Source organism: Pseudochaenichthys georgianus, chromosome 8 (genome assembly GCF_902827115.2).
Source record: "Pseudochaenichthys georgianus chromosome 8, fPseGeo1.2, whole genome shotgun sequence".
Lineage (NCBI taxonomy): Eukaryota > Metazoa > Chordata > Actinopteri > Perciformes > Channichthyidae > Pseudochaenichthys > Pseudochaenichthys georgianus.
In genome coordinates, this window is record NC_047510.2 from 34274945 (window position 1) to 34347033 (window position 72089).

Below are 72089 nucleotides of genomic sequence, written 5' to 3' on the forward strand. Positions count from 1 at the left end.
TGATGATGATGATGATGATGATGATGATGATGATGATGATGATGATGATGACGATGATGATGACGACGATGACCTTTCTCATGCTGTCAGCAGCTCTGACTCATGCCTCTGTTCCCAGGCGGCGGACAAAAACGGTATTCTGTTAATAACGAGCGTACCATCACTTCCTGTCAGGATGGTGGCAGACTGAATGTTCGCAGGTGTGTGTGTGTGTGTGTGTGTGTGTGTGTGTGTGTGTGTGTGTGTGTGTGTGTTCACACTCTGCCGGGTACATCACAATGCAGTGGTGGAATGTTTAGGCACTCAAGTATTTAAGGCCACATTTGAGGTGTTTCTTCATTAACTGGTTATTTCTAAAGGGGAATATTTTACTCCAACATATTATTGTATCTTTTCCTCAACATAGAAAATCTGAGCAATTAAACTACTAACAAAGTGTAGAGTGGTCAACCTCGACTCCTGACAATGTTCAAATAACAGGGAAGAGACGATATAGGTTTTTATAGCGGAGTGCGTAACAAAAAAAACACAATTTAAAATATGTTAATCGTGGAAATCTTATAGATTGTTGTAGAGAAGTGCAGATGTAAGAAAGAACAGACTCACGGTGTGGCTATTTTAAATAACCTATAACTTTATTTAGGGTTGTTTGAGGGTGGACTCAAGTGTTCGGGATCTAACAAGTGAACGCTACGTTTTCTACTACGTTTCTAAAAATATTAGTCACATGATTTAATAAAAATACTTGTATCTTAACAAACTATAAGACAACGGGATTCCAGTGCTATTACGCTTATTTAGATGATTATCGGGATAATGTCGCACTGATTTTGACTCGGATAACCTTGACATGCCGACTCCGAATGCGGCTAGCATTCTATAAATACAAAAGAATAACCGAATGCTAAACAATTACATAACCCCGACGAGTGCATATTGTTAAAATGATGTATTTATTTTTACATTAGTGACATTTTGAATGCAAGCCATGTCGTATAATACTTAAGTAAAGGGAAATCTAAGTGCTTCTTCACTTCTGATCCTGTGCCGCTCACTCACGCAGTTAGTAAGTTATTAAGCTAACATAATGTCCCTTTAATTTGACAAAGTAAGCTTTAATATAATCTCTTAAAATCTGTAATATGCATCTGGACTCTTAACATCAACCAGATCCTTGTCAGAAACGTCCAAAACGCTCACATTTCTTCATGTGTCTGGTTTCTGACTACCAAGTAAAAATATAACAGTTTTGCAATACCTGTCAAACTTCACCCGCCCCCCCCCCCCACTCCACTCTCAGCACTCAAATTATTTGGCCACTAAAACCTACTTTCCCCTCCAAAACAATCACTTCCCTCACCGTGTGATCTATCACCATTAGTGTGTGTAAAAAGCTGTTTCCAAAGCAAGCACGAAACCTGGACTCTCACTGGAATGAGACGCCTAAACACATCCCAGCCGGTTTAATAACTCCAACGGGCAATTAAAAATATCTAAATGAAGGAAACAACAAGCTTATATTTATCCAGCAATATCCCATAATGTCTCCTTATATGGACCTAAATATGTTATTAACCACCATTCGACCAATAAGCAAACTGAATAGGTTTATTTTTAACTAACACTATCTTTAGGTGCCTCTTATTTAGGAATACATAATAAAATAGTGCCATCGAGGAACAACGTGACCACAACTAGCTTATTCAGGAATATCCCATAATGTCTACATGGACCTAAATATATCATATGAACCACTATTTGACTAAAAACGTATTTTTAAACTATTTATCTAATGCAAACGTGAGTTTAACAAAGGAATTAATATTGAAATAGTGCCATAGAAGGACAACATGACCACAACTAGCTTGTATTTATCCAAAACATACCATCATTTTTCCATATATGGACCTATATATATCATATTAACCACCATTTGACTAAAAACGTATTTTTTTTAACAATTTATCTAATGTAAAGGTGAGTTTTATTCAGGATTAAATAATAAAATAGTGCCATATGAACAACATGACCACAACTTGCTTATATTTATTCAGGAATATCCCCCAATCTCTCCATATATGGACCTAAATATATCATATAAACCACCATTTGACCAAAGTGTTATATTTTAACTATTTATCTAATGTAAAAGTTAGTTTTATTCAGGGTTACTATTGAAAGAGTGACATTGAGGAACAATAACCACAACTAGCTTGATCCAAAATGATCCTATACATGTCCATATATGGACCTAAATATGTCTTATTAACCACCATTTGACTAAAAACGTATTTTTAACTATTTATCTAATCTAAAATTAGCTTTATTCAGGATTACATATTTAAATAGTGCAGTAGTGGGACTGTTTACAATGTACGTCATCACACTGACCCTTGACCGGTTCACTTGATGTATCAATGCGCCACCAAAACCAAGATTCAGGTAAATATAGTCCGTTTATAATACAAATACACTTAATTCAAGTAAAATAAAGTAAACCTACCTTACTCTTGACCTCTGCAGAAAGACCGAAAGCAGGTCCGCTCCTGAAATGTGATGTCATCCTGTCGTTTTCTTTTTTTGGGTCTATTTACAGTATAAATAAGGGCTTTAAAAAGAGGAGAAGCAGGAGGGACACACCGGGAAAGTCCCGAACAAATCCGAGGGTATTATTACTTCACTTCTAATTATTGTTTAAATCGTCGGAGCGGATCTTGGAGCTGCTTCTTTGGAGGACTTCCGACAACTTTCCGACACTTTTCTGAATCTTTTTTAAACTCTTCCCATGTGTGTGCACGCTGATTGGTCGAGCCCGCCGTCCAATCAGCGCGCAGCATCCTCAGAGTGATGTCATCGCTTGGGTATTAGATGTAATCAGTGTCACTTTTTCCACTTTTCGCTGGATGTTCACATCAGAGTTCAGATCTGCTGCTGCTCTGATGTCCCTGTCATGTTTAATGAATGCATCTGAGTTATCAGTCATAGCGCTAACATGTATTTCATGATAACTATGATAACCTTAATATATATATATACATGTTATCTATTGTATACAATCTTTATATATGCAGTCTAATGTGCACATGCTGAACTGACACAAAATCCATTTTCTCCAAGGATAAATAATAACAATAAATAAATATAACATTATATCAGATTATATTAGATGTACTGTTTTGATCCTGAATTGGGATATACAGTAGTTTTGTTACAGCTGCATCTTTACAAGGCACACTTTAATCAAATAAAAGGAAGAATCAACCGTAGAAAGACAGACGAAATATATATAACACACCATATAAATACAATATACAATGTACTTCTTCCATCCCTTTGCTTTACGTATACATCCAAACATATCTGTGGGGTTACGCAGCATCTGACATTTGTTCCTCTGCTGACGGTGTTCCTCTTTTACTCCAGAGCTGATCCTGCAGGAGAGGAATGTGTGTGTGTGTGTGTGTGTGTGTGTGTGTGTGTGTGTGTGTGTGTGTGTGTGTGTGTGTGTGTGTGTGTGTGTGTGTGTGTGTGTGTGTGTGTGTGTGTGTGTGTGTGCGCGTGCGTGTGTGTGTGTGTCACTACCAGACACATGTCGTTGGAGGAAAGGAACGCCAGAGGAACATTATGGAAAAGCCAGGGATGAAAGTGCGAATAATTGAGAATAAAAATACCATTGCTGAATATTGAATAAGAACGGGTATGACATGGCTGGTGTGTCAGTTACTGATGTTAGCCTTTGAACATTCATTTGTAATTTTCTTCTTTGGCAATCCTTATTATTTTACTAATTTTACATTTTCATATTTTGTTGTTTGACTGTAAACTAGGCGACTGAGTATTGTCACGTGATGCCTCTGCATTTATCAGTTTTCAATAGTTATCATAGTTCTTGCTTTGTTTCTACTTGTATATTACATTGAATTACCTTCCATCACCAACAGCGCAAAAGAATGATTTACATTGAACAGTTTATTCCCATGATGACAACATTGTTAAAGTGAGAATTGGAGAGAATGGAAAAAGGACAGTAAGGATGGCAACGGAATAAATACTTCATCGTATGTATACTTTCTGACGCAAAGGGCCTTCAATGAAAACAAGTAGCGGGGGATAACGGGAGTTGTTGTTTCCCGCAACATGTCCGTCAACGTTTCCCAGTTTGATTCCTTTCCTTTTTTGTCTTTTCAGGATTATCCCCTCCCTCTCTCCAAAACAAACAGACCCAGTGATTAGACCAGCGATACAAAACACGGAATGAAGAAGATTCCCATACACAATGTGTGTTTTCCTGGTAGAGAGGATGTTTCTAGAAAGGCCGCGGATTAATGAAAGCGTGACACATCGAGCTGAGTCATGGTGCGGATTTATGAAAGTGTGCAAATGCGAGATTACTGGACACACGCTGTTACCCAGCAACTATGCAAAGGGATTCAATGGAGGATTTACTCACTCACTCACTCACACACACACACACACACACACACACGCAGTTTAAAGTAATTACCGCAGAGCAATGGTCTGCATGAGAGACTCCGCTATGTTCACTATGTGATGTTTCTCCGTACTAATTAAAATGCCAGCGCACTGAACAATACAACATATACATTATACTTTGTGCAAGACATATGGAAACGTTTTCACGAGTCCAGCACCTGATTTATAATGATCCTACAGCATCACATGCATTCTGTAGCATGATGGATTCATCTGGTAAATCATGTCAATTGGTTTGTAAAAAGATATATATGTGATCCCATCTTTAGGGGATACTCGGCGGGTAACTGAGCAGCAAGTTACGTACCCCTAAAACCAAACAGGATTGTCAATGAGATGTTTTATCCGGGGATGTTTTCTACGGATCACAAATATGTTTCAATCAAATTCTGCGTGCATCCACACATGGATAGGTCCGAGTGGACGGATGGGCGAACAACAGGAGAAGGTTGTTACGGCCCGTCTACACTACAGCGTCGACAGCTCCAATCTGCCCATTCACTTTCAATGGGGTGACGTAGCCGCGCTTTTTCGCCGAACTGAATTGTGGGTAGCAGAGCGGTCCGTCTCAGGCGTCTCCGGCGACAGAAGTTGAACAATGTTCAACTTCTGATGCCGGAGTAGCCAGCGCCAGCCAATCAAATCCCGTTTCCCAAAATCTGACAGCTGAAGCCGTAGCCAATCAAACCGCGTCTAAGCTGGGAGAGATATCCCGCCGTTCATTTCTATATTTCAAAAAAAGTTGGAGGAGAAACTAACTATCGCCGTAGCAACTCACCCGGTTTTGTATGACCAGACCCTCTTCACCTCCCGGGACACAAACCGGAGGAGCAGGCATGGAGGGAGGTGGCAGAGACAGTGGGGGGAAACTGGTAGGGTTTCGCCTGTTTGGGGAGTTTATATATATATTGCTCGCATAAAATCCCCGGGGGTTTTTGCTTTGTATGTCGGGGGCGGGAGATTCATGTGATTGGTTGTTGGTCGTGTTGCTTGAATAAAATCCCCAAGCTCCAGACACGCCCAGCTCCAAGCTATTTTTGAAGCTGTAGTGTGGACGCTCCGTTAGTATCATTTAAACCTGCGTACGTACCTTATGGAACAAAGATACTTATTTTAGGACAAACCATGATAAACCTTACGTCATTATTTTTGGTACTTGGTTCCTTTTTGTTTTGTTCGACGATTCTCAATATTAAAATTCGGTCCAGAATCCGGGAAAATTAGGTTTTGGGAACATAACTTATAGGAGACATGAGGGCTACTGATCTTAAACCTGCATTATCAGAGCCAGTATTTTGTTTTGTTTCATAAGAAAGGCCACCTAGCTGTGACGTCTGTAGTCAACACACTATAAAAGACTACAACTCCCAAGGCGCCTGCTCTGAAGTGACAGCGATGGGCAGCATGCTAGAAAGACGCCGTCGAGGAACAGTCTTTAACCGTCCAACCCTTTAAGTTATCGAGCATTATCAAGAAAGAAAGAATACCTAAGATGTTTGTTATTTTGTTTTGAGCCAACACATCGCATAACATCATCCAAACCATCGGAGGTCAAGCAACTCTTCAGGAATATAAAGGAAAGAAAACGAGTTAAAAATGTCTGTTTGAAGGCGTCTAGTGGCTTGAGAGAAAAAGAAGGAAGGAAGGAAGCCACGACATGTATAGTTCATAAAAGGTCCCATGAGACCGAAAGTCCGTTCTGTTTATCGTTGGTTCCCTGCCTGCCTTAAATCCACTCGGGAACTTGCTTTCCTGAATGCAGATGTTCCGTAGATGATGGCATAACGCCGTCTGCTTGAGTAGTGAGTAGTTTGGCTGAGAGATGTTATACATTTTTTCTGTGAGTAAAATTAGATTTCAGGCAAAACAGTCAATCGTTATCCTGGTGGTTATTTTGCAGATGAACCTATTAGCCCCGCCCCCTTAAAACAAAACACTCTTTTGAACGGCTCTCGGAAAGGAACGGAGCTCTAAGATCCGGCTCCCTTCAAAGAGCCGTAATTCCCATCACTATTCAATTATGCTGTGAAGACTGAGGGTGCGTGTCATTTCGGTTATTTCTCATTTCCTTGCTCCTCGGGCTCGGTCTCACCGGAAGTTGATTTGTCAGCGCCATCTTGAGTACCGTCCCAGTGGCCTTATTTTTGCCAGAGGACCGAGGACCGAGGAGTGATAATCGAGGAACTACCAGACCATCCTCCGGTGAAATCCTCAGACACTCGCCCCGCCCCCTTATTGTGTATCGCTCACTGATTGGACGATGCAGCGCATGCACTGATCTGGCTGCTGTCAGACGATCAGCTGTGCGGCGTCATCACAAACGGACATCGCTTCACGTGACGCTCCGGAGGAAACAACTGGCCGTTTCTCAATCGCGAGGATGCTCGCTTGGTAGTCGCGTACTTCCAAGTCACTTCCTTCAGAAACGAAGCAAGTATGCTTCCAAGCCACGGCTTCGGAAAACGAAGAAGAATGGAACAGGCTAACAAGTGTGCCACTCTCTCTAACGGTTTCAACATAAACTGTACCGAAAATAAATACCTCACGATGTCTATCTAATTATGAACTTGCTTTACTTTCACGAAACACATTTTTGGTGATAACAAATGTAACAAAGTAACATATTTACCAACACATGTTCTACGCCACTACATACATACATTTAAATGTGTGCTGCGTCGGTTCAGCCATTCTCCACAAGGGTTTTTGAAATCGGTCCGTGCGCAAAGCATTGTGGGGATTTTAAGGACCCGAAGTCTACCCATGTGCAGCCTAGACATTTCCCGCAAACCAAGGACGCGGCCTCGGTGGAATTCCAAGTATGCTGGACATTGGAACAGTACTTCGGCGGCACTCGATGACGTAGCATCCTTGAAATATTGGCTTGGAAGCCAGTATCCTCGAGATTGAGAAACGGCCACTGTCACTACCCGACCTGCAGCTCTGCCCGATCTGCAGTGCGCATGTGCGAGATGGTCCGCCATATTGGACAACTCCGGACGGCAACCCAAGTAGGACACTTGATACAGTGGCTTTTGGCAAAGCTGAAAAATAAAACTCGAGAGAGATGAGTTATTGTTAATACAACGTGACTTCACTATTATTTAACAACTCTTTTTATTGGGTTCTTTTATTTGGGGTTAAGTTCATTGTCAGAGTAAGTGAGAAATTAATTTAACTTCTGTTAGACAGCTATCATACTGATTACATATCTACTGTGAATGTATGCAAAAATGTATGGCATATTTGCCAAAAGCCACTGTGTCAAGTGTCCTACTTGGGTTGCGGTACGGAGTTGTCCAATATGGCGGACAACAGATCGGTTAGTGACAACGACGTCCCATTGCTCTTAAAACTCATTTCCCTGCTTCTCGTGGTTTCCTTGCGTCTCTCCATGCTTCCCTGGTGGGAGGGACTAGTCGCAGGGAAACGACGCAAGTGAAGGACGCAAGGAATCCATTTAACCGAAGTGAGATGCAGCTCCAGTTGAAGCATTAGTTGGTAGGCTATGTAAGCACTTGAATGGTGCTCATGCTGTTTGAAGGTAGATGTAGGCCTACCAAGCTTTACTCAGAGAAAAGCAAACGTGGAAGTTTAACCAACTCTGAATCGACACTAGCCCCAAAACAAAACTTGAACAGAACTTGATTCGGTGTAAAAGAGAGACAGATGCTGTTTCTCTCTCTCAACGCTCCACCCTTTCGTGAAGTTTCTTGGAAATCGCACTTTTAGTTTTCCCTTAGTCCTGCTCACAGACGAACAAACCAAAGACAAGACCCGATAAAGAGATTTAGCGTTAATCCACCAGATCTGCTGGCATTAAGGAGAAGCCTTTTCCGGAGATAATTGAAAAGTTAAACGTTTGAAGAAAAGTCAAGAAAGCCTGTCCTGATCTTTGGACACATGATGTCAGTGTTTTATCGTCCCAATGATCTCAGTGCAGCGGTAACCAGGTTAAACAAATACGCGAACAACGTGATTGACCTCATAAACCGCTGCTTAATCTTCCTCCTCGTAAAAAAAACTTTTATTTTATTTGTATGATTTGTAATGTTTGAGACGAATCAAGAGGTTATTAAAGTACAGCAGATTACCGTAAACAGCCTCTTAAGTTATACAATTAATTATTAATATTAAATAATCCTGCATTCAGAAATGTGCAGAAAGTAAACTCTAACACACACACACACACACACACACACACACACACACACACACACACACACACACACACACACACACACACACACACACACACACACACACACACACACACACACACACACACACACACACACACACACACACACACACACACACACACACACACAGCGAGGGTCTTATAAACATTTCACGAGAGCAGAAGAAGAAGAAGCACACTTGGAATTCGGACACTTTATTTGGGCATGATGGGAGAAGGGAGGGAGAGATGTAGCGTCTGGAGGAATCCCTCACACGGAGAATCAGAGCTCCAGGCTTCACAGATTCACCGCGTGGAACTCACTTCGTTTTAAACGCTGGCTAACAGGATCCTTCTGGGTTCATTTATTGAGTTGCAAAATGTCTGCTGCTGAATAAAGAAACCTCGCTCGAGGAAAAGACAGTAGTTGTGACACAGCTTCATCAACTGTGTGATAAAGTGTGTTGTCTTTAGATATTCTAACTTTAAATATATGATTTATGAGATACGGTTGGACGGCAAGACCGTAAGCAGTCCAACCACAGGATCGCTATGAATGAGTTCTTAATAACTCAAAGGATTTAAATACTTTAGTCGGCAGATGTGGAATAGCTAGAGCGCAGATTTGGCATAAAACATCTTGAATCCTAGGCTCTGAAAATAGTGCAATTAAATACAAAAGGAAGCCATGAAGTGGTGGAAATAAGAAAGTATGTAATATAGAAAGTAAATAATGAAATACTGCACTAAAATTAGGACTGTATGTCATAAATATGAAATGTGAAATGTATGATGATTTGAAATGTCTTATTTTAATGGGACTAAAACATAGGCATTTAAGATAACTGATATACAGAGTGAAGCGACACAGAAGTCGTTCTGAATCATTATTTAAATGTGTATCCATTAATCCGTCTTATTGCTCTGTACATACAACACGTATTGTTAACTTAAAATATTTACAACTTCTTATAAAAGAAAATCTCAATCTTGATTTATTTATATATTTAAAACAACTTTCAGTTGACCAAAGTGCTGTACAGGCAGTAACTACAATATTAAATAACACAATGGGAGTACAGTAATAAAACAATAATTAAAAACATGACAAAAAGCACAATAACTAGAAATATATACAAAAAAAAAACACATACAAAACTAAAAATGTAATGTTCAACTAGTATTACTATATATATATATATATGTGTATATATATATATATATATACCACGACTAAATTCATCTTCAATTTTCCGAGTCCAGTCTTAATCATCATTCAGATTTTATTCCATCATTACTTGTTTTTTCATAGCACACATATGTAGATGTATGTATGTAGATGTATGTATGTATGTGTATGTATGTATGTATGTATGTATGTATGTATATGTATGTATGTATATGTATGTATATGTATATATGTATATGTATGTATGTATGTATATATATGTAGATGTAGTTTGGGGCGCTCTGCTGGAACTGCTACCCCCGCGACCCGACCACGGATACGCGGGAGAAGATGGATGGATGGATGGACATACGTGTTTAAATTTTCTTTTTACTTTAATATCTATTTGTTCTTCATGAGACGGCGTTTTTCCAGAGCATTTTAGGGATGGCAAGATCGTTGGAAATCTAAGCAAAGGAACGGTATTCGTTTGATGATTTGCTATTTGCTATTTGAATGACACTGAAACGTACACGATGACACAGAGAAAGTAGTTGAGAAAGATAAGCTACATCATCATCAGACTAACTCGATGTCAAACACGTCTAGGAAGCATGAGTAGGATAAAAAGACAAATTGCAGACGGAGAATTTCAAGGTCTTCCTTCGGAAGAAAGATTTTAAAACACAGAGGGAAGTACAGCGGGGATGGAGGGGGAGATAAGTGCCGTTTCAGAAGGGCATTTCTACAGTGAGCCGTCTCCCTCTCCTCACTTCACTCCGTCTGAGGACTTCTTCCATAAATAGCCAGAGGAGTTTCTGCAGACTGAGTTCATGGCCTCGTAACTCCAACCTGTCGCTGCAGTGGGACAGGAAGCTCCAAACAAACCTGCATTTGGTCAATAAACCACCGGCGCCAGCTCAAAGCTACTCAGTCACAGCAAAAATGGTACTTGAGTAAATGTACTTAGTTACTTCCCACCTCTGCTCAGGTCTCAGGTAAAAATATAACTCTCGTCAACTTCATTCAGGGCTTAATCTTCGCTACTGCTACTTTGATAGCATCACAAATTGTACCAAAGTAAAGTTGAATTACTTATGCACCTGGTTTACAAAGCTAACTAGTAGCGCTATAATGTTCGTTTTCTTTCTCATAGAAAATGGTCATTTCTGCCTCCATAACACAAGAAGCTAAAATGTCTAACTTGATTCCAGATGCTACTGGTTTACCAAGCTGGCTAAGTAGCGCTAGCATTTGGGGATAACTTAGCCTTTCTTCCCAGTTCCTATTTCTAATTGAAATATGGTTGTTTGTGGCTCCAAAACAAAAGCTCCAAAAGGCCCAACTCAATGCTTCAAATGTGCAGTCCACTAAACTACTTCTGTTATATAGTTTAAGACTTTAACTGCTACTTTCATTTCTTTGGGTAATAGTATTTCCATCGGCCACCTCTAACTTTTTCTACCACAGTTAAGGTAAATTACAGATGCCAGTGGCTTAGCCTAACAAGCTAGCTATGTAGCGTTAGCATTTGTTAGTAACAACCACTTAAATGCCAAACTTGAGGCTTCAAAATGGTAACCCACAAACCAATGAATGACCCATGCCTGGAACTGCTTTCAATTGTTTTGGGAAATAGTATTTTATCCACTGTTTTCTATTTTAAAAGCGCACACATGTACATTTTCAACTGACAAGCCAGAATGTTCTACTTAAAATTACCTTGAAATGTGATAAATCATCTCTACCTCGGGCCACCAGAGGAGTGGAAATGCAGGAACTGTCCAAAGCATCCAGACATTTTCACACCTCTGGATCTTGGCTGTTTCTCAGGCGCATGACATCTCTGGCTGAGAAAGGTGGCAACAGTTTGGTGCGACTTGTAAACAAACTGGGTAAGAAGTCATTTCAGGCAGCTTCAGCCAAGGCTTTAAGTACCTTGTAAAATCCGCTCCGTTTATAGCTTCTCCAAAGTCTGGATAGGAATGTTGATTTTATTCGGTGTGTTTTTGTTTCCCCATGTCTGGGAAGGGTCTACGGCATAAATTCCTCCTGAAATAGGCATATCACTAAAATCTATTTATTTTTACATAACTCTTCTCAATATGGGGACTCACGAGAACAAATACAGAGAAAATGGAGGGAAAGAGGATAGCTTCATAAATGTGAATTCATTAAGTCGAAATGTCTTAAAAACACACCTTTTTTTTAAGGAAGGTAGCTAAATAGGTAGGTAGGTAGAAAGGAAGGAATAGGTAGAAAGGAAGGACGGAATAGGTAGGTAGGTAGAAAGGAAGGACGGAATAGGTAGGTAGGTATAGGTAGGTAGAAAGGAAGGAAGAGGTAGGTAGGTAGGTAGGTAGGTAGAAAGGAAGGACGGAATAGGTAGGTAGGTAGGTAGAAAGGAAGGAAGAGGTAGGTAGGTAGGTAGGTAGGAAGGAAGGACGGAATAGGTAGGTAGGTAGGTAGGAAGGTAGGTAGAAAGGAAGGAAGAGGTAGGTAGGTAGGTAGGTAGGAAGGAAGGACGGAATAGGTAGGTAGGTAGAAAGGGAGGAATAGGTAGGTAGGTAGGTAGGTAGGTAGAAAGGAAGGAATAGGTAGGTAGGTATGTAGGTAGTAGGTAGGAAGGAAGAAATAAAGGAAGGAATAGGTAGGTAGTAGAAAGGAAGGAATAGGTAGGAAGGAAGGAAAGAAGGAAGGAAGGAAGGAAGGAAGAAAGAAAAGAAGGATGGATGGATGAATCGATGGTGTTCGAGTCAGTATTTTTGATTGTATAAGAAAGGCCACCTAATTGTGACATTGTTTTATTTTGAGAAAACACATCGCAACATCTTCTAAACCATCGGAGGCCAAGCAACACTTCAAACTGCGAGTACTTTAAAGGAAAGAAACTAGTTAGAACGGTCTGTTTAAGGCGTCTCGTGGCTTGACTGAAAGACAAGGGAGGAAGCCAGATGGATACTTCATTTATCCCAAGTTGGGAAATTGTTTTTTCACGGGAGCATTTTCACAGTCAGTGTACAAGTATTACAAAGTGTCTTAAAAATAGAATAAAAATAAACCGATACCTTTTTTCAGTGTATATATGTGCATCAGTAACTCGAGGGGGAAACGGCTGAAATGCGATGTAAACTGCACCTCTCCATGTTCGTAATGCGCGAGTGATTGTGTTGAATAAGGTGACGACAGACGGTGTGTTTTAGTAACATGCAGGTGTGTTTTAGTGTCTACAGCCGACATGCAGGTGATAATTTTTCCTCCTGTGTGTGAGTAAGGTCCACAGTGTGTGTGTGTGTGTGTGCTGTAGTAGCGAGAGGAGATTTCATTGAGTCTGTTATGTGACCATGTTTGGTAAAGCTCTTCAGGCAGTCTGACCAAACCCCTTGACCCACCCACACACACACACACACACACACACACACACACACACACACACACACACACACACACAGGAGATGGTTTCACTCACAAACCCGCTGTAGCTCAGAGTCAGACCTCCCCCTCCTTCTTATATAAATGTCTCACTTTTCCACGCTTCCTTCCCATCCCTCGCTTCGTCTAATCCTCTCGTTGCACCCTTTCATCTCCTTCTGAAAGTCTCCGTCTGTGCTTCACCTTTGCTCTTTGAATATCTCACATCATTCAAAAGAAAAGACACATCCAGCCACCACTCAGTTTAATACGCTTCTGTCTGAATAATGCAGGTTATTCCCATTGCTGACTTCATTGATATGAATACACGGTGAAGCCCAGACATGAGTCAGCGTTTTAGCTTTTCTGTTAGCTTGTCTCAAAGTCAATGGGGGTTTGTTAGAAGTCTGAAGTAAGGTATGTGGTTAACACACATTTAAGAGACTTCTATGTTTTGTTATACAACATAAAATACATCAGTAAATACCCCACTGTTGAATGTCTGAAGGTATTACGTGTCTTAATAACAGCAGATGCTAACAAGTGTCTAAACATCACGTAGAAAAATCCCATTGGCTTTTTGTGGAGGGAGGCCTTGTGATTCCCAGGATGACCAACAAAAACACGTCATCCCTGCTCCAAGATATACTGTAGGAGCAAAAGTAAAAACTGGCATTGTAAGAATGAACATTTAAAACGCACAATAGGTCATTTTTTTTTAACGTAGCATAGTATCATGGGGATTGTTGACTTCGCCACCATTGCTGTCCATTTCTCCCGGTTAACGTTGGTTAAGTAATTGTTGTTCAGAGATTTTTTACTGAAGCCAATTTATCCTCAGGTCTCTTCCTCTTTAAACAAATGGACCAGGTGATTAAAACACAGAATAAAGCAGTTTTACTGGTGGAGATAGGACACTGGGCCTACTAGCTAACGGCAAAAGTTAGCTTAGCTTGTTTCTGTAAGAACTTCTGTCCAAGACGTACAATGACATATCTTTTGTCTGGTTAACATATATAGTTAAATAACAACCACGATCTAAAAGTATAGCTTACAATTGTAGCTTGAAATTGGATAAAAAGTAAATCTGTGATAGCTTCTAGAAGATACCAATGCTAATACATACAGAAAGATTTCACTAGGTTTACAATTTGGTCAAAACATTTGGGATGATTGAAGTAGGCAACTCAACAAAATATCTAACATAGGTGCAGGGCCGTCCCTGGCCAACATGAGGGGGGGGGGTGGAGCCTCGCAGCAGCGAAACCACACTAATTGCACTGCATTTTGGTGTGGTGGCGAAGTCGATGGGGACTCGGCTTGGCAACTGGAAGGTCACCAGTTCAAGTCCCGGCAAGACCAAGTGCTACCGAGGTGTCCCTGAGCAAGGCAATTCAAAGTGCTTTACAAAAAAATGAAAGACATTAAGCATTAAAAAAGAAAAGCTAATAAAATAAACATTAAAAGGAAAAATACATGGATAAAAGTTACAGTGCAGTTTAATATATGAATAGTTCAATTAAAAGCAGCGACAAAAAGAAAAGTCTTCAGCCTGGATTTAAAAGTAGTAAGAGTTGCAGCGGACCTGCAAGGCACCGTTCCCCACACTGCTCCCCGGGCGCCGTTCAAAATGGCAGCACACTGCTCCTAACACTAGGATGGGTCAAATGCAGAGAAACAATTTCCCCACGGGGGATTAATAAAAGTCCATCCATTTTTTTTTGTCTTCAATTTTCGGCTCAGTTGAGGCACCCTCCGCAAGATGAGGCCCCCTCCGCAAGATGAGGCCCCCTCCGCAAGGTGAGGCCCCACGCAGTCTGCATGACGGCCCTGCATAGGTGTAGTAGTATTTTAGATATTAAAAAAAATGCAGAATGTTATATATTTAACCTGTAAGTGTAGAGTAAGAACGAAAGAGCCAGGCAACCGTTTTCTCTTGGTCTTCAACTTTATTGAAGAGCAACACTTTCAAGTAAGTCTCAACTTCCAGCACTACAGTTACATGATCATTAGTAGTGGTCATTGTAGACGACGCTCAGACGAGGCCTGCGTGTAGTGTAGGCTGTTTCACATTAAAATCTCCAGAAAACAAAGAAATTAAAGAGATTGCATTGCATTAAAAGACACAAATAAAAACAAGTCAAAGAGGGGGAAACAACACAAGCCACACTGGCAAGTCAATCAAAAGAAAAATCATATTTGCTGTCAATTTATCCGCAATTTTTCCAGTCATTTTCAATCATTATACAATTCTTAATCCATGTTATTTAATAGAATCAAACTTGACATCAAAACTGCCCAAGTACCAGGTGTAAGATGTACTGTTTAAGTACCAGATTCTGATGCAGCTCTGTTTTAATGTACCTAAGAAAGAAGAGAAATTAAACACACTTAAAATTTGTTTAATTGGTGCATCAGTGTTCAATACTTTGATATACACAGGTTTGTATATACCTTAATAATATATATATCTTTAAATATATTCATTATTTGACATAATGAACGTTGGCCTCCCCAAAAAAAAGAAAGAAAAGGCAAATGTGGTTGTTCTAACCTGATACGATTCAGATCCCGGCCTTTACAATAGCAGCCTTTTTTAATTTTTTTAATCCATCAATTCGTTCCGTCCGAACATCCCCAGGGTGCGAGACACATATATCAGGTGTTGAAATATATACTGTAGAAAACCCTGAAACATACAAAAACTCTCTCCGGTACATTGCGATTCTCGTGAGTGTCGTTTTACTTTGTGCACGAGCAGTTTAAAACTCAAAGACGGCAAAACAAAACGAAGAAGTGCACCCGCTTCTCGGCTCATTCCCCACAGTGTACTCTGATTTTTTTTGATATTACAGTTTCTTTCTACAACTATTCACAGCTTCGAGATTAGGAGGCTGGAGAAATGAGATGTTAGCCTCCCTGTTTACTAACCTGTCGTAAAGTGAAAAAATATAATTTCCATTCTGACTGCCTCGGGACACTGTGAGCGCATCTCTAATGCCACTAAATAACTAAAATCACAACATTCATAGAGACATACCTCCCTGTATTTCAGGAGAAAAACACAAAACTCCCCGAGAAAAGGGATCCGCTTTGGATTATAATACTTGGCCGGATTAATCATTGTGCAGGCAAGAGGTTATAAAAATATATACAAAGAGTATACATGTGGAGTACAGAGGAGATAATCACTGGTATTACATTAGAAAGTCATGCTAATCCAAGAACTGGCTGCATCACATCCACCGTTTGTGTTAAAAAAGGCACAAGATACTGTAGCCCCTCCTCTGTGGTGATGACAGACAGACAGGAGGTCGTCTCCATAGCAACACAGTGAGATATTCTCCATTATCTGTTCCAATTAAAGGCTTAAAGGGGAACTCCACCGTTTGGACACACACAAGCTGTTTTCACGTCTTGGGAAGTGCCACTACATAGGTTAAAAATAAATAAAAAATGGGTTTGTTTAGTACAACTATATGTGTAATATACAAATAAATATAATTGGGCAGAATGAGCTGGTACTTCCTGTTTTTATGTGCTTTTTAAATTGGCAAAAACAAATAAAACCTGACTGAATGAGCCACCATTGGAACACCTGAAACGCTAGAATGAAGTGTTGCATTATGGGTAGTACGAAGTTGTGGAATAAAGGGTTACATTTTTTTTTTAAAGACTTTGTTTTAATTAGCATTTTTGTGAAATAAAAAAAACCTGACTGGAAAAATTAGAAATAAACAAAAACGGCATAATTAGCGGCTACACACTTGAATTGAAGCGTTGCATTGTGGGCAATGTAGGCAAAAGGTTTAAGTAAAAAAAAAAAAAAAGTTAAAGAAAAATACTAAGTGTGTATCTGTTTTAATACACATCTTAAAATTGCAAAACACGGATACATTTGTATTTAAAAGTGTGTCACAGTGACGTACCTTAAATGCATTTACATTGAAAAGTTAATAAATAGTGACAGAGAAAATAAAAATAAAAGTCACCTTCATAGAAATATCGTTTTTCCATTGTTGTTTTAATGACGTCACTTTGACACACCCTCTTTTTTCTTGCAGATTTTTTTAAGCTGTAGTTTTGGTTAAAATTCACAGATGGAAACTCGACGAAACTCTGCATCGTTTTTTAAGCTATTCATCGTGATTTCCCCCATTTTTAAATCGGTGGAGTTCTCCTATAAGCAACAATGACATTTATACATTTCTTGTTGTGTGACAAAAGCCTGTATCTCTGCCCGTCATAATATCAGCGATGTAGTCGTGGAGTTCACGAAGTTGTAAAAAAAAAACTGCCACACAGAGAACGTGGTTGATGATGAGTGAGTCGGCCATACAGAGCTACTGTATGAGAATTAACTGTACAGACATGCAGCGCGGAGGAAAGTAAAGAACAAATACATGCATTCAGTCCGCTCCGAGAGGCGAGACATTTTGGAAGACAAACCCCTTTTTAAGCATCGGATTAATGCAGTTTCATATCTAGATGTTATTCACCTATAATGACTAGTCGCTAAGGCATCACAGAAATATGTTACCATGCTCTGAAGTGATTTACAATTTATACAGAAAAGAAAAACAACAACATGCAGATTGCCATAAATGGATACATCCAAATTATGTAGAAACGTTTGGAAAGAAATGGTCGTATTGCTAGCATTCCTACTGCTGACATTCTGCAAGAAAAAGAGCACCATGTCAGTGTTTCTGAAGGGCTTCAATTATATCGTTCGCACGCTATGATTGTGCCAACTGGTGGAAAGGAAGTGGGAGGAAAAAGTCCAAATGTTTGTGGACTTTTCCCTTTCCCTTGTCTGATTAGATTCTCAGAGTCGCGGAGAACAAAAAAACGTGATCAGAGGAAGTATAAAGACTTCCATTGTGGGGGGGGGGGGGGGTGTTTCTTTAGAAAGACACACGTTACTGCATTGGCTGGGTCGAAGGTGTCCCTCTGAATCAGTGATATCACAACAGATAACATATCGAAGGCTAAAATCACGGTACAGTAGAAAGAATAACAAAAAAAAAGTTTTCTCACGACGGCGGGAGGTCTTTGTAAGGCAGGGGGAGAGGTAGAACAAAACCGAAAGCTGGCCAGTGGAGTATCCAGTGAGGCAGAGGGTTGCGATGGATGTAAAATGAATTGGATGTAACTTCAGGGCGGGTAAAATAAAAATACAGCGGGGCGATGCCGACAATGAATACTGAAAAGGCAAAAAATTGTCCTGTGAGAAGCCGTGTCCACAGAGAGGCGTTTTCTCTCTGTTCTCTTATTTCTAAAAGCTCACCCTCTGTTTTTTGTGTGGCCGCTTCAAACGCTCCGAGTTGATATTAACTTGACTGACTTCTCAGATTGACGTCACTCTTGAAATTGGAGGAGGAGCTTGATTGCGCTATTCGGAGAGAAACAATTATAACAAAGACGAAAAAGAGAATTTGTTGTACATGAATGTTGCTGCCAGTGAGAGTTTCACTTCTATATGCGGACCGCCCTCCGTAGGCTGAGGACAATCTCGTGTTCGAAACAATCATTACAAAACCCACAAAGCGAAGTCGTTGCACACGGATGTTTTCTACGGTGAGCAGAACTTTTGTTTCCATACACGGATCTCTCTGTACGAGGATCACCCTCCGTCCGTGGAGGAGAAGCTTGAGTCTTTCGGCCATTGAAAACATTGCATGAATGTTTTTTTACGGTGAGCTGGAGAACCTGTGGAACTTTTATCTCCATATCGCAGATTGCCCCCCCCCCCGTACGTCGAGGAGAAGCTTGTGTTCGACTGCTTTCAGATGGAAGCAACAAAAACCGAAACGCTCATTTGTTGTACATGGATGTTTTCTCCGTTAAATGTTAAACTGTTATCGTAGTACACAGACCACCCGACGTATGTGGAGGAGAAGCTCACTTGAGACCGTGTTTCTCCATTATACAAAAGACAGAAAAGCGTATTTGTTGTCTTTCTCTATCGTTAGTGTTGAACTCTTATCTCCGTACGCGAATGCCCTCCGTACAAAGACGAGAAGTTAGTTTTGTTACCATGGAAACAGCTATAACCAAAAAAGCTCATTTGATGTACATTGATGTTTCTCCGGTGAGCGTTGATCTGTACGCGGATCGCCCTACTTTCACGGATCTACCAGCTGATGTCAAACGGAAAAAATATCAAAAGTTGTCGAGATATCTTCCCAGAAACATTGAAAAAAGCCTCTGCTCAGAGACGCTGTGTGGACACAGGACTTACAGGGTGTTAGAGAGTGTGTCTTTCCTGCATGCATATTCTAAATATTTTAATATATATATAATCCGAATTGTTCACGGGGCGTTGGAGGGGCATGGCTGGTAATAGGCAGGTGCCACTTTCTTACAAGGAGGCCACAGCAGGTGATACTGTAGAAGAGGCATTATGGTGTTTTTCTGTCTCTTATCGTGAGGTCTGATGAGTTTTAAGACGAGAGCCCTGTAGATTCACGAACACTGCACACGGGAGCGTCTCCTCGAGCGTGGACGGAGTAGATGAAGGATGTTCGGGGGGGAAATCAGCGAGAGATGGTCGTCTTCCGAAGGCTCGGTCAGACTTTGCGATCCTGCAAAAAAATCCTGTCTTTCGCAGGCGCTTCAGAGGCTGAAGGAGGGGGGGGTATGATGGGTAAAAGGACGAACGAAAAGGTGACAGACGGAGTTAAAAGTGTGCTTTCTGCCTCCGTCCCGACACTGAGCTGCAAAGGCTGGAGCTCGAGAGTCTCTTTGTCTCGTGTCGGGACCATCACGTGGGTCTGTGAGGATTTCCCCTTCCTCCGTACTTCCCGTTCCTACATTTCCTTTCGCCCCCTTCAGTCCGTGTGGTTGTTGACGTGCTTCCCGTCTTTTTTCTCCACCTCCTTCTCTGTTAACTCCTTCTTCTCCGATACCTCCTCCTTTCCTTTCCTCGCCCCCCATCTTCCTTTCATCACCTTGTAGCAGCCGCGGGCGATCTTGTACATCCAGATGACGTTCAGGATGTCCAGCGCGATGCAGGAGGAGATCCACGCCACTTGAGCGGCGAGGCCCAGCCTAGTGAAGGCCTCCGTGCCGAAAGTGGCAAAGACGCTGGACCAATAGGACGGCATGACGGCGCAGCGGACCAGGAAGAAGACGACCGCCATGGCAACGCCGTTTATAACGACGAGGCGGTGAGAGCGAGGGTACTTTAACGACTCGAAGAACCACCTGCAGGGAGGAAGGGGATTTTGTTATTGATCATTTGTCAATTAAATGTATCTGTTCATTGTATCTTTAGATTAATTTAAAAATAGATTAAAAAAAGTTCATATGATTATATTTGTTACTTTTGATTAAAGTAATTTGTTATTCTAAAATGGAGCAATATTTACTCGGCACAATTGAAGTAAATCAAGTATTTTGATTATGATCCTAATTACTTTCCCCTCAATTTTCGCTGCAGGACTTTTCGTATTGACAGACAGAAATAGAACACTTGTTGCAATGCATTCTGGGATATGTTGAAAGGTAGAGGGTAAAGTGATGCTGACTCACCTTTGGTTCACAAACGGTGTGGACAGCTCTGAAATGAGGCGGAAGTTTGCAAAGTAGGGAAGCACGCCTCGAGACTGCAATCAAATCAAACTTTATTTATAGAGCACTTCTCAAACAAACAAGGTAACTCAAAGTGCTTCACAAACCAACACGGAGGCAATTTACAAAACATAAACAACAACAATACTATCTCCCCCTTCCCAGGGATTATGACCTTACACAAAGAGAAAGGAACAATTAAACATTGGAATAGTGTCATGTCTCCAATTGCATTCTAAGTCAATACAATGGTCGGAGGTGTAAAGTAACTAAGTCCATTTACTTAAGTACAATTTAGAGATACTTGTACTTTACTCGAGTAGTTCAATGTGTTGTTACTTTGTACTTCTACTCCACTACAGTTCAGAGGTACATGATGTACTTCTACTCCACTACAGTTCAGAGGTACATGATGTACTTCTACTCCACTACAGTTCAGAGGTACATGATGTACTTCTACTCCACTACAGTTCAGAGGTACATGGTGTACTTCTACTCCACTACAGTTCAGAGGTACATGATGTACTTCTACTGCACCACATGTATTTAATCCCTTTAGTTACTTCTCAGATCTGGATGAATGATGTGAAATATAATCAAGTGTTGAATCAGACTTTAGTTCCACCTGGAGTAAATCCACCAGCTACCCTGCAGTCTACAAAGTACTTCAGACTAGCTGCACCTTCACCAGCTACCCTGCAGTCTACAAAGTACTCCAGACTAGCTGCACCTTCACCAGCTACCCTGCAGTCTACAAAGTACTTCAGACTAGCTGCACCTTCACCAGCTACCCTGCAGTCTACAAAGTACTTCAGACTAGCTGCACCTTCACCAGCTTTGAGAACACTTTCATGATCAATCATTATAAAACATATCATATATATTATTCTGAAATAACTGACTACTTTCACTGTCTTTCACTATATTTTGATGAGAATACTTTTCTACTTTCACTTGAGGAACATTTTGAATGAGGACTTTTACTGTAACAGAGTATTCCTACACTCTGGTACTTCTACTTTTACTCAAGTACAAGATATGAGTACTTTTACTCAAGTACAAGATCTGAGTACTTCTACTTTTACTCAAGTACACAATCTCTGAGTACTTCTACTTTACTCAAGTACAAGACCTGAGTACTTTTACTTTTACTCAAGCACAAGATCCGAGTACTTCTACTTTTACTCAAGTACAAGATCTGAGTACTTCCACTTTTACTCAAGTACAAGGTCTGAGTGCTTCTACTTTTACTCAAGTACAAGGTCTGAGTGCTGCTACTTTTACTCAAGTATAAGATCTGAGTACTTTTACTTTTACTCAAGCACAAGATCAGAGTACTTCTACTTTTAGTAGAGTACAATATCTGAGTACTTTTACTTTTACTCAAGCACAAGATCCGAGTACTTCTACTTTTACTCAAGAACAAGATCTGAGTACTTCCACTTTTACTCAAGTACAAGGTCTGAGTACTTCTACTTTTCCTCAAGTACAAGGTCTGAGTACTTCTACTTTTACTCAAGTACAAGGTCTGAGTACTTCTACTTTTACTCAAGTACAAGGTCTGAGTACTTCTACTTTTACTCAACTACAAGGTCTGAGTGCTTCTACTTTTACTCAAGTACAAGGTCTGAGTACTTCTACTTTTCCTCAAGTACAAGGTCTGAGTACTTCTACTTTTACTCAACTACAAGGTCTGAGTGCTTCTACTTTTACTCAAGTACAAGGTCTGAGTACTTCTACTTTTCCTCAAGTACAAGGTCTGAGTACTTCTACTTTTACTCAACTACAAGGTCTGAGTACTTCTACTTTTACTCAACTACAAGGTCTGAGTGCTTCTACTTTTACTCAAGTACAAGGTCTGAGTACTTCTACTTTTCCTCAAGTACAAGGTCTGAGTACTTCTACTTTTACTCAACTACAAGGTCTGAGTACTTCTACTTTTACTCAACTACAAGGTCTGAGTGCTTCTACTTTTACTCAAGTACAAGGTCTGAGTGCTTCTACTTTTCCTCAAGTACAAGGTCTGAGTGCTTCTACTTTTACTCAAGTACAAGGTCTGAGTACTCTCCCACCTCTGACAATGGTAATACATTTACTGAGATAAAGCCGTGTGCAGCTGGAGATTTAAAAAGTAACTATTATACAGTTCATTGAACTGAACGCTTCCTCTAACCCTGACTTTTCACACTCTAAATCTGAAGAGTGATCTACTCACCAGAACATATCCGTATGCATACAGCGCCGCCAAGTGGTGGCAGACGAAGAAGCCGTCGCCCATCGTGCTCCAGTTAGTGGCCAGCAGCACGAGGTCTGAGGACGGAGGGACAGAGAGCCGGTCAACACCATGAAACCACTGCTTTATGAACATTACTGCCTTTAAACGGGTGGAGAAAGTGGAAACAGGTAAAGCTGGCATGTTATAGGACGGGGGTCCCAAACATTGCCACGCCAAGGACCCCATATAGCATTATCGTCTGGCGGGGACCCCCCTGTTGCAATTTTTTTTTACAATGATTAGTACATTATGATGGGAAATATGACAAATTAATCATACAGCTCAATACGTTTTCTTAATATATATTTGTATTAATAATTAATAATCAGTTATTCTTCAATTTATTTTTTGTATTTATCTTTTGTTTGTCATTCATTAAACATTCTTAACACAATATTCAACAGTAAACATATGTGATGTGATTTCTGTCTTTATAATATTATATAATTTTGAACAGTAATATGAACAATTAACATATATTTTTAGCATTTTTGAAAGCTATTTATATATAATATTCAACAGTAATATTAACAATAAAGGTATTTATATTCATATATATAAACACGGTCGTGTGATTTCAAAAAAAAAAAAAATAATAAATACAAAATATTAAAAGATTGGCATCAAAGGACACAGATAGATATGCAGTTTTTAAATAACATCTAAAAAAATAAATGTAACTTTAAAAAAAGAAAAACATTCCCTTTTCCCTCAAACTTTGCGCGACCCCTCTGGCGCCCCCTGGCGGCCCCCGGGGGGTCGGGGCCCCCGCTTTGAAAAACACTGTTATAGGACATCTGAAGTGTGGTCGTGACCTTTCGAGCAGAGCTTCTCAAACTTTATTCAGTAATGTACCCCCTTGAAAACATTTTCTCAGCCAAGTACCCCCTGACCGACCCCAAAATGTTCTGATAGAAAAAGCCTATTTGAATAATTACAATATAGTGATGTTCCCTCAGTGTGTGATCGATTAACTCCGTCATGCATGCATTACATCAAACTAAGGATATGTTCATCTTTATGCATGAAAAAAAGCGAGTTTTTCAATTGAATTAATATATATTTAACAAACCAATGAACAAAATGATATATTATTAAAACTATAAAATACAACACACATCTGACATGTTTATATAATAATTATATTTCTTAAGCGCTTTTCTTGAACCCAAAGGCTTTGTACGTGGGGACCAGGAGTTTGGAATGGAGCGTGTGAAACGGGGAGCAGGTGGAGTTCTTTGAGAACCCCCTTGGTGGTTCTAGGAATATTTTATATAAAATTGTGTTTTCTATTTAACTTATTGTACTAAGATTATTTTTGTAGTCATGCAGGGTATTTTTTTAATTAACCTATCTCACGTACCCCCTGCAGTACCCCAACGTACCCCTAGGGGTCCGCGTACCCCCATTTGAGAATCACTGCTTCAGAGTAAACGGAGTAGAGAAAATACTCCATAAACACAACTTTATAGTTTCTGTTTCTGTCATTTTGGTTTATTTCTCTCTTTTTATTTTATTATCATTATTGTTTTGTCATATTGTAATATAGCACCTGCATTTGTACTCTGTATTTTCTCCTGTTATGTGTGGGAAAAACCAATACATAAAAAAACATATTGTCCCCCTTTAACTTATTGAAAACAAAAAATCAATTTAACTAAAAAAAAACAAGCGCTTTGAGCACCAGGAAAAGTGGTGAGTTCAGGGTCATCTCGTGCGTAAAGTGAGCGGATGTACACAGAGTGTGTGTGTGTGTTCTTTTACCCATAATGACCAAGTCGCTGCACATTATCCCGCTTATTACACACGGCCACATTCTCAAAGTAACGATATGTTGTCCGTTGTTACCGTTTGAAATATGTAGCAACGGTAGGAACTGCTTCGATAGCGTTTTTGCGGACCTTTTTGATTTGAAAACATCGCTGCTTGCTTTAAAAGTAGCACAATTCATGAAGTCAAACCTTGGGAAGTATCCAGATATCCAGCCCTGATGCCAAAGGAACTGCACACTGAATATGTGTCGCCTGTCTACGTCTGTTTTCTTGTCCCAGTTCACAGTTAAATCGACCGAACTCCTTTCTGCAGATGTGAGCGTCCTTAACAACGGTCAATAAATCCTTGGCAGCGGTCTGTCTGTTCTGGATTAACAAAGGTGTCACATGTTCTGAATTGACCAATCAGAATCGAGTATTCAACTAAGCCATGTAATAAATAAGTGTAATGTATTATTATTAGGGCCGGGACTTTAACGCGTTAATTAAGATTAATTAATTACACAAAAATTAACGCATTAAAAAAAAAAATGTACGCATTTTAATCGCACTTATTTTTGCACAGCGGAACGTTTCTCACTGGATGAGTTTCAGGCGTACCGATTATACTGGAGCACCAACTAACGTTCATGACTTCAGCACGGGACTTCAAACAACAACAAACCACGGTGAACAATAGTCAAACATGAACGAACAAGCTGATGAGACCGCTTTGGTCGCCCTGTGGATGGGACATTTTGTTTTAAAAAACGGACGGGTGGAAGCGTCGATGAGAGCACGGCTGTGTGCAAATCATGCAAAAAGGAATTTGCATATCACCGCAGCACATCAAGCCTAAAGTATCACCTAAATGCAAAGCATGTAGCAGCTAGCGTGGACGTTAGCCCGACTCCGAGTGCAAGGAACCACACCCTGACCCAACCCACACTCAACCAGACGACTGGTTTCAGGGCCAGGATAAGTCAGTCCACGTCTGAGAGAATAACCAGCTCCCTGGCTCACTGGACTGCACTCGACTGTCGACCACCTGGAGTCACATCCATGTGAAAATTGCTTCTCACTGTTCTCAGGTCAAATATGTATATTTGATTAAAAATGCAATTAATTTCGATTAATTAATTACAAAGCCTCTAATTAATTAGATTAATTTTTTTTAATCGAGTCCCAGCTCTAATTATTATTAATAAAATCAGAGTTTGAAAAGGTGTTGTGGTTCGTAATTGATATACAATTGAGCACTTAGTATATCAATGACTTTGTATGTACACAGGGGAGATAAAAACTACTACACAGGATGTTATGACATTGTTAACTTATACAGTACGTACTAATGTGTGTGTTTTTGGTTGAATGCATGCGTTTATTCACATATTAAAGTGCGGATCGGTGTTATTTTAAACCTGACATATAATCAGTGAAATTCAGATTACATACCGCTTTTCTTTGTGTGCTTACACTGTAGGCTACACATTGAATGACATGGACTTTGCACCGGTGGAAACAGTACAAACAGAAATCATCTCACCGTAAAGGAGGTAGCCACAGGTTATGGCTACATTTAGCTTGACGAGACTGGGGTCGCCCCTGCGGAAAACAAAGAACACGTTGTTAAAGAAACATTCAACACAGAGCTTTAACTACAATAGGGGTATTCCACTAAAATTCAACGAGGTCCAGTTAGAGGAAATGTCCCCATGCAAAGGTCCGGAACTTCAACATGTCTAACTTGCTTTATGAATTAGTGTGATAGATACAGCTACTAGGCTACTTCAATATCTAAGTCAAAGTAGTCCAAGTCAACTTTACTGTCAATCTCAAAATATGTTTGTACACACAGAAAGATCGAAATACTGTTTCCCACAGCCCGAGGTATATAACACATTAAAATACACTCAATAATTGCAAAAAAACACAAAATAACTGTTTACTCAAACGTCTGCATGTAATCAACAACTGACTGCCAATCAAATAAAGAAAGTACAATTCAAAAACAACAATATGTATTGTCAATGAACATTGCACTCTACAGATATACAGTAAAATACTGTGGATATGTTCCTCACGGGCTTTTGAAAATGTGTGCGTCTTAAAAAGTGCTTAATTTTAGCTCTCAGATATATCCAGAGCCTGTCTCTGATTGGCTGAAACACCAAACAGATCATTACAGCATTACCCATAATCCTCTCTGTTTCAGCCCTGTTTCCAAAGTGCTGATTCTCTGTCTGTTACTTTAGATGAAAATAAGGAGCCCCTCCCCACGCCCCTCTGAGAGACATTTGGTTACAAAGAACTCAATGGATCTCTAGAGGAGATTCAGGTGATAAGGGGGGGGGTTACCTTGGTTGCTGATTGGCTAATGGTTACCAAGACAACACATCGTTATGACATCATAAAGTGGACAAAATCTGATCAGCTCATTTTCAGACAGGTTTTTATAGAAATGGATCAAAAAGAGAGAGAATCTTTGTTCCTGAAACTTTGAGAGTCTCTTTCCACAGAGGGGACACATGTTGATGTAGAAGAGGGGACACATGTTGATGTAGAGGAGACATGAAGAAGAGGGGACACATGTTGATGTAGAAGAGACATGAAGAAGAGGGGACACATGTTGATGTAGAAGAGACATGAAGAAGAGGGGACACATGTTGATGTAGAAGAGACATGAAGAAGAGGGGACACATGTTGATGTAGAAGAGACATGGAGAAGAGGGGACACATGTTGATGTAGAAGAGACATGAAGAAGAGGGGACACATGTTGATGTAGAAGAGACATGAAGAAGAGGGGACACATGTTGATGTAGAAGAGACATGAAGAAGAGGGGACACGTGTTGATGTAAGAGACATGAAGAAGAGGGGACACATGTTGATGTAGAAGAGACATGAAGAAGAGGGGACACATGTTGATGTAGAAGAGACATGAAGAAGAGGGGACACATGTTGATGTAGAAGAGACATGAAGAAGAGGGGACACGTGTTGATGTAAGAGACATGAAGAAGAGGGGACACGTGTTGATGTAAGAGACATGAAGAAGAGGGGACACATGTTGATGTAGAAGAGACATGAAGAAGAGGGGACACATGTTGATGTAGAAGAGACATGAAGAAGAGGGGACACGTGTTGATGTAAGAGACATGAAGAAGAGGGGACACATGTTGATGTAGAAGAGACATGAAGAAGAGGGGACACATGTTGATGTAGAAGAGACATGAAGAAGAGGGGACACATGTTGATGTAGAAGAGACATGAAGAAGAGGGGACACATGTTGATGTAAAGAGACATGAAGAAGAGGGGACACATGTTGATGTAGAAGAGACATGAAGAAGAGGGGACACATGTTGATGTAGAAGAGACATGAAGAAGAGGGGACACATGTTGATGTAGAAGAGACATGAAGAAGAGGGGACACATGGTGATGTAGAAGAGACATGAAGAAGAGGGGACACATGTTGATGTAGAAGAGACATGAAGAAGAGGGGACACATGTTGATGTAGAAGAGACATGAAGAAGAGGGGACACATGTTGATGTAGAGGAGACATGAAGAAGAGGGGACACATGTTGATGTAGAAGAGACATGAAGAAGAGGGGACACATGTTGATGTAGAAGAGACATGAAGAAGAGGGGACACATGTTGATGTAGAAGAGACATGGAGAGAGGGGACACATGTTGATGTAGAAGAGACATGAAGAAGAGGGGACACATGTTGATGTAGAAGAGACATGAAGAAGAGGGGACACATGTTGATGTAGAAGAGACATGAAGAAGAGGGGACACATGTTGATGTAGAAGAGACATGAAGAAGAGGGGACACATGTTGATGTAGAAGAGACATGAAGAAGAGGGGACACATGTTGATGTAGAAGAGACATGAAGAAGAGGGGACACATGTTGATGTAGAAGAGACATGAAGAAGAGGGGACACATGTTGATGTAGAAGAGACATGAAGAAGAGGGGACACATGTTGATGTAGAAGAGACATGAAGAAGAGGGGACACATGTTGATGTAGAAGAGACATGAAGAAGAGGGGACACATGTTGATGTAGAAGAGACATGAGAAGAGGGGACACATGTTGATGTAGAAGAGACATGAAGAAGAGGGGACACATGTTGATGTAGAAGAGACATGAAGAAGAGGGGACACATGTTGATGTAGAAGAGACATGAAGAAGAGGGGACACATGTTGATGTAGAAGAGACATGAAGAAGAGGGGACACATGTTGATGTAGAAGAGACATGAAGAAGAGGGGACACATGTTGATGTAGAAGAGACATGAAGAAGAGGGGACACATGTTGATGTAGAAGAGACATGAAGAAGAGGGGACAAATGATGATGTAGAAGAGACATGAAGAAGAGGGGACACATGTTGATGTAGAAGAGACATGAAGAAGAGGGGACACATGTTGATGTAGAAGAGACATGAAGAAGAGGGGACACATGTTGATGAAGAAGAGACATGAAGAAGAGGGGACACATGTTGATGTAGAAGAGACATGAAGAAGAGGGGACACATGTTGATGAAGAAGAGACATGGAGAAGAGGGGACACATGTTGATGTAGAAGAGACATGAAGAAGAGGGGACACATGTTGATGTAGAAGAGACATGAAGAAGAGGGGACACATGTTGATGTAGAAGAGACATGAAGAAGAGGGGACACATGTTGATGTAGAAGAGACATGGAGAAGAGGGGACACATGTTGATGTAGAAGAGACATGAAGAAGAGGGGACACATGTTGATGTAGAAGAGACATGAAGAAGAGGGGACACATGTTGATGAAGAAGAGACATTTGCACGTTGCCACATTTTACTGAGATAATCCCTGAAACTAAAACAAGGTCCTAATTTCTGAGTTTACAAGTTGTTGTAATTGATCATTGTGATAATTGCTCAAAGTGTAAAGGAAACGTTGATCTTTAATACAGAGTTAATGTTCGACTTTAAGATGTGAGTTTACCCAGTTGGAAACTAATTTGTCTTGCAAGCACAAATGCCATCAAAAAAAATGTAGCTGCTACACCCTTCCAACCAGTCACATGAACATTGGGCTCCACACGTTTTCGTTATCTGAAAGACGCCGAGCCTGAAACCACCAAGAAAATGAACCATTCTGAAAAAAAAACTAAATAAAATGTCACTCTGAAAGTAAAATGGAAACCAACTGAACATTTAAACCGAGAATAACCTTGACGAGAACATCGGTGTTACCGTGACATCCATTTTTGTTTCGGAACAAACAGTAATTTAGCTTTAGCTCCGGTAACCGGCAAGGAGGAGATTCAGGTGATAAGGGGGGGGGGGGTTACCTTGGTTGCTGATTGGCTAATGGTTACACAAGACAACACATCGTTATGACATCATAAAGTGGACAAAATCTGATCAGCTCATTTTCAGACAGGTTTTTATAGAAATGGATCAAAAAGAGAGAGAATCTTTGTTCCTGAAACTTTCAGAGTCTCTTTCCACAGAGGGGACACATGTTGATGTAGAAGAGGGGACACATGTTGATGTAGAAGAGACATGAAGAAGAGGGGACACATGTTGATGTGGAAGAGACATGAAGAAGAGGGGACACATGTTGATGTAGAAGAGACATGAAGAAGAGGGGACACATGTTGATGTAGAATAGACATGGAGAAGAGGGGACACATGTTGATGTAGAAGAGACATGGAGAAGAGGGGACAACATGTTGATGTAGAAGAGACATGAGGAAGAGGGGACACATGTTGATGTAGAAGAGACATGGAGAAGAGGGGACACATGTTGATGTAGAAGAGACATGAAGAAGAGGGGACACATGTTGATGTAAGAGACAAGAAAAAGAGGGAACACATGTTGATGTAGAAGAGACATGAAGAAGAGGGGACACATGTTGATGTAGAAGAGACATGAAGAAGAGGGGACACATGATGTAGGAGAGACATGAAGAAAAGGGGACACATGTTGATGTAGAAGAGACATGAAGAAGAGGGGACACATGTTGATGTAGAAGAGACATGAAGAAGAGGGGACACATGTTGATGTAGAAGAGACATGAAGAAGAGGGGACACATGTTGATGTAGAAGAGACATGAAGAAGAGGGGACACATGTTGATGTAAGAGACATGAAGAAGAGGGGACACGTGTTGATGTAGAAGAGACATGAAGAAGAGGGGACACATGTTGATGTAGAAGAGACATGAAGAAGAGGGGACACATGTTGATGTAGAAGAGACATGAAGAAGAGGGGACACGTGTTGATGTAAAGAGACATGAAGAAGAGGGGACACATGTTGATGTAGAAGAGACATGAAGAAGAGGGGACACATGTTGATGTAGAAGAGACATGAAGAAGAGGGGACACATGTTGATGAAGAAGAGACATGAGAAGAGGGGACACATGTTGATGTAGAAGAGACATGAAGAAGAGGGGACACATGTTGATGTAGAGGAGACATGAAGAAGAGGGGACACATGTTGATGAAGAAGAGACATGAAGAAGAGGGGACACATGTTGATGTAGAAGAGACATGAAGAAGAGGGGACACATGTTGATGTAGAAGAGACGTGAAGAAGAGGGGACACATGTTGATGTAGAAGAGACATGAAGAAGAGGGGACACATGTTGATGTAGAAGAGACATGGAGAAGAGGGGACACATGTTGATGTAGAAGAGACATGAAGAAGAGGGGACACATGTTGATGTAGAAGAGACATGAAGAAGAGGGGACACATGTTGATGTAGAAGAGACATGAAGAAGAGGGGACACATGTTGATGTAGAAGAGACATGAATAAGAGGGGACACATGTTGATGTAGAAGAGACATGAAGAAGAGGGGACACATGTTGATGTAGAAGAGACATGAAGAAGAGGGGACACATGTTGATGTAGAAGAGACATGAAGAAGAGGGGACACATGTTGATGTAGAGGAGACATGAAGAAGAGGGGACACATGTTGATGTAGAAGAGACATGAAGAAGAGGGGACACATGTTGATGTAGAAGAGACGTGAAGAAGAGGGGACACGTGTTGATGTAGAAGAGACATGGAGAAGAGGGGACACATGTTGATGTAGAAGAGACATGAAGAAGAGGGGACACATGTTGATGTAGAAGAGACATGAAGAAGAGGGGACACATGTTGATGTAGAAGAGACGTGAAGAAGAGGGGACACATGTTGATGTAGAAGAGACATGAAGAAGAGGGGACACATGTTGATGTAGAAGAGACATGAAGAAGAGGGGACACATGTTGATGTAGAAGAGACATGAAGAAGAGGGACACATGTTGATGTAGAAGAGACATGAAGAAGAGGGGACACATGTTGATGTAGAGGAGACATGAAGAAGAGGGGACACATGTTGATGTAGAAGAGACATGAAGAAGAGGGGACACATGTTGATGTAGAGGAGACATGAAGAAGAGGGGACACATGTTGATGAAGAAGAGACATGAAGAAGAGGGGACACATGTTGATGTAGAAGAGACATGAAGAAGAGGGGACACGTGTTGATGAAGAAGAGACATGGAGAAGAGGGGACACATGTTGATGTAGAAGAGACATGAAGAAGAGGGGACACATGTTGATGTAGAAGAGACATGAAGAAGAGGGGACACATGTTGATGAAGAAGAGACATGGAGAAGAGGGGACACATGTTGATGTAGAAGAGACATGGAGAAGAGGGGACACATGTTGATGTAGAAGAGACATGAAGAAGAGGGGACACGTGTTGATGTAGAAGAGACATGAAGAAGAGGGGACACATGTTGATGAAGAAGAGACATTTGCACGTTGCCACATTTTACTGAGATATCCCTGAAACTAAAACAAGGTCCTAATTTCTGAGTTTACAAGTTGTTGTAATTGATCATTGTGATAATTGCTCAAAGTGTAAAGGAAACGTTGATCTTTAATACAGAGTTAATGTTCGACTTTAAGATGTGAGTTTACCCAGTTGGAAACTAATTTGTCTTGCAAGCACAAATGCCATCAAAAAAAATGTAGCTGCTACACCCTTCCAACCAGTCACATGAACATTGGGCTCCACACGTTTTCGTTATCTGAAAGACGCCGAGCCTGAAACCACCAAGAAAATGAACCATTCTGAAAAAAAAACTAAATAAAATGTCACTCTGAAAGTAAAATGGAAACCAACTGAACATTTAAACCGAGAATAACCTTGACGAGAACATCGGTGTTACCGTGACATCCATTTTTGTTTCGGAACAAACAGTAATTTAGCTTTAGCTCCGGTAACCGGCAGGTGTCCTTGTACACACACACACACACACACACACACACACACACACACACACACACACACCACACACACACACACACACACACACACACACACACACACACACACACACACACACACACACACACACACACACACACACACACACACACACACACACACACACACACACACACACACACACACACACACACACACACACACACACACACACACACACACACACCACACACACACACACACACACACACACACACACACACACACACACACACACACACACACACACACACACACACACACACACACACACACACACACACACACACACACACACACACACACACACACACACACACACACACACACACACACACACACCTGTCTTTGCTGTAAGTGAGTACATTTGAATGTTTAACAATAAAGTGGTGCAGGAATGAGTCCTAAAACCAGTAAACATGACTGCTATTTATTTCATTTTTTTTACTTCATCATTTGCCCCTTTTGTTTGTTTGTTTGTTTACCATGTAAGGCAGCCTGTTTTGGCAACATGCCAGAAATTAGGACTATGGGTAACACAAGCTAACAAGATTTGTATTTGATGCGTCATAAAAGTGTCTAAATGAGACAACTAAATGTTCAACATTAGCCTCCTTTAGCTTAGCGGAGGCGACGTGAAGTCATGTGACCGTGCTGTAGTTCCTTTATAGCCCAACATTAGCCACCTTTAGCTTAGCGGTGGTGACGTGAAGTCATGTGACCGTGCTGTAGTTCCTTTATAGCCCAACATTAGCCTCCTTTAGCTTAGCGGTGGTGACGTGAAGTCATGTGACCGTGCTGTAGTTTCTTTAAAACCATAACGTTAGCTTTTTACTTCTGGAGATTGCATTTAAGCTTCAACATATATAAAAGTGATGTTAATATGTGGAGATTATCCTGCTTAATTAAACATGTGAGTATCATACAAGTGTGTTTGCCACACTGCTTATTTTCTGCAATATTTATAAAAATACGTCATCACTGCTTGGTCACGTTCTTACCAAAGCTTTCTCTGATTATGTAACTAATCTGATGCCTGATTTACAACCATGTTCTCCTCCTGTTAACTGATCAGCTGTATCTCGTTACCTATGCACTCAGAACCTCAGCCATCAGATATAAGATTGGATAACGCCCCTCCTATCTGAGGGAGTGATAGTCACAGAGTCCAAAGGCTTCCTGATAATCACATCAGGGTGAAGCAGCTTCAGTGAAATTAAATGTACAGCGAGTGAACCCACGCTCCACTAACAATGTCAGGAGTGGGATAGAGGGAGATATGGAGGTCTTTACCCAGGAAGTGTGAAACATGAGTGGCTAGTCATGCAAAATGCTTTCATTAAGTTAAATACATTTTGTAGTCCAGGACTTCGCTGCAGCGCCACTTCATTCAGACATTTACACAGGTTTTGCCTTACCAAATATATTTTAATCACTGATTTAAATATTGCAATTTGAATAACATCTGGTTAACTTTGCATCCCTACGCTTGAGATATCAACATTAATTAAGTGTACTTTTGTAGCTTCACATGCATTCAATCTAAAATGACCAGCATTTAACTGGATTAAACTATAATCAAAGTTACTTAAAGGAGCGAAAGGTATTGAAGAAAAAGTGTAAAAGACGAGAGCATTTCCACGCTAAACATACTTTTTCTACAATGCTGTTTGCTCAGCTTACTTTACTGAAAAATAAATACATTTAAACACATTCCCAGATGTTAGTTCCCACCGTCTGTTCTGCTACAAGTCAAAGATATAAAGTTTAAACGAGAGCAATAGAGAAGTAAACGACTACAGATCTTCGGTCTCAAAACCCACCCGTTTTAACTCCGCCAATTTATAATTAAATAAATCTGCATGTAGCGCTTAAAATGGTTCGGACATTTAAAAGCCAATATACTTGCAGGTTTCTTGCATCTACTCGTTTTATTGCACTTATTGTACGTTGGTTTGGCGAATAGCATCAGCTAGTAACGTAATGACAAGAATATAAAAAGTGTTCTTGCGGGAGTGTCCAAACTACAACAAAAACTATAATAGAGTATTGCCCACAAATGAAACATGTGCTCGTCTTGTAGTTCTTAAATATATATGTACACATATATTACTCAGTAGTATTCATGTGTTAATAAGCCCACTTTTCAAATAAATTCCATCAATCAAAGTTGAAAACATTTTCTATCAAATCGAAGGTGATAAGAAAAAAACCCAATTACTTGAAATATACTCTTCATACTTCCTCTTATTACAATCAACCTGAGGCTTCTGTTTTAAGGAATGAGCTGCCGACTACATAAATGAAACCCATATTCAAGTATTAAGCATCATTTACCTACATTTAATTGATTTTGCTAACTTATAACTTCACTTATGAGGCAATAAACCTCTCTAGTGAGTGGCCCAGCCCTTCGGATATTTTTCGGTGTCTTCCCATTTCGCTCCTTTTGTACATTAGGCCACATAAGATATTATACTTGTTTTGCTTGGTCGTGGGTCTTAGGGTTATGGTTAGAGTTTATAGATCTAATGATGCATGACGTCTGTTGACAAATCAGAGGCTGCTGTTGGGGCGAAATGGGAATAAACCATATTTTTCTGTATGTGGCACTCGGTGAAAAAAGTTTGAACACCCTTGCCTTAACTCATCCCATTGCTGTACGTGTCGAGTCCAGAGAAGCTAATCAAGAAAAATGCAGCACTTGTTAACAGAAGGGATTATAATAACAGCCGGGCTGAGTGACACTGAAAGCAGTTTATTCAGAACGAGAACAATGCGGCTGTGTGAAACCTCTTAGTGATGCTGCAATACAACCAGATTGACTGGAGAATTATCGCTTGTAACAAGGTGAGCTTTTAGAGGCATTAGGACACAAGGTGCAAGTGGGGGATAAGTTGGGAAATGTAGCAATGGAAGGGACTGAGGAAACGCACAGTCATAGCAAACTGTTGAGACTTAAGTAGGAACACAGATATTACGCTAACAAAGAAAACGTTTCCTAATATAAATCGCCTTTTCTTCTTGGGAGCTGAAGGAATTCAAATAGGCGCTTTCACACCGCAGTACTTTTCCCAGGAACAGTTCCGATAGTTAGTGGGGTTTTGCGTTCACACCAAAACGATCTGGAACTAGAACTGTTTTTTGCGAACCATTTCACCCCGAGTGCAAGAGAGCAGGGACTAAAAAGGGATGTAACGGAGCGTCCACACTACAGCTTCAAAAAAAAGCTTGGAGCTGGGCGTGTCTGAAGCTTGGGGATTTTATTCGAGCAACGCGACCAACAACCAATCACATGAATCTCCAGCCCCCGACATACGAAGCAAAAAACCCCGCGGATTTTATGGGAGCAATATATATATATATATATATATATATATATATATATATATAAATAAACTCCCCAAACAGGCGAAAACCTACCAGTTTCACCCACTGTCTCTGCCACCTCCCTCCATGCCTGGTTCCTCCGGTCTGTATCCCGGGAGGTGAAGAGGGTCTGGTCAAACAAAACCGGGTGATTTGCTACGGCGTTAATTAGTTTCTCCCCCATCTTTTTTTGAAATATAGAAATGAACGGCGGGATATCTCTCCCAGCTTAGACGCGGTTTGATTGGCTACGGCTTGAGCTGTCAGATTTTCAGACGTCACCCCATTCAAAGTGAATGGGCAGACGCGTTGGAAACCGTTTTTGAAGCTGTCGAAGCTGTAGTGTGGACGGGCCGTAATGGTTCATATGTCTGATTGGCTAGGCGGATTGCAAACCACGGCCCGTAAAACTCTGAAACGTTTTGTGAAGCCGCCATTGTATTTTCTGGCATTAGCATTATTAGCCCAGCGCACCAACGGAGAGAGAATAACTTATGGCAACACAAAAAGAAAACATGGGAGCGGTGGAGATGAGGAGGTGTCGGCGTTCTGGCGATTTACTCGGAAGGTCCCCAACTTCGTACGCTTTTAACACACCATCGTAGCGATGGCGATGTTTCGGGCGACTAATCAGGTTGGAAGTATTATAGCGCGTTGCCTTCTTCCCTCCTCGTGGAACTTCTGCATTGCATCTGTTAATACAAATAGCAAGCGAACTATCCAACTCTGAAACTTTGAAATAGTCCCATACTACCGACTGTAAGGGAAACTTCTGTGTAGCAATGCGGTGGGAGTCACCGACTCATGAAGGAGACACGGGCGAGCAGGAGTTCTGATGTCAAACACTGAGATTTAATACAAGCATCGGCCGGAGAATTTCACATCACAAGTCACAGTCAAGGGTTCTGACTGCACGGGTGGGTTGCCATGTCAAATCGGATCAGCCTGTCATCTTGGTAGACCTTTTAACTAGCTTCACTAAGAGTCAACCCACACATTGGGGGAAGGTGTACGTGAGCACCTGGAGGCACTGAATCACTACCTGACTCTATGGCTCTGTGACCGAGAGTTGACCGGTCATAAAACTGATAATGTCAGCAATAGCTGAAACTTCCCATTCCTTAAGACAGATAACAGACTTAGGCTTCGTCGTAAATGTCAACAGGCCGAAAGGTCAAATATCTTAAGTAAAGACAAAATGAATCCCTCACACCGACGACATGTTTGTTTCCTGTCCTGGCTTCACGGCCGCACACCATCTACGTCACAGCCAGGCATGAGTTAGGGGGCGCTGGATTTGTGAAGAACTCCCCTCTTCCTAAACCACTAACACCACAGTACTGGCAAAACGGGAGGAGCCGAGTGAAAAACAAGCGCCCCTCATCCCAATCCACCCACACCGCAGGACTTTTTTACCCAAAAAATATATTGTATATTATCGGAGCTATTAATACTTTTATCGGGTTTTATCGGGATGACGTCATAATTCCTAATATCGGGCCGATAACTATCGTGCACCACTAAAAATAACTTGGGGATGATTTTGACTCATATTGCTATTTCATTCATGATAATGGAGGGAATGAATATTTTGCATCATTGTTATTGAAAAATATGATATGTAAATATATTCATTTCTTTAAAAGGATCTGTATCAAATTAATATTTAAAAAAGGGCCAGGATATCTCAGCAAGTCCAAAATAATTTAATAAAACTAGAATTTTAACAACATTTGATTAAATATATTTTGTATAGGTGTTTCAGGTTAGTTAGAAGCAAAATACATTAATTTTAACTCAATTCTACTTAATATTTTTGATTTAAACTAACCTAATAACCCTAATACAATAATGTTAAACAAGTGCACGAAATACATTTGATTACATTTGCTTTTTGAGTGCTAAATATTGTACATTTAAATATAGCACTATTGTAATTTCTATAAACTGTATTAATTGTGCAGCCAGTATTTCCACGAGATTTAATGATAGAAATAAGTGCATTTTCCTACACAATAGGTTAAAACAAAGAGCCTTGCATACAAGACATTAAGCACCTGAACAGATGATGATTTCTAGCAGGAGGAGGGAGAAAAAAGCCCCCCCGTTTTGTTTCTCCCCCCCGTAGCTGTTTACCCACCCCCCACATTTCTCTTTTCTCGCTCCATCGGCGACACGGAGACAATAAGAGCGAGGAGGTGTACGGCATTGATTCGACAGAAGGAGATGTCGGGTACAACGGACAGATAGAGGAGGAGGGGGGGTTTCGTGACGAGAGAGAAAGTGGGAAGGAGGGGGTTTAAGAGCACTAGGCTGCTGTTGTTTGCTATGAAAAGGAGCCTTGTTGGAGGATCTCTAGTCTGCTAGAGAGGAAACGGAAGGAGAGCGAAGCAGAGGAGGAAGTGTGGCAAGAATAAGGAAATATGAAGAGTTTTAAAGAGTCCTCTCCTGCTGATGTTCAGGTGTATATCAGTATGTAGTGTCTCTACTTTAAAGAGTCCTCTCCTGCTGATGTTCAGGTGTATATCAGTATGTAGTGTCTCTACTTTAAAGAGTCCTCTCCTGCTGATGTTCAGGTGTATATCAGTATGTAGTGTCTCTACTTTAAAGAGTCCTCTCCTGCTGATGTTCAGGTGTATATCAGTATGTAGTGTCTCTACTTTAAAGAGTCCTCTCCTGCTGATGTTCAGGTGTATATCAGTATGTAGTGTCTCTACTTTAAAGAGTCCCCTCCTGCTGATGTTCAGATGTATATCAGTATGTAGTGTCTCTACTTTAAAGAGTCCCCTCCTGCTGATGTTCAGGTGTATATCAGTATGTAGTGTCTCTACTTTAAAGAGTCCTCTCCTGCTGATGTTCAGGAGTATATCAGTATGTAGAGTCTCTACTTTAAAGAGTCCCCTCCTGCTGATGTTCAGGTGTATATCAGTATGTAGTGTCTCTACTTTAAAGAGTCCTCTCCTGCTGATGTTCAGGTGTATATCAGTATGTAGTGTCTCCATGCTTTAATGTTCAAAAAGCTCTTTATTTTTCTCATACTGCCTGTGCTGCAGCACCTCCAATCTGCTCTGATTGGTTAGCTGGCCGGCGCTGTTGTGATTGGTCAACATATATAACACACTGCAGGAAATGTAAAAACCGCAAAAGCAGAATAGGGCCTCTTTAAAAAGGATGATCAAGTTATTGGAAAGGAGGGATATAGGGTGGTGCAGGAATGGGTCATAAAAACCCAGAAATCAATGCATTTCACCACTTCCAGTTTCATGTTCTTGAAGTCAGCGTTTTTTTTTTTTTTTAAATAATAAGGTCTGTGGTTAACACAAGCCTACGAGAAGTTCTCGGTATCTTCTACGACATAAAATACGTCAGTAAATACCCCACTGCTGAATGTCTGAATCTTTTATATGTCTGAAAAACAGCAGTTGCTAACAAGTGGCTAATTGAGACTACAAGGAATATTAGCCGCCTTTAGCTTAGCGGTGGTGACGTGAAGTCATGTGACCGCGCTGTAATTCCTTTATAGCCCAACATTAGCCTCCTTTAGCTTAGCGGTGCCTAACGTTAGATTTTTACTTCTGCCTATTTTCCATTTAGGCTTAAAAAAAAAAAAATCATAAAGTGTTGTTAATATGTGGAAATGATTCTGCAGAACAAAACATGCAAGTATCATAAAAGTGTGTTCGCCATTTATTTAGTGGGAATGCTGATACAGCTTTCCAACTATCTGTTATTCGACGCACGAAAATCTTTATTATTCTGCCGGGTTATCTTGCGCCTCTTCTTCTCCCACATTCCACATCGCAGAAACTCTGTTCGAACATCAAAACGTTCAGCTCGGTCGGGAATCGATGGCTATTACTTTTCTCATTCATAACTTTCATAATTCCAGAGATACATCCCATAATACATCACATTTTTAACATGGAAGTCAATGGAGAACTCTTCAGACTTCAACAATCTTCATGCAACTTCAACTGCTAACTGCTCCTTCATACTTTCACTCAGAAACCTCATTCCAACTTTAAAATGTTACACATCTGTCTGACATTATTGGTGTAACACAACTTTTAAAATCTGATTCATACTTTTAGAAATATTAAACATTGTTCAGACCTTGGTAAAGAGGCCTTCTTCAGATTTTAGAGTGCGTGATGTCAGTGAGGACAGATTTAATTTTGCCACCACAGCAGCCGCACACCTTTAGTTAATCTGCCAAAAAGGCCACATTATTAACCCGAAAGTACACAAAAAGTACAATTCAGATGCTCAATTTCCTTGACATGCTTCACGCTTTGAAATTTCACTGATATCTGTTACGGTTCTTCAACAAAACGTTCACATGCAAGAGGTTTATCTCTCATTCAGAACAATGCAAATGCTCTCCTCTCACTGATCACCATGGAAACCTTTGATCTCTGGACACGTCGTTAGCTCCGTGTCATGGAACACGATGATGTCATAACTCCAACTGACATGCTCAGAGCAGCAGACTTCAGATAACGGTTAACACAGCTCTACATCAAATCTGATGTTATGTAATGTGGTGTTACTATGGCAACGCATCCCTCGCCATAAAACAGCAGCAGACTTCAGATAATGGTTAATGGTCCTGCCTTCGACAGCTCTACGTCAATTATGGGGTGTCATCATATGCCGTTTCCATGGAAACGCATCCCTCGCCATAAAACACAATGTCGCTGCAACTCCAATGGACATGGTCCGATCGTCCCCCAAACTTCGCTTGTATATCACCGATCCATGCCTCAACAGCTCTACGCCAAATCTGAGATCTCACCATAAGCTGTTTCCATGGAAACGCATCCCTCACCAAAAAACACAATGTTGTCGTGATACCTATGCAAATGGTCTAAAACAGCACCAGACATCAGATAATGGTTAATGGTCCGGCCCTCAACAGCTCTATGTTAATTATGGGGTGTCATCATATGCCGTTTCCATGGAAAAAAACACAATGTTATCGTAACCGATATGAAAATGGTCAACACACCACCAGACTTCAGATGACAGTTAAAGATAGGGTATGTAAGTTTGAGAAACCGGCTCGAGATCGCTAGAATTTGAAAATACACGACCGGAGAAAATCTGCCACTTCCTTATAGAGCCCCTCCTCCAACACACACGAACGCGCACATGACCAATGAGGGCACGAGATAAGTTTGTGCACAGATGGAAGGCTGACAGGCAGGTAGGCCATCCAGTTATTTTAGCTGGGCCGGCTAAAATGATTGGTCGTGCTTTTTACAGCACTACGGCTTCCACAGATGACGTTTTTTTATGGATTTGTTGTCAAAGCACTTAAGATATTCATTGCTATCGGGATGTTAAGAGCATTCCATGGAATATAACAAAAAGTGTATCTCGAGCCGGTTTCTCAAACTTACATACCCTACCTTTAATGGTCCAGCCCTCAACATGTCGATGTGCCATTAGTGAGTTTTCCTCAAAAGCTGTTGCCATGGCATTGCAATCCCTTGCAATAAAGCACGATATTGCTATAACTTCTATGAAAATGGTCAAAACGTGCTAAAACTTCACGTGTGCTAACAGTCCAGCCGGGAAGACATCTATGGGAAAGTTTTGAGATTTCTTCAAATGCCGTTGCCATAGCAACACAATGCTCTCCATGAAACACGGTTCTCATAACTTCAGTGAAAATTCTCCGAACAGCCCAAAACTTCACAGGTTTGGCAACGATGCAGCCATCAACATATCTAAGCGTGGTGTCATCAAATACCGTTGCCATGGCGACAGATAATTTGCCATCAAGTTAGTTTAATAGTTTGGAGTTCAAATATTCTACTGCTTTTTCAAGCTTCTTTACTTTCTTTTCTTCTCTTATCACACATTCAAGCTCCCAGTGTTCATGTATCATTTCAATCTAAATTCTTCACTTTCTTCTTACACATTACTTTTCAGCATTAGCAATTCAGCGTCAGCTTTTCAGCATAAAGCATTCCCACTAGCAATTTCTTCAGGAATTGCATTCTCTAGTTTCCTACAATATCCCCAAATCCAAAGTAAAAATCCCATAGTTTCTTTGGCTAGGGAGCCCTAGCAATGCTAACTTTCAAGTCTCCTAAATCCTAAATCCCTCTTCTTGCAGGATTCATCGATGCAGATAGCAGCGAGAGTGGAAGACAGAGAGGAGACAGTAATCAGAGGCTAAATCCACTCAGAGTACAACTCTCCGGAGACTTTGTTGACACATCAGATCCACCCGCATCTCTCCAAAGGTATTAAAGTGACGATGCTTCACTACCTCCCACCTCCCATCGTCATCCGTTTCCACCCTCATTCCCTCGTGAGCTAGTCATGGTTGCCAGTTGGAAAAGGCAGATGTGAGGAGACGGGTTCCTCCTAAAAAGCGCCTGAGGCTTTCACACATTTTTTATTTACCCTGCTAGAATGACAAAGCATAATGTGTTGGTGTTCACAGTCTCAGAGTGTTTAGAGGGTTGTATTTGCTTGCATGTCTCACATTATCCTGCTTTATTACAATGTATGACATCGCTTGTAAGAGACAAGGTGATTTTTCTCAAAGTTTCCCTATATTTTTCCTCAAAGATGTACATTTAGAGTCCAAACTTTTGAATTTAAGCACAGTTCAGTAATCATAATGGAAAAGTATGTTTTACTGAGTTTTGAATTTAAGCTTAATATTAAACATTTACAACAATAATAATAGATTCAACTTGTAGAGCGCCTTTCTAGGGACCCAAGGCCGCTTTACATGGTGAACAAACAAACAAACAAAGGGGCAAATAAGTAAAAAAATAAAAATGAATAAATAGCAACAGTAATTGCGCACTGTCACTTTAAGAGATCGTATCCTGCCACATCTACCCTCAGTGGATTTTACGCGTGAGATACAAATCTTTTGCCATTTCTTTAATACAGACTTAATAAAACCGTTTTATTTCTATTTTGAGATGTTTATATTTTAGAATTCTTTTAATTTGTCATTATGTACCAAAATGTACCAAATTGGGATCAATAAAGTAAATCTTATCCTATTTTATCTTATAAAGTGTATTTTTTTTAAAACCACATCACATAGTCGTGTGTAGGAGTTGATGATCAGCTAAATTTAATTTCTGCTACTACTGTGATTTGAGGTTTTGTTTATAAATTAACTTTCTGTTCCTCTTACCAGACGGGATCGGCGTTGACCACGTGATCGAACCACAGGATGTACAGACAGAACAAACCCACGATCAGAGCGTGCACAGTCGACACCAACCTGCAAATAAACAAACAAAAAACATATTAAAAAAATTGTAAACATGATGACAGATCAATAGTTCAGTTTACAGTCAGTGGATTTGATCAATAATCCCTTAAAATTGTGAATGGGCGGGGGGGGGGGGCTTTTTCTCTCTTGTTGAGTAACGTGTAATTGATCACATTAATGTTATCCATGCCACGTGACGGTGACTCCCTCTTTTACTGATACAGTATGACCTCTGACCTTTGGAGTGTTTATCTGGGCCACTGAGCGGATACTCAGAGGCTCTTATGTCTCAATGCCAGAATCACAGTTCCTCAACTTTCAACATGCCGCCTCTGGAGGGGACAACAACCCCCGAAAGACCCTGGCTCTTTGCCGTTAATAACTGTGCAATCTATACTAGGGATGGGAATTTGAAACCAAATTTAATTTATATTAGAATATTGGATCCCCAAAAAAAACTAAAAAATGATAATACATTTTCAAATATAGAAATCAAACCAAGTTTTCTTTGATATTTTTCTTAAAGGTCTCCTATTATGCTATTTTTAGGCATAAATCAGGGATCTTGAAGTCAAATGTAAAACCTTTTAAGACCCTTTCCATACATTTTAAGACCTCATCACCACTTGGAGTTTTAACCGGTTACCTTGGCAACACATTTGACCTCACATTGACTATATACAGTATTGATTGCTCTTCCTCCTTATCTTCCAACCATTTGGACGCAGACTTTCATTTCCCCATAACGATGTTGCTTAGCAACCGGCGTAAACGGACCTTCAATTTTTACCGCTGAATCAGAGCGAAGTGTCTAAAAATGGAACGGACTCGGAGGAACTTGGCTAAAGGAAGTGGGAAAAAACTTTAATATAGCCGTGTGTGTAGGTTATGTTACCGCTCATGCTGCCACTCTCCGGTTGTTATTTTTGATATGTTGTATATAAATAAACAAATGCACATGATTACTTTAACTACTAAGGTTCATATGACTATTTTTAATGTTTCATTGGACATTTTATTTAAACTTCCTAAATTATATAAATATTTGTATTCAATTTGATCTTTTATTTGACATTTTACTTATTGATTATATTTTTTATTGGACATTACACTCTAACTTTTGGTGTTTGTATAACTAATGAAGCTCAGCGCAAGTTCAGCTTGGAAGACCTTCTTTACTCATTCATTTAATATTCCAATGTTACTACTCTCAATAAGTGATCGGGGGCGTCACTCCCCAGCTTAACCAATCAATTCGCTCTATTCTCACAAGCCTATCATAGCGCTCTGCTAACCCTTTTAAATCTGCTCTCCCCTCTGACAGCTGTCATTTCAGGTGACTCGACGCAACCCTCCTCCCCCCCTTTTCACCTCCTGTCCCTCTGACTCCAGGGTCAAGCTAAGCCCCTCCCCTTCAGACCGACCCCAACGATCCATTCACCAACACCACCGGGGTCAAGCTAAGCCCCTCCCCTTCAGACCGACCCCAACTATCCATTCACCACCAGGGTCAAGCTAAGCCACTCCCCTTCAGACCGACCTCAACCATCCATTCACCACCACCAGGGTCAAGCTAAGCCCCTCCCCTTCAGACCGACCCCAACTATCTATTCACCACCACCACCACCAGGGTCAAGCTAAGCCACTCCCCTTCAGACCGACCCCAACTATCCATTCACCACCACCAGGGTCAAGCTAAGCCCCTCCCCTTCAGACCGACCCCAACTATCCATTCACCACCACCAGGGTCAAGCTAAGCCCCTCCCCTTCAGACCGACCGCAACTATCCATTCACCACCACCAGGGTCAAGCTAAGCCCCTCCCCTTCAGACCGACCCCAACTATCCATTCACCACCACCAGGGTCAAGCTAAGCCCCTCCCCTTCAGACCGACCCCAACGATCCATTCACCAACACCACCGGGGTCAAGCTAAGCCCCTCCCCTTCAGACCGACCCCAACTATCCATTCACCACCAGGGTCAAGCTAAGCCACTCCCCTTCAGACCGACCTCAACCATCCATTCACCACCACCAGGGTCAAGCTAAGCCCCTCCCCTTCAGACCGACCCCAACTATCTATTCACCACCACCACCACCAGGGTCAAGCTAAGCCACTCCCCTTCAGACCGACCCCAACTATCCATTCACCACCACCAGGGTCAAGCTAAGCCCCTCCCCTTCAGACCGACCCCAACTATCCATTCACCACCACCAGGGTCAAGCTAAGCCCCTCCCCTTCAGACCGACCGCAACTATCCATTCACCACCACCAGGGTCAAGCTAAGCCCCTCCCCTTCAGACCGACCCCAACTATCCATTCACCACCACCAGGGTCAAGCTAAGCCCCTCCCCTTCAGACCGACCGCAACTATCCATTCACCACCACCAGGGTCAAGCTAAGCCCCTCCCCTTCAGACCGACCCCAACTATCCATTCACCACCACCAGGGTCAAGCTAAGCCCCTCCCCTTCAGACCGACCGCAACTATCCATTCACCACCACCAGGGTCAAGCTAAGCCCCTCCCCTTCAGACCGACCCCAACCATCCATTCACCACCACCAGGGTCAAGCTAAGCCCCTCCCCTTCAGACCGACCCCAACCATCCATTCACCACCACCAGGGTCTAGACCCCGGGGGGTTTCATCCGCTCGGTTCTCCCCCCCCCGAATGATACTCCTGCACAACGGGGCCTAATCGCCAAAACTCAATTCAATTAATTTGTGTATTCCTGGCAATAAATATGTGTTCTTTCATCAAAACCGTCTCTCCTGGTTGAAATGTTGTGAAATGAAGCAGCTCTCGCAAAACCCAAAACCCCCCGGGATAAATAAAACATCCTGACTCCGTTTCTCTCGTTTGCATTGAGAGGTTCCTCCTAAATACACTTGTAGAAACCATCGATTGCACGATTAAAAAAAGAGTGCAGACAACAACAACAACAACAACAGTCTTTTAGATTATGCAGCCGCGCTCGATACCAGACCGCCGGCCTCTCTCTTTCTTTGGGAGAGCTTTCTCTCTGCTCTCCGTGCACTTAAGTCGTTGTTACATAAACATCAGACTGACACACTGAGAGCAGCGTTACGCAACCGCTCTCTGAAGTAAACCATCAGCGCCTGGCCTTTGCATTTCAGTCCACAATACTTTCAGAATAAGGACACAAAGGCAATTGTGAGCTATATGAATGAAAGCTGAGTCACAACGAGAGAGAGAGAGAGAGAGAGAGAGAGAGAGCATGAGAGCGAGAGAGAGATATTGAATTGAGAGGAGAGACATTAAATTGAGAGGAGAGAGAGAGAGAGAGAGAGAGAGAGAGCGTGAGAGCGAGAGAGAGATATTGAATTGAGAGGAGAGCGAGAGAGACATATTGAATTGAGAGGAGAGACATTAAATTGAGAGGAGAGAGAGAGAGAGAGAGAGAGCGAGAGGGAGGGAGAGAGAGACATTGAATTGAGGACAGAGACATATTAAATTGAGAGGAGAGAGAGAGAGAGAGAGGGAGGGAGAGAGAGCGAGAGGGAGGGAGAGAGAGACATTGAATTGAGGACAGAGACATATTAAATTGAGAGAGAGAGAGAGAGAGAGAGAGAGAGAGAGAGAGAGAGAGAGAGAGAGAGAGAGAGAGAGAGAGAGGGTTGTTCCAACGAGACAACGTTTACGAGACGGTAGCACGTGGTTTAAAACGCTACGAGAGATTTCATTTCCACTTTGGGAAATATGCTTATTATGTGGGTTGATTACAGGCGCTATTCACAAAACATGAAGCTGGAGATAGCGGTTTAGCTTAGCTTACGACAAAGACTGGAACAAGGGGGAAGTGCGCTTCAGAGGAGCAGCACGGTTCGTAACTAAGCATCTGAGATGTTATGTAACTATGCGTTGCTGTTGGCCTCTGAACTTCACCCTGAGGGTTTCTTAAAGTGCTTCCCGGCACAGCTGTGAGGAATGCCGATGAGTCGTCCAGAGGCACATAAGGGGCCATCTTGAAAAAGAGGTGACGGAAAAGTGCTATTCTGGGGTCGTCGTGGCAACACTTCCTGTACGAAAAAAAACTTTTTACATGCGCTTTTTTATTGATTTCAATCCAGGGGTGTCCAAACTCTTTTCTTCGAGGGACACATGCAGAAAAACATACGAAGCGCTCACAGGAGGTTTATCGCCTCATCAGTTCAGTTATGAGTTAGCAAAACCAATCAAATGTAGGTGCTTGAAACAAACTGCTTGAATCAAAGCTCTCCATTCGGTTTCATAATGTTTTTGGCAGTTCATTCTTTAAATGGATTGCTTATCACCCCTCCACCTGATCCTGGGTGTGGCATCATTAGCAGGCGTTATCATTACGAGGTGCCCGAACCACCTCAGCTGATTCCCCTCGACTCCGAGTCCCTCCAGGAGGACTGAACGTCTCCCGCTATCCCTAAGGAAGATGCCGGCCACCCTCCGGAGAAAAAACCCATTTCTGCCTTTTCAAAGGTTTTACTGTCACATGCACATAAGCTACTATATAATGACATTTTAAAAATAGTGCAACAAATCGATATACATGTAAATAGAATATGATATGTACAAGAACAGAGTATGAAATCAAATATTGTACATTTTTGCGGTGATAACTATTTATATAAATAAGTACATTGCAAGAAGACAAACAGGAATGATTATCGGGCTCTTGTATCCACCATCTTGTTCTCTCGGTCATGCCCTAATCATTTATAAAGTGTGAAAGAGAGGTGTGTGTGTGTGTGTGTGTGTGTGTGTGTGTGTGTGTGTGTGTGTGTGTGTGTGTGTGTCTCACCTGGAGTTCCACTCTGTGTGTTTGTTGAGAGGAACCAGTCCATACCCCGGCGTGATGATCCAGGAGAGGCGAGGGCTGGCCACCGAGAAGAGGAACTGGAAAACCAGGAAGCTGCAAGCGACCACGGTCAACTCTCTCGTCTCCATCACTCACCTAAACACCCGACAGAGGGGGGGGGAGATACACAAGGACAGGTTCAATCGATGACTGTCGAGCGGCAGTCGAAGTGGATATATCGCTTTTCCTGATCTGATCTCTCTCTCTCTCTCTCTCTCGCGTCCGGTTAGACTTCACTCTCGTTTATGTCCAAATCTATCAGATCTAGCTAGTTCTAGTTAATTATATGACTGCCTGCTTATCAAAGGACCTAAACAATAAGCGTTGCTTGGCAACGGCTGCAAAGTATAGCACAGCATTATGCACATGTTTATACGAGGGGTCAAAATCCGATGCTCATAAAATGCTCATATATATTTTTCTCTTCATTCCCCACGCCCCAAAATAAATAAATAGAAATACCAATTTTAGGAAAAGTAAGGAAGTTTGAGCAGGGTGGGTTTTATATGAACAGAGTTACACATATATAAGTGTAATAGCTGCAGTTGACCTCGCTGTCAGAAAGACATTGTACAACAACATTGTACAACTTATTAAAAAGATCAGTTCAAAGCAGCTGATGTCGTCTCCGAGTTATTGCATGATGTTAAAATGGGTTTGCCATGAATTTAGTGATGGATTGTAAACATTTGAAATGTAGCATTTAAGTGTTTCTCAGTTACAAAGTTGTTGTTTTAATAAATCAGACACTGACGGTGCAGCGCTGTGCCTCTTTAAATAGGCATTTCTTCCTTAACAAGTAGTTTTGCTCTGATCAGGGGGTACGCGGCTGAATTGTTTTTCAAAGGGGGAACATGATTGAAAAAGGTTTGAGAACCACCGGGTGAGAGGATTGGAGTTGGAGGCGAGAGTGAAAAGGTCTGACGTTTATTATTATTAAGCCGTCTGTGGCTCTTTGCGGCTGTAACGATGTACATTTCCCCTCTGTGGGGCGAAGAAAGGGAAAGCTGTGAAGCTGGCCCCCTGTGTGGTTCATCCAGTCCACACAGGGAGAGAGAACGGGGGAGAAACAGGAGGTGGGGGGGAGAAAATGTCCAAGCCTGTCGAATGCAAGTGACATGAGAGATTTAGACGGAGAGGGAGAAGGAAGCGGCGAAGGAGACGGAGAGGAAGTGTGGTAGGAAGAGTTTGAATACGGTGGAAGCATATTTTGCAACGGGATTACAGAAGCGATTTGATTGGAGCAAAGCCGAAATCCCTGCGAAGGCTGAGCGAAAAGAAAAGAGGATTGTCCAGATGGAGCGATAAGTTCCGCTCACGAGAAATACGACTGGAATACATTTTCTGTCCATTTGACTTAAAGACGCACGTCTGTCGACCCGTTTCTAGGCTTGAATCATCTAGTATTTCTCTTTCCTTGTCCGTGACACTCCTATTCATCTCCCAGATTTCAGTTTGATAAGCACTTACTTCAACAATGTTTATTTACCCTTATGTTTGTATCAAATGAGTTAGCATTTTATCTCAAAGTTTAGTGAACGTGTTTTTGACAAGAAGCCTTAAAATGAGGTCTGTGGTTTACACTAGCTGAAGAGATTTTTAAATGTTTGAATACATCAGTAAAAACCCCACTGGCGATGTCCAATGCTTATGTGTGGCTTTAAAACGTCACATGCTAAGTGTCTAAATGAGACGACTAAACGTCAACACGCTAACATTAGCCGCTTTTAGCTTAGCGTCATGTGACCGTTCTGTAGTTCCTTTATAGCCCGACGTTAGCTTTGTACTACTGGAGATAGCATTGATGCTTCTAAAATCATGCAATGGCGTTAACATGTGGAGAGAATCCTGCTCGCCAAAACGTGTAAGCGTCAGTGTGTGTGTGCGTGCATGTGCGTGTGTGTGTGTGTGTGTTAGCCACAGAGCTTAATTTAAGCAATATTCTGAAATCCAATAGTAAAATCCATCTACGTCATAACTGCATCACTCTTTAGATATGCGACTTCCCTTATTGATCTCCCAGATGTAGGTATCATCTGATAATTCTGCTGCTCTGTACAAGAAGGGACAGAGCAGACTCTGAGGAGACGGGTCTTTCGGGGCAGGGGGCACTGCTTCAGACATGTTATGACTCTGTTGTGGCATCAGCCATTTCCTATGGTGTCAGCATCTCGGCTGCTGACAGGAAGAGACTGAACAGACTGGTGAGGAAGGCCAGCTCTGTCCTGGGGAGTCCTCTGGACACTGTGGAGGTGGTGGGAGACAGGAGAATGGCAGCCAAGCTGTCCTCCCTGCTGGACAATGTGTCCCACCCCCTCCAGGACACCCTGTCCAGCTCCTTCAGCGATAGGCTGCTGCACCCCCGCTGACTCGCGGAGAGATACCGCAGGTCCTTCCTTCCTGCAGCGGTCAGACTTTACAATCAGCACAGCCCCTAGTTGACCCTAGGGCTGCTCAGTTAATCGTATTTTAATCGCGATTACGACTTGCAACGATTACGAAAGCAACGTAATCGAAATAAAACGATTATTTTTTTATTATTTTTTTTGGTTTTCAGTTGAATTCTACTTAAAGTTCAGGGTAATCAACTGTTCAAAACATACTGTTAAAAAAATATTTCTCCAATAAATGTATGTTTTCAAAGTAAATGGATAATGGTTTTTAATAATCGTGATATCAATTATTGGCCCGGTGGAGTGAGTGGAATATGTTGAACCAACATGTTGGCTGTATGTTAGAGTTTTCAGGTTGTGACGGTGCACTGCAACATGTTTGTTGATCTTGTTTATTGGTATTTATTATTTATTTAAATGTAGACATGAATGTATAATTTATTTTCTTTTATATTGGTTTTTCAGTTGATTACCCTCAACATATAATTCAACAGTTAAAAAGTTCAAATTATGATTTGTATTTGTTTTAAAGTACAATAAATGGATGTTTTCAAAGTCAATGAATAATCGCATTTACAATTATTGACTCAAATAATCGAGATTATGATTTTTGCCATATGGCTGCATTTTACAATAAACTTCCGTTGGGTCGCTTAAAAACAAATATCGCAATTCGAATCGCAATATCTGTCAGAAAAATCGCAATTAGATTGTGTGTACAAACAAAACCAAAACGTTAACTTATCTGTTTTCCTGATTTGGCTTAAAAACTGAATAACGTCGGTTTTTTGGTTTCCGTTTTTCCGAAAAAAGACACCGGTTCTTTTTTAAACATTAATATGTTTTGGATGCTTGTTCTAGTATTTGTTGAGGCTGTTACATACAATTAGCCTCTGTTGCTACCTGCTGGTGAGTACATATTCAAATCAGTTGAAATTGACAACCGGTCCGTGATTTTTTTTTAATGTATCTTCCGGTCCTTGGCACGATGAAGGTTGGGAACCCCTGCTGGAGATGACGTGGAAGCAGCTGACTTTAGAACACTTATGCTCAGGAAGAGATCTGTTTACTCTCACTCAGCTCAACGAACCACAGGCCTGTGTTTCCTCACCAATCAGGGGACTGAAATAGCCCGATTGAAAACAGGAACACAAGTTGATCAGATGCCTTTTAAGCCTCAGTTGAATAACAGGATGCATTCATGGTGGATTGAAGTAACTGCTCTGATTGTAGTCTTCTATCTGTTTTTCTCTGGGTAGCGCTGGAGTATTACGACTAATCAGGGAAATGTTCCCTTATATCTAAGATGTAGAAATTAAGGGGAAAGTAAAGCAGTCTGTGGTCTTCAACTCCGACTGAGGAATAGAAACGGCCTGACATTGAAAACACTTTGTTCCTCATTCCATGTTTTGTTTTGTCTGCAGATAAAACTAAACGTCTGGCTTTTTTGTTTAGCTTCCAAGTGTGCACCTGTTTACATCTGCACTTACAGAAAATGGCCGTATGATAGAGCTATTGAAATGTTAATGGGAAACACAAGAAGTAATAGTGCAATATCGAAAGGCAACATATGTTATCTGAATGATGTCCTGTGCAACATTCCATCAGAAAACTAAATCCTGGTTTGGTGCGGATCTAAAAAATAAATAAATACACCGTGATAATTTGTATCAGGGCTCATACACTTTTCCACCAATGACCTCTCCAGGATCTTTACCTAATCTTCCATGGCCAAAACAATACTCTTTCTCAGCAGTGCTACTGAAAATTGTTTATTTAAACATGGAACAGGAACATCAGGTCTGCAGCTGAAACATGTCGTGCCTATCTAAAACAAATCCAATAGTAGACTTCCTAGCTTACGCTTAAGCAACTCAAATCTCTCACCAGCAAAACACATCGTCAGTTACATGCCATTTTACGTTTCATTACTATACCATACCGCAGTGTGGCGGCTCAATCCGTTACATTTGAGTCGCCGAGAGGCTAAACTTGGCTTTAAACTGTGACGCGTTTTCGAAAAGAAAGTCCATGTTGAAGCAATATAGTTTTAAGGATATTTAATAAACAAAATCAAAACATGGTAACTATGGACAAAACGGTCAACAAGCTCACCCTCTGTCATGTGCACTCGACATCAAACAGGTGACTTCTAAACCAAACCACACCCATGTGACAATTACCGGAAGTGCTCAACAAGCAAATAAAGGTGACGTAAATAATAATAATACAAATAATGAACTTGAGCTAAGTAGTGTTATGGCACCTACAAGCAGTGTTTCTCAAACTTTTTCATACCAAGGCCCACTTAACTAATAAAAAAACATTCGCGGACCACCTAACTCCACAAATATCCAAAAACACATCATTTTTTACAAATCGCCTGAAAATGGTACAAACAAGTGGCAACATGTGTGATGAAGGTGGTTATCTGGGCTATATCATGCAATTGAAAGTGAAACTTAAGCTCGTTCCATTGCGGAGATATTCCCGCGAGAGTGCGAAAAACTTAAATACATTTATTTATTTCAAATGTGAAATTTTACCAATATACTCACGGACCACTAGGGGGCGCTGACGGACCGGTCTGCGGACCACACTTTGAGAAGCACTGCTATACAGTATCCATTATCATTATAGTATTACTATTTCGGCGATTAGATGAAATATAAATTATATTTGATGCAACTTTAGTTACATTTCCATGACTTTTCCAAAACTTTGGGAAAAATATTCTTTCCCAAAACGTTCCCAGGGCCTGGAATTAGCTTTTTGAATTTCCATGACTTTTCCAGGTTTTTAATGACCGTAAGAACCCTGTGTATCTATTTCTCAACGATAATGTGAATGTTTGAAAAATGATAATTTCTGGGACGCCATATGGCTGAATTGGTAGCGCTTTTTAAATAAAAAAAAAAATACAAATGTAATTAAATATATAAATGAAGTCGATCCTCATCATGACCTCTCACTTGTTCTGTAGGAACGTAAATCTGTTGCGACACACCGTGCACACGTTGACCTGGACTCTGGCCTGAGAAACATACTGACTCAGATTAAAGACAAGCCATTTAAAACCACTTATTCCAGGAAGCTGTTAGGATTGAGCAAGCAGAGATTAACATCCAGCAGACACAGAGGAGGAAGCGTCATGTTATAATGTCGGGCTACACGTTGGGAAGGCCTTCTCTTTCGCTAAAACACTCGCGTCATGCAGCCTATGGAAAGGCACATGACACTTCAGGCATGCAGCCGACATCAAGTTCTATTTTTACACTTCAAAAATGTCCAAAGTCATGCATGCATACTGCTCCGTCAGACACAAGGAAACAAAGCACCCTCCCAAGACAAAGTGCCACCAACAAAACGCATCATGTGAAATAATGCCGTGAAGATTGTATCTTTGCAGCCAGAGGCAATCTCCAGAACAACGTTACAGAGCTCGAAGAAGTCCTCAGGCTTTTCACTTAAGCAAACCTCCGGCAAAGTATTGGCGATAAAATATACTTAAAGTACCAAAACTCAAAGTATATTATAACGGCCCGTTTCAGAATCATATATAAAGCACCAACAAATTAAATCTATTATTATTATTATTATTACTGGATTATGATGAATGTGTTCATCACAGCTGGTGGAGGTGCAGCTAATGTAATTAACTTGTTATACTACTGTTGGTATGGTAACCTATAATTATATGTCAATGTGATTATTTAGAAGTTGATTTATAGTTTGAATTAGCTTATAATCTGAATCAGTAAAGTGTAGTGGAATAAAAAGTACAATATTAGCCTAAGAAATATAGTGGATTAGAAGTACAAGTAGCATACAGTCAAAATACTCAGGTAAAGTAAATGTAATGTAATGTACTTCATAACAATAATAATAATAATAATAATGATAATAATAATAATTCGGGGCGGTGGTGGCGAAGTCCATAGGGACTTGGCTTGGCAACTGGAAGGTCACCAGTTCAAATCCCGGAGGGGCCAAGTGCACCGTTCCCTAAAGCTGCAGATGGGGCTCGTAGCCATGGAAGGCAACCCATCTAGGAGAAGGACACTCTGAACTAAAACCAGGACCCCCCAGTCCTTAATCAGCATAGTAAAGCCAACCATGAAGAACAAAGTCACCGCAAATCCTATACTTCCAGCGGCGGGGGTGGTAGCGGAGTCAGATGGATGGAGAACCGGGGTGACTGGAAGCGAGGAGGGCGACCTAGAGACTTCATAACATCCCAACACTCCAATTTCCACTTACAAATATATTTCTGATAGATTATGAACCGCACGGCTGTTCAGTTATTATTATGCTCCAAATATCTGAACAAACTCAGAGAACTGTCACCGTGACCTCTTTCAAATAAAGATTTCTCTTTTTGCTGCCACCTTTTTATAAATCAAGTAACTATTCAACTGCACTGTATCTTTTATTCTTGTAATGTATACACGTCTTCCATTTTAGCTCGTCTTACTGGGATTATTATAATGACCGTTTTGAAATAACGTGTCTTGATACACACACAAACTTGCCTTCAGAATCAACACAGAAATGGATCACAATAGATGGGATTTCTGACAACTTCCTAAAACAGGTTTCCCACAAATCACAGCATCTGTAAAACACGCCCCCCCCCCCCTACTCCATTATCCATTTCAACTCTCAAAGACACGAGCAGCACCAGGGATTCCCCCTCCTCCTTTTTCTTTGTTGCTGTCCCCAGCAGCTACGCTCTTTCCCCGGGCCACGTTGATCATATGCAGCGTGTTCGTGAATAATTCATGGGCATTCTTCACCTGGCAGGCTGCTTCACACTGCCCCATGGAGAGGGACCACACACACACACACACACACACACACACACACACACACACACACACACACACACACACACACACACACACACACACACACACACACACACACACACACACACACACACACACACACACACACACACACACACACACACACACACACACACACACACACACACACACACACACACACACACACACACACACACACACACACACACACACACACACACACACACACACACACACACACACACCCACACACACACACACACACACACACACACACACACACACACACACACACACACACACCACACACACACACACACACACACACACACACACACACACACACACACACACACACACACACACACACACTCACACTCACACTCACACTCACACTCACACACTCCTCACTGCGGCTGACAGCCCGGACAGCAGAGCTGCTCTGCCGCCCACGTTTGACCTTGTTTCGCCGGACTATATCTTACTGCCGTCAGCAAACCGTGACCCCCGTGACATATCGACCAAACATAAATAAAAAAAGCGGTTCAATTTCTCTCTCTGTTCTTCTGGAAATCTACCCCGGCCTCGGTCTGTAATCAATGTACCGCATTGCTACACCATTGCATTGCTTCAAGGCACAAATCTTGCCCAGCCTGATCTGAAGGATCTCGGCAGGCAGGATGGGTCATGACATGAATCCTGATAACTAAGTGCTGATTACATCCCTTTGATCAGACAGAGGTGTTAGCAAGTTAGCCTACAGACTCTCTTATCGCACAGTGACAACTGGCAAGGGAAAGGCAAAGTCAAAGTAGTAGGAATTGATACTATAACTGGGGATTTTTGCCCAATTAAACGGACATAGATGTTAGCCGTTAGCATGCAGCTCAAGATTATTGTACACCTTGTAGCATAGTGGCAACTGGCGTGTGAAAGTCAAAGCATCTGAAATTGGCTTTTTATTCTACTTGTAAATGGAAATTATTGCACAGAGGGAGATGCTAACAGGTTAGCATAAATTCATCATCTTGTGCAGCTTTTAGCAAAATAGCAATTGATATTATTGCCCAATTTATCAGATGAAAATGTTAGCAGTTAGCATGAAAACTCAAGAGTATTGTGCACCTTATAGCACAGTAACAACGTTGGGGGTGAAATGCAAAGTAAAAGTAGCTGTAATTGGCTAGCAGAGGTTAGCACATAAGCTCAGCATCTTGTGCATATTTTAGTGAAGTAGTAACTGAGTTTATTGCCCAATTAATTGGACATAACTGTTCCCAGTTAGCATGCAAACTCAAGGGTATTGTGCACCTTGTAGCACAGTGCAATGCAAAGGTTGGGTCATGACTATAAACTGATACATTACTGGTGATAGCTGCCCTTTTAGCAAAGAGACTGAGAGTTTCGTGTATGTGAAGCTAATGCTCCAGCACTTAAAATGCTTTTTGAAAGGGAATGTACTTGCCGGTTTCTTGTCTGACTGCACTTAGCTTTGGGTAAATGCAATGTAATGTATGTGAAGGAGTAGCAGTGGTTAGCCACCTAGCATGTTAGCATATACACTCAGCATCTGCAGCAACTGAGATTAGCAGTTAGCATGATGCACCTTATAGCACAGTGAAAGGCAAAGGATGGGTCATGACTATATTCTGTTTGGTTTATTTGAAGCTAATGCACCAGCAATTAAAAATAGCTTTTTGTAAGGGGATGTACTTGCAGATTTCTTGCTATTCTGAGTGTGTATCTATATGTGTGATTGCATCTACAGTATGTCGCTTTGGGTACATGTAATGTGATGTAATGTGAAGGAGTAGCAGTCATTTGATACCTAAAACTAGTGATAATTGCCCTTTAGTCGGACATACTCAGAGTATTTTGCACCTTCGAGCACAGCAGCATTTGGTTCATTTGAAGCTAATGCACCAGCATATAAAATGGCTTATTGAAAGGGATGTACTTGCAGGTTCTTGCTGTTCTGAGTTTGTATATTTACATTATACTCACATTTATTGTGAGTATAATGTAATGTGAAGGAGTAGCAGTAATTCGCTACCCCTCCTTGATAAATCTATGATGCTTTGCAGTGAAGGTGGAAACACAGTGAGGCACTGCAGGGGGAATGGTGACTCAAATACAGGCCACGTTATCAATAACGGTTACCTAGCTTTAAAATGCTGATATATATATATATCAACAAGGAGCCAAAATAATATAATACGCAACCCCTTTTTTCGCACCTTGATGCTAAAGCTACGTATGCTGTTGTTGACGAAGCCCAAAACCTGTACGGTAAAGAAAAATGTCGTAAAAAAGAATAATGTGAAATAAAAACAACAAAGAGGATAGTTGATGAGATGTAAAGCAGTACAAGGAGGGCCGTGTTACCTGTTATCCGTCGCATAGGTCTGTGTAGGCGGATAAAGCTCCCGTTCAGCCTCCGTCTTCTCCACTTTCTTTACGTTAGCTAGCAAGTCGGCTAAAGTGATACAGCCCGCTCGCGACCCCCGGAAAGAACAGAGAGAAAAAGCCTCGCGCACAACGCCGGGTGCCAAACACCATTACACCCGGAAGTAAATAAGCTTTTTTTAATCTATTCTAAGCTGTATTTTTCTTTCACTGCCATGTGATTCCAGGTCCGAGAGAAAAGTTTTATCTCGTTTTATTTTGGCTTTCACAGTATAAGGACCAACCGGTGATGTCGATACGTTGCCACCCCTTTGCACACGCCCCCCCTCCCCCCCAAGAGAGAGCGGGGCGACACCCACAATGAACAAAGACCTATCCAATATTTAGTCGTTTCTTTAACAGAGAGACGGATGCACCAGTGAGTCGAGAGGCTGTTGTTGTCTGTTATATCTGGACAACTCAGATGTTTGAAGGTTGCCCTAAAAACGCATTATAATATTGCAAAGTATATAGTAAAATAACATTAATAAAACACATATTATGATTATTAATATGCATGTATACGTCGGCCTATATTTTGTTCCTTTTTTATATATATTTATTATTCCTAATTTCCTTTTTATTTTATTAAATTAATATTTTATTTTGTTTATATATACAATTTTGCTGTCATATTATTATTATATTCATTATGCATGACCATATACATGTATACAAAAAATGATTTGCTTTGAAAGTCTTCATTTATTACTACTTCATTTATTCATTTTTATTTATTTTTCATCATTACCATATAGATACAAAAAACTGCATTTGAATGTAAGGACAACGATGTGTTTTGTTTTGTTTTACTGCCAGTGCCAGAGTAGTATAATGTATAAACCAAGTCAATACATTTTCCTCCACTACATGTATTTAATCCCTTTAGTTTCTTCACAGATCTGGATGAATGATGTGAAATATAATCAAGTGTTAAATCAGACTTTAGTTCCACCTGGAGTAAATCCACCAGCTACCCTGCAGTCTACAAAGTACTTCAGACTAGCTGCACCTTCACCAGCTTTGAGAAGTGAAGTGTCTTGCCCAAGGACACAACGGCTTCACAGACGCAGAAGCGGCGGGTTTCACCCCTTGATCTGATGATCATTGCACCACACCGTCCATCTTCACGCCACGATATTATACATGTACTGTGGACAATACCCACAGGAGCAAATTCGGGTGAAGTGTCTTGCCCAAGGACACAACGGCCTGAGCGGGTTTCGAACTGGAGATCCCCAGCACCCCCCTTGATCTGATGATCAGATGCACAGACCACTGCGCCACCCATCCACATAAAACATACATATCATATATATTATTCTGAAATGGACCAATCTGCACAACGACTACTTTTACTGTCGCTACTTTCACTATATTTTGATGAGAATACTTTTCTACTTTCACTTGAGGAACATTTTGAATACAGGACTTTTACTGTAACAGAGTATTCCTACACTCTGGTACTTCTACTTTTACTCAAGTACAAGATCTGAGTACTTCTATTTTTACTAAGTACAAGATCTGGTACTTCTACTTTTACTGAAGTACAAGATCTGGTACTTCTACTTTTACTGAAGTACAAGATCTGAGTACTTCTACTTTTACTGAAGTACAAGATCTGAGTACTTCTACTTTTACTCAAGTACAAGATCTGAGTACTTCTACTTTTACTCAAGTACTAGATCTCTGAGTACTTCTACTTTTACTCAAGTACTAGATCTGAGTACTTCTACTTTTACTCAAGTACTAGATCTCCGAGTACTTCTACTTTTACTCAAGTACTAGATCTCTGAGTACTTCTACTTTTACTCAAGTACAAGATCTGAGTACTTCTACTTTTACTCAAGTAGAAGATCTGAGTACTTCTACTTTTACTCAAGAACAAGACCTGAGTACTTCTACTTTTACTCAAGTACACGATCTGAGTACTTCTACTTTTACTCAAGAACAAGACCTGAGTACTTCTCCACCTCTGTTATAATGCAACGTAGTGAAACAAATTTGAGGTTGGATTAACTTGTCTGACGAGCTGATCATATATAGGTCTGAAGTTGTAACACGTGTGTGTGTGTGTGTGTGTGTGTGTGTGTGTGTGTGTGTGTGTGTGTGTGTGTGTGTGTGTGTGTGTGTGTGTGTGTGTGTGTGTGTGTGTGTGTGTGTGTGTGTGCCTCTGGCTGCAGCAGGATGTGTGTGTGTGTGTGTGTGTGTGTGTGTGTGTGTGTGTGTGTGTGTGTGTGTGTGTGTGTGTGTGTGTGTGTGTGTGTGTGTGTGCCTCTGGCTGCAGCAGGATGTGTGTGTGCGTGCGTGTGTGTGTGTGTGTGTGTGTGTGTGTGTGTGTGTGTGTGTGTGTGTGTGTGTGTGTGTGTGTGTGTGTGTGCCTCTGGCTGCAGCAGGATGTGTGTGTGTGTGTGTGTGTGTGTGTGTGTGTGTGTGTGTGTGTGTGTGTGTGTGTGTGTGTGTGTGTGTGTGTGTGTGTGTGTGTGTGTGTGTGTGTGTGTGTGTGCCTCTGGCTGCAGCAGGATGTGTGTGTGCGTGCGTGTGTGTGTGTGTGTGTGTGTGTGTGTGTGTGTGTGTGTGTGTGTGTGTGTGTGTGTGTGTGTGTGTGTGTGTGTGTGTGTGTTTGCACAGTAACATAAGATGGCTCTGCATTATCACTGTTCAAGGTCAAGGTGACTTTCATTAAGATGGTGGTTGTTTGTTTGCACTTGTCATAAACTTTGGCTATGCTTTTAGTTTTTATCTAAATCCACGTAATTTGTTGTTTTGCATTGTTGGGTACAGCTAAGCAATTAGTAACCTGCATTTATATTACATAACAGTAGCATATTAGCCCGGCTAATCTGGTCTTTCAGTAATACAGTGAGCTTCTTGTTGTTTGAGGGGTCAACCGTGCTCTAAACAGTCCTTGGAGCTCCTGTTCTGTGCGAGATTGTCAGTATAAACGCATATAAATAATGTGGTGTTTAAAACAAGTATCAGCCGATGCGTACAAGGCAAGAGCGGCTTCTATTTATATCCGTTTCATAGTTTCATATCCCAGCAGCGATGCAAATGCTTTGTTGCAAAACTTGTTCTAATAAAAGTTTGAATAATGGGTATTATTCAGAAAGAAATTATGATGTAGTATCAGTCTCTTTTTATTGGGCTTTCTTATCAAAATGCTCTTTGAGTTTCTACTGCACTGTATGTCAAGGGTTTTATGATGCTTTTTTGGAGTGTGAAAACAAACCCAAACTGTACCTTGTTAAAAAAAAGTAAACATCAATATGTCCCAACCCTGGACATTTTCAAAAAAGCCCTCAAAACGCACCTTTTTACCAAGGCTTTCCCCACTGTATAGTTAGTTTAATAGGTTTATTTTCCCGCTACTTCCCCCCCCCCACCCCCTTAACCTGTCTGCCTTTTTTCCCCTACTCCCCCCCCCCCTACCCGACTTGTAAAGCGACCTTGGGTTTCCTGAAAGGCGCTATAAAAATATTATATATTATTATTATTATTATTAACATTCCTTGCACTATTTCTATTCAATTGTATTTGTATTTACTTGCACTATTTTAACTATTGTATTGTGCTGCACTGTTGGAGGAGCCTGTGACCTAAGAGTTTCATTGATATATCTACACTGTACAAATGACAATACAATCCTTGAATCTTGAATCCTTAAAGGTGGGGGATGTACATTTTGGAGAAACCAGCTCGAGTGCGCTAGAATTTGAAAATACACAACCGGGAAAAATCGGCCCCTTCCTTCAGACTTCCTCACATGCGGCTTTCACACCAGCGCTTTTCCCTTTCTAGCTCCGAGCGGGAGCTTTTCTGGTTCAGCTCCGGTTTCCCTTTTCAGCTCCCGCTCTGTGCACACCGCCCACTGGCGCCACAGAGCTGCCCCTGCTGCGTCATGACGTCACCGTTTACATCGCTGATTTGATCCCCAACAGCATCCATTACGGCGCTCACAACAACAACAACTGCGTCTGGTCGATGATCGGGTTGCTTTTAATCACACGAAGCCAGAATAAATTGAATAACGACTTCTCCAACCTTATACTTGAGAGTGCCGTGGTTCATTGTTTATTAATGTGTTCCTGCAGCATTTACCGACCGCTGCAGTGCTGCTCTTCCACGGGAGTTTATTCTCCCGTTAGCTCCCGGTTAGCTCACACTGCAGCGGCCGCTCTAAAGTATTCACTGTCCGACTCACACAAGCAGCTGATGCATATCCCCAGTTCCCTTAGCCTAAGTGAATGTGTGTCAGTCTGAATTGACACTGTTTGGCATCACAACGCTGTTATGAAAGTTTCTCTGGTATAAAACGGGTGATGTTGGCATAGCAACCGAAGCTAAACTGACTACTTGCATCCGATAGCTGCAATAATACAAAACAACACGTCTGCCTCTCTCCACAATGATCGATAACAGCGAACGGATGGTCAAAGTAAGGCACAAATAAACAGAACCACACGAAGCCTGGTTAGTGTTGCCTGACTTTATAAAGTGTGTTTATAGGCACTACTGCTTGTAGGCAGGCATAACAGTCGACCCATGGGAGGTGGGTTTAGTTTCCTGCACGCCTCGACGTGAGAGAGACGTAAGCGACGTCACCTCTTAGCTCCAAAGCTCTTGCCTCTGGACCGACAATTTTTTGGAGCTGGAAATGAAGCGGATTCCGGAGCTAAGAGCCGGCGCAGCTCCGGTGTGAACTGGAAAACCCGGCGCTTTTCAGGCTCTAGCTCCGAGCCGGAGCTGAAAAGGCGCTGGTGTGAAAGGGGCAACAGAGCCCCTCCTCCAACACACAGGAACCCGCACATGACCAATGAGGGCACGAGATGGAAGGCTGACAGGCAGGTAGGCCATCCAGTTACTTTAGCCGGGCCGACTTTTTACAAAGGCACGGCTTCCACACATGACATTTGTTTATGTATTTATTGTCAAAGCATTTAATATATTCATTGCTATCGGGATGTTAAGAGCATGCCATGGAATATAGCAACAAGTGTTTCTGAAATAAATTACATACCGCACAAGTAGCCTTTTCATGACGTAAACAAAAGTTCACATTTTTTTATTTAACTGCGAATAAACAGCTTTAAAAAACACCTCAAATGCAAAAACTCCTACACAAGTACAGTGGTATATTCCTTTCAATAACAGAGTACCTCCATCCATCTGCTGCACAAGATTGATATCACAATGAGGAAGTTATTATCTTTTGTCTTGGTTTGAAAGGTAGATTAGGAGCACTTGACTTGTGTGTAGCCTATCCCAGAGTTGTACCCTGCAGGAAAACGCCTTCCATCACCAATTGGCTTTTGACTCTGTGAGAGAAAACGTGAACTCATGTGTGAACTTTGCTGTGATGGTACTGTAGTGTACACACGTGATTGACAGCGTCCTGATAAGTCGTTTTTATTTTAGGAGGGGGGGGGGGGGGGTTGTTCTTTGTCATGTGATCTGCTGAGTCAAGGTTGTCCGTCTGGTTCCACTGCTAACAGCGTAGCAGGATGTTTTTTGTGCCTATGTTCACGCACAGGTCTGTATAGAAATAGAAACCTGTATAATTGTTTTGTTCACTCTGTGTTTTATTGGTAGCCTTGGGCTTATATCGTGTGTCATCCAGAGTTCGGTGCTAGGTGAAGACACACACCATGACTTCCATTTGATAGTTACAAAGGTATTGGTTTTTATTGAATTGAAAATGAATCACTGTGTTTGGGTTTGTTGTAAGAAAGAGAGAGTGAGAACTGGATCGTGCCCTCTATTAAAGGAGTGGGTGAGTCAGAAACAAGCGTAGACATCAGACAGAGAGACAGACAGAGAGGAGCAGGAATGAATCCATATAGACACAAAAAGGAGTTAGCATTTTACCACTTCTGGTTCCCTCTTCTCAAAAGTTTTTTCGGTTAAGTTATAAAGTAAAAAGCCTGAAATAAAGTATGTTTCACGCCGAACATTAGCCGCCTTTAGCTTAGCGGTGGTGACGTGAAGTCATGTGACCGTGCTGTAGTTCCTTTATAGCCCAACATTAGCCACCTTTAGCTTAGCGGTAGAGACGTCAAGTCATGTGACCGTACTGTAGTTCCTTTATAGCCCAACATTAGCCACCTTTAGCTTAGCGGTGGTGACGTGAAGTCATGTGACCGTGCTGTAGTTCCTTTATAGCCCAACATTAGCCGCCTTTAGCTTAGCGGTGGTGACGTGAAGTCATGTGACCGTGCTGTTCGTTTATAGCCCAACATTAGCCGCCTTTAGCTTAGTGGTGGTGACGTGAAGTCATGTGACCGTGCTGTTCGTTTATAGCCCAACATTAGCCGACTTTAGCTTAGTGGTGGTGACGTGAAGTCATGCAACCCAGTCTCACGGCATTTCGTGTTATAGTCACAACATGTAATCTATTGATTCGTGTTCACCAACACAATTTTCCCCTTTTTTTCGTGTCACACAGAACGATTTTAAAAGCAATGTATTTCTATTGGTATGTTTCGTGCCTGCAACACGTGTTTTTGTCCGGTCGGGTCTTGGAAGACCGGAAGCTGTGTGGTTCATAAAAACATGTTCTTACTCAATATCAAGCCACGATTATTGTTTTTAATTTAAATCGTATAATGTTGGACTTTTTTTGCCGTCCACGAGGAAAAGAAATGGGGCTCAGAGCCACAGGATACTGAAATCTGTATTTTTTTAAATATTTTTTTCCTTCTAATAACACACAATTGTCATTGTATGATTCCATAATCTCAGGCTTTTTTGGCCTCTGTCAGGAACTGAATTTCAAAATAAAATAACCGGAAACAGACGTAGGCCTATATGGGACATTTCGAGCATCATTGCGATACACAGCCACTGAACTGATTACCCAAGATCCTCAGCTATGGTTTAAGCTCGGTGATTGGATGTTTTAGCCGCAATGCACGTTGGGATATGGTGTTAATGCGATATGAAATCCGAAAAACATTTCGGAGTTTAGGATGGCCGAATACACTACACTACCCATAATCCCCAGCTATCGTTTGGGACTACAGTCCCTTTGCTTGACAAACTCCGTGATTAATCTTCAAGCTCTGGGATTGGATGTTGGAGTGGCAGTGCGCCAAGGTTACGCTGAGTGTCAAACAGCTGTTTGAAATGGAACGAAACCACGGCAGACTATCCAAAACTGGACTCGAACGCCCCCCCAGAACTACACATGCTGGCTATTGTGTTTCGCAGAATGTTCTATGGGACTTCTCTACTGGGAACGTTTTCGTTTTTCCCACGATTAGAAGTTGCCAGTATTAAACACATTGGTGTTATCAAATTTAAAACATATAATTAATAAATGGGTGAAAATCGCTTGTGTCCATAATGCGCAGCATCAATATATACTCAAGACAGAGCTGGAGGAGAGCAAAATACAGCAAAATGAGGCATGGCTAAAATGCATGATCTGTTTGGTATTCTGAAAAAAAAAAGTATAAATATACCTTATATAGGTATGGCCCTACAATATATTATTCAACTATAGCATGATAGGTCCACTTTAAGCCTTCAAAAATCCTAAAAGTGTGTTTATATGTGAAGATTATCCTGCTGATCAAAACGTGGAAGTATCGTAAAGGTACAATCCTATGAAAACAATCCTATTGGGGACTAAAGCGAACTAGGTAGATACCAATTTCTGGATCATCCCATAAAAAAAATATATGAAGCCTGCAATTCTCACTACTGGTACAACCAAATGCAACCTTAGAAATTAATGCAATTTGCTGCAGGAGACCTTCAAGGCTTTATGGTTCGATAACATCCACAATTATAATTAGATTGTGAGATAAAATCCAAGACACATTTAGAGAAGATAATTCAAATTGAACGTGAAATTTGAAAGCAGAGACATAAAACGGGCATTGTGAATGTGTGGGAAAGCAAACAGAAATGGGTGTTTATGTTGATAGAAAGAGTGTGTATTCAGGATGAATCTAATCCTCTCTCTAACAATGGAGACTCTCGCAGATTTACTAAACATCAGCTGCTAATTAGAGCAGATCACAATCACTGGAGCGTCATGGTGAAGCAAAGATGACATCTGACAGGAGCAAGCATGCCAACAGGGGTTGATGAGACTTGATTTGACATGAATTGTTCAGTACAAAAAAGTTGATTGTTATTTGGATAAAGTGGCACTTTGAAATGCGTGTCAAAGCTTCACCTCGCAAGGAGCAAAAAGAGAAGATGTGTCCTATCGTGTAGAGGCAGATTGACTCAATATTTCAAACATTCTTAGTGATTGTTTGATTATAACGGTTCTTTCCATCCCTGTGAGCGTTACTGTATTCGAAAGTGATGCAAATATTCACAGTTTTACCTGTAAGGCTCACAAATAGAAAATAAATGGAAGGGAATTTAGCAAAATATCAGTATGGACTAGTGCAATACTCATATCAAAGAAGGAAGCACAATATTTGTTGAAGAGGACGTATTCTGCTAGTTTCTCAGGTTAATATTTTGTGCCTCTAACGCAGGGGTCTCAAACTCAAGGCCCGGGGGCCAAATCCGGCCCGCGACTTCATTTCATGTGGCCCCGCAAGAGCTTGCAAAGAATATAATACGTTTATTATACGGTTACATGCCACTTTACAGAAGCAGGTTGCCCATAAACTACATGTCCCACAATGCATCTTGTTTTGTGACATGCACACTTGCAATTATTTGCCGTGGACTTCTGCTTTTCAGACGTAGTTAATTACTAAGTTATTATCCTATCCGACAATAATCCAAATCCGAGGCAATAATGTCATATAATACATTATTTTATATATATATTTATATAGTTACAACCGGCCCTTTGAGTGCAAGCTTTATGCGAATGTGGCCCGCGATGAAATTGAGTTTGACACCCCGACATGTTCAGAGCCCATTCTGCTCTAATAATACACGTATTTGTTTGGTTCCAATAACGATCAATCAGTGCGATGTTGTGACTAATTTCATACTTGCATATTGCAAGTATGAAATTAGTCAAAATAATCAAAATTAGTGATTTTTTACAAATGTTCTGCCTTAGAAAGGACTTTTAACTCTTTACTGCACTTTGATATGCAGGTACACGATTACAAAAAGGCACAAAAAGACAGAAAGTCTCTCTATGAAGTCAACATATAGCATAATAGGGCCCCTTTAAAGGTGGGGTAGGTAAGTTTCAGAAACCGGCTTGAGATACACTTTTTGTTATATTCCATGGAATGCTCTTAACATCCCGATAGCAATGAATATCTGAAGTGCTTTGACAAAAAATCCATAAAAAAATGTCATCTGTAGAAGCCGTAATACTGTAAAAAGTACAACCAATCCGTTTAGCCGGGCCGGCTAAAGTAACTGGATGGCCTACCTGCCTGTCAGCCTTCCATCAGGGCACAAACTTCTCTCGTGCCCTCATTGGTCATGTGCACGTTCGTGTGTGTTGGAGGAGGGGCTCTATAAGGAAGTGGAAGATTTTCTCCGGTTGTGTATTTTCAAATTCTAGCGATCTCTAGCCGGTTTCTCAAACTTTCCTACCCCACCTTTAAAGGCTAAATATGTTTAAAATACCATTTTGAATGAAGTATTGTGGATGTTTAGAGATATCCAAGCCTACAAATGGAATTCTAGATTTAACAAAACATATTGTTTGGCTTAAAAAATGAAAGTGTAATTATATTTATATATTTTAAAATGATAAGGAGAATAATGATGCATAAACGATCAATCCCTCCAAAATTGTGAATCATCTGTCAATTCAAAAATAATCCCACATTTTTTTTTCTTTAGATTGTTCATCCCTAGAGGGGATTTGAACTTCTTCCTTTCACTTGTAGCTACACAATTCCAAAAACACACAAATAGAAAAAGAAAACGAGAACATGTCTCCATGGAAATCTCCGAGGACTTCTGGAAAGCTTTTGTTACGCGGCTGATTCAATTAACTCGGTCAGACTCACTACGGCAAATCCTTAATTTAAATGTTCTAGCATGCAGATTTCATGTCCCCGATGACTTCCTGTAATTAACCTGTAATGACGATAATGAGCACAACAACGACACAGTTTATTAAATTAGGAGAGTAATTTAATACAGAGGGCTTCATCATCTCACAGCAGGCCAGAGGGCAGCTGGCAGGTTGGAGAAGAAAACCTGAAGAGTGTTTGGGTCGCTGCCATCGCTGTGGGTTCGGTTTAAAGGGGACCCATCATGCAAAAGGCACTTTTTGACGTCTTTTCCTCCGTACCCACATCTCTAAAAACGGGGCTACAACGGAGCTGATCCAGATTTGCGTCCGATATGACATAATATCTGAAATGTGGACACACGGCCCAATCAGAAAGTTGCTATCAGAAACGATGCCCGACTGTTTTGGGCGTAATATGGTCTTTGTTTACATTAGCATCGCTAACACTCAGAGCTAACCTGTACTGGAGAGCATGTGTAAAAAAGCTCAAAAGGAACTCACCTTGTGGTAAAGGTGGAGAAAAAGCATTTAAGCCCCATACTGTTTCAGAAATAATCCTTGATGTGGTTTGGAACATGATGGCATTTAATCACGGCGGGATTTAATTGTTAATTGTTGTCAAATTATTTTCAAGCTAATCTCAATCTTTATTTATTTATATAGCACATTTAAAACAACCTTCAGTTGACCAAAGGGCTGTACAGGCAATAACTACAATATTAAATAACACAATGGGAGTACAGTAATAAAACAATAATTAAAAACACGATAAAAAGCACAATAGAAACATATAAAAAATAAATAAAAACACATACAAATGTAAAATGTAATGTTCAACTAGTATTAAAAGCCAGTGCAAAGAGGTGAGTTTTTAGCTGAGAGTTGGATATGTGCTGGGAGGCTGTTCCACAGTCTGGGAGCTGCAACACTGAAAGCTCTGTCACCGAGCAACCGCCTACATATTCTGCTGAGCTGAGCGCAATGCTCTAGCTGGAGCATGGCGGTGCAACAACTCAGACAGGTAATGTGGTGCCAGCAGCCAGTCCATGCATGCAATGATTTAAAAACAACAAGTAAGTACTTGAACTGGATCCTGTAACTGACAGGAAGCCAATGAAGGTCTGCCAAAACGGGTGTGATGTGGTCATAACGTCTCTTCCCAGTAAGAAGGCGGGCAGCCGCATTTTGGGCCAGCTGCAGGCGACGGATCAAACACTTATCAACACCAATATACAGGGGGTTACAGTAGTCTAAACGAGACGTGATAAATAAGTGGATTAGCTGTTCAAATTCCTTACTAGGAAGATAGGCTTTTACCTTCCCCAGAAGCCGCAGCTGGAAGAAACTTGTCTGTTTGTCAAATTTTAAAACAGTTGTCAAAGATGACTCCAAGATTTCTGACAGAGGGACGCTAAGGACCCAGAATCAGCACTTTGGTAACAGGGCTGGAATATAGGGATATGAGGGATGTCTAAAATGCATGATCCGTTAGGTATTTTGAGCAAAACACATCATAGACATGTTTTATATATATTTTTATATATCTGAGACCCATAATATATGCCTATAAATAGCATGATAGGAGACCTTTAAACGAAGCATAAAGTCTGTGTGAAGTTTTTTTTTTTTTTTAATCTAGCTTGAGGGCATTTTCTGGAAGGAGAAAGCATGGTTGGCTCGTAGCCCAGGAGAAAGATGTGATTGGTTTAGCAGTGGATGGCCATATGCTGAGCAGAGTGGTACATGTGCTGCATATATACACTAATGAAGTACATTTACTCAACTGTACTTCACTTAAGTAGGATTTTGAAGTACTTGATACGTTATACTTCTACTCCACTACATTTTGAAGGTCAATATAGTGGATTTTACTACACTACAATTATGTTAAAGCTAGTTATGGATTCAGATTATGAGCTAATACAAAATAAAAATCCCTAAATAAATAAATATAGATATGTAATTATAGGTTAAAGCAGTGCTTCTCAAAGTGTGGTCCGTGAGCGCCCCCTAGTGGTCGGTGAGTATATTGGTAACATTTCACATTTGAAATAAATACATTAATTTAAGTTTTCCGCACTCTCGCGGGAATATCTCCGCAATGGAACGAGTTTAAATTTCACTTTCGATAAATGATATAGCCCAGATAAACACCTTCATAACACATGTTGCCACTTGTTTGTACCATTTTCAAGTGATTGGTAAAACACGATGTGTTTTTGGATATTTGTGGAGTTAGGTGGTCCGCGAGTGTGTTTTTTCCTTGGTATGGAAAAGTTTGAGAAACACTGGGTTAAAGTATCCAGCTGCAGTAACTAAAAGTTAGCTCCGCCTTTAGCAGCCGTGTTGAACACATCAATGCATCAAAATTAGTTAAGAAAAAAATAAAATGGAGTAGATCAGTTATGGGTGGGTTTTTTTGTAATGCGGGAGGTGAGGCTGAGCTTGTAAAACACACCACGAGGAGAAGGATGCAGTATTGAGTCCTAAATCCCTAAAATGAGTCAGCTTTTAACCGCTTCCTGGTTTCCTCGTGGGTTGTTGGTGATGACTAAATGTCATCACGCCAAACATTAGTCGCCTTTAGCTTAGCGGTGGTGACGTGAAATCCTGTGACCGTGCTGGAGCCCAACATTAGCTTTTTACTTCTGCATACAATTATAAAAGTGTTTTTAATATGTGGAGATTATCGTGCTGAACAAAACGAGTAATTATCATAAACATGTGTTTGCCACAGAGACTATTTTCTGCAATATTCCAGATTACAATGGAAAAATCAACATGTAAAGGGTTCTGTATATATATTTTCTATAACGATGCAGAAAAAACCCGAAATAAATAGTTGTCTGAGTGATCACAGTGCGAGAAACTCAGAATACATCTCAAATAATACAGACAGGCCTTTTTCATTGTTTACAGTGATATTATTCTGAGGAGGCGGGACTTGTGACCCAGCTGTGGCTCTGGAGTTTCTCCAAAACCGTTTGACCTGCACGGGGAAAATCATTCACGATGTTTCTTGGGCGTTTCACCTGCTTTTGGTCCTGCTCATGATGTAACAGGGTTAAACAATAGATGTCTCTCCTCAGTAGAGTCAGCCATAGTATGTGCAGAAGCAGAGCAGCAGCCGTCGATGTAATTCTGCTTTCTGTGGAAGAGAGACTCCAGAGACGAACAGGAAATGTCAGATCTGAGCCCCGCGGTCACGAGCCGTGATTGGACCTTTTCTCAGATAACCTATAAAACACAATCATGCCCCGAGAGAAGGCCACGAACCCAAATGAAATTATCTTGATAGCACGCATAAACCACCAGTAAGAGAAAGAGCAGTGATGGAGGGCTACTGAGAATGGCACGAGACAGAAAATACAGAATAATGTTCAATAGGAGGGAAAGACTACCAGGGGAGGGACATACTGTGTAACAGGCCAGCGCTAGAAACCTAAATAATGTAATGTTTATGTATTTTTGCAGCATGTTCTTACAATATATGTTAAATATTAATATACGTGTGGCGACAGCTACACTGTATGTCAGCTGAATGCTGGGTTGGGAGGGGTACTTTATTCTGTGACTCATTACCTGTTAAAAACAACCTAATTACGTGCTATAGGCCTACATTATTTTCTATAAATACTGATACCGCTAAAGAATTTCTGAATTGGATAAACGTAGTGTAACCCGATTACTTTATGTTACTTATGGATTACCTGGTGTTATACAGGAGGACAAGGCGTCATACTTATCTTTGTTCAATTAAAGAAAAGTAACGGGTATTTAATTACGTCTTTTTCTAATGTAACTGTATCCTGATTACA

General features: G+C 41.1%; 2 protein-coding genes across 2 annotated transcripts in view; both read right to left on the reverse strand.

Moving 5' to 3' along the window:
• cnn1b (calponin 1, basic, smooth muscle, b) overlaps positions 1-2745 on the reverse strand; it is a 23965-nt gene extending 21220 nt beyond the window's left edge. Inside the window, exon 1 of the mRNA XM_071203916.1 lies at positions 2504-2745. Within this exon, the coding sequence (XP_071060017.1) occupies positions 2504-2563 (60 nt within the window). The 5' untranslated portion in view covers positions 2564-2745. The remainder of the gene's footprint in view (positions 1-2503) is intronic.
• Positions 2746-15182: 12437 nt separating this feature from the next.
• Positions 15183-58552, reverse strand: tlcd4b (TLC domain containing 4b). Its single transcript, XM_034088978.2, has 7 exons — positions 58251-58552; positions 48587-48739; positions 43709-43798; positions 26401-26459; positions 23044-23138; positions 20790-20863; positions 15183-20462 (listed from the first exon to the last, which is right to left on the reverse strand). Exons 2-7 carry the CDS (start codon positions 48730-48732, stop codon positions 20087-20089), a joined length of 840 nt encoding a protein of 279 aa, XP_033944869.1. The 5' UTR covers positions 48733-48739; positions 58251-58552; the 3' UTR covers positions 15183-20086.
• Between the last annotated feature and the right edge of the window lie 13537 nt (positions 58553-72089).

Bases quoted from the DNA above. Each gene is read 5' to 3' on its own strand.
- tlcd4b (XM_034088978.2), bottom strand. From the start codon at position 48,732: ATGGAGACGAGAGAGTTGACCGTGGTCGCTTGCAGCTTCCTGGTTTTC. The intron at 43,799-48,586 runs GTGAGACACACA...GTTTATTTGCAG, and splicing joins CACACAGAGTGGAACTCCAG to GTTGGTGTCGACTGTGCACG. The intron at 20,463-20,789 runs GTGAGTCAGCAT...TCCTCCCTGCAG, and splicing joins ACACCGTTTGTGAACCAAAG to GTGGTTCTTCGAGTCGTTAA.